Source organism: Lepus europaeus, chromosome 9 (genome assembly GCF_033115175.1).
Source record: "Lepus europaeus isolate LE1 chromosome 9, mLepTim1.pri, whole genome shotgun sequence".
Taxonomy (NCBI): domain Eukaryota; kingdom Metazoa; phylum Chordata; class Mammalia; order Lagomorpha; family Leporidae; genus Lepus; species Lepus europaeus.
In genome coordinates this window covers 4088897-4160985 of record NC_084835.1, presented here as the reverse complement: position 1 = coordinate 4160985, position 72089 = coordinate 4088897, and positions in this window count along the sequence as shown.

Here is a 72089-nt window from a genome sequence, read left to right as displayed (position 1 = left end):
AGAAAAACAAAATAATTCATCCAGGTGCAGGAGCTAAAAACCAGTAGAGCTGGGATGCAGAGCTTGTGAGAACGAAAACCAGAACCCTTGCTCTTCTCACAACACGATCTGGCCCACAACAGCTAACTTAAAGGACCCGCGAGGCCACAGAACACACCAGGAAGCAGACATCGTGGCCAAGGAAGGGGCAGCAGCACGCTGGACGCTGGTACCGGGAAGGTATTCAGGGACAGCCTGGGGACAGCTCAGGGCTGAGCTATGCTAGATGCAGACGTGTGGGCCACGCCCTGCTCTCCTGCCTGCTTCATCTGCCCTTTCCTTCCCCTACCACATCCACACCCTCATATCACAGGAATACAGCATAAACTCAGGAAAGGTAGGTTCAAAATCAGCTCTCCAAGAACGTCTATTAAGCCCTCAGTCCTCTAAACTAAGAGACAGGAGGAAGTGAGAAAACACACTTGATATTTTGTGAAAATCTGAATCAAGCAGCCTTCTCTGTCTTCACAGCGTTCAGAAACCCAGCTGGGCCTTTGCACGTGGTAAGTAGCTAGCTGCTCGCCCTCTGATTCCAGAGGAATCAGCCCACGGAGTTTGAAAAAGCACAGAGCAACTGCGATGGGATCTCTGTTGCCGAGGCACAGTTCACAACTGCAGACGAAGCCACAGAAAACGGAAAATGATTTCCTGAGCCCAGCAGAACGACATCAGACAGTGTTTAATAAGAATCACGTCAGCAGGGAAGACATCCAGATGAGTGCTGACCTTGTACCATAACTCCCCCTTTTTAATAAATGCCTAACACATTTCCAGGGGAGCATGACAATCTATTTCTGTTGATGGCCTTTAAGCCTGTTCATGAAAACATTTCACTTTGATGAATGGCAAAAGGAGAAAACACAGAATGGGGCTGTGCATATTTAAGCGACACCTCTCTCTCTGCAAGACTGGGAGCCGCATCACCAGGCCAGGAGACTGGAAGTGGTCACTCGTCCAGTAGAGATGCTTGCAGAGATAAAGAAACAAAGAGTAACCGGAATGAGACTTTCTCATTTTGGAGTTCTGAAAACAATGGCTGAAATGAAAGTCCCCTTTTTATTTTCTATAGACATTTGTTTATTTATTTGGAAGGCAGAGTTAGAGAGAGAAGGAGAGAGAGAGAGAGAGCTCCTCCATCCGCTGGTTCACTCCCCATATGGCCACAATAGGCAGTGTTGGGCCAGGCCAAAGCAGGAGCCTGGAGCTTCATCCAGGTCTCCCAGGGCCCAAGCGCTGGGGCCATCTTTCACTGCCTTCCTAAACACATTAGCAGGAAGGCGGATCAGAAGTGGAGCAGCTGGGACTCAAACCGGCACCCATATGGATGCCAGTATTGCAGGGAACAGCTTAACCTGCTGCACCAACAACACTGACCCCATGGTTAAGTTCTAATAAAACTTTATTTACAAACACAAGCAGTCGGCTGGTTGTGGCTCACTGGGACCTTAATAGTCTCGTTTGTTTACAGGTCAAGAAGTTGCTAAGAGCTGTGAACTGAGGAGTCTCAACTGCTCTATACCTGCACACTTCACATAGACTCACTCTGTTTAAGACAGCTTGGACCCAGGAATGAGAGTCTGGGGCAAGGGTCAGGGGAGACACTGGACGCAAGCCATGTCACTTCGCAGGGCCTAGTCACACAGGTGATGCAACGTAACTTTCGCCACCTGGGACTCACCAAGTCCAGCCCAGGTTCATGTCACTCTTAACGCAGAGTGATAGATTCAAGAGCAAGAGGAATTGGAGAGAACATGCTGGCCACTTCTGGAAAATACAGTCTTCCACCACTTCATTCCACCTCCCCAGTCTTTATGAAACCCTTGCCAGTTCCTGTGGTCGGCAGCAGGTAAATGAAAGTCAGTGCGTCTCACAGATAAGGTCAGTTCAGGGTGCAGAGACAGCAATGCAAAGAGGTTTGCAACGATCACCCAGTGTTCGATAGCACCAAGATAGGAGCACAACCAGTAGGCAGAGTGGCTCTGCTAACAACTGCCACCAGCACCGCTCTGATAGGGGACAGTCACGCTGGCTCTGGAACTACAGCAACAGGTGAGTCTGGCTTCCTGCTCTTTTTAAAACATTGCTCATTATTTATTAATCGATTAGAAAGAGAGAGCAAGTGAGCGCTATAGAGACAAAACAACCAGACCAAAAACTGAAAGACACAGAAAGCTCCCATATGTTGCTTCATTTCCCAAATGCCCACAATGGCAGAGGCTGGACGGAGCCCTCAGTCCAGGGAGCTGGGTCTTGCAAATGAGTGCCAAGAACCCAGTCACCTGAGCCTCCACTTGCTGCCTCCCAGGATGCACAGTAACAAGAAGCTGCAGATGGGAGTGCACCCCAGACGTGAACCCAGGCCTCCTATATGGGATGCAGGTGTCCCAACCAGAGTCTTAACCACTGGGGCAACTGCTTGCTTCTCCAATCAACAAAGTTTTCTTGCAACACAGCCACACAGACTCATGTGTGTATCATCTATGGGGGCTTTGCACAACAGCAGAGGTGAATGTCTTGCAAGGCCGTAAGTATTTCCTACCTGGCCCATTACAGAAAAAGCTTCGCCACGGTCTTGTTGAAAGAAGGAAATGTTTCCAGGACATAGAAGAGAGGAGAAAGAGAGAAAAGCAATATTGGAGCAGGCATTTGGGCCAAGACTGCGGTCATGGTATCCACAACCCACACCAGAGCTCCAGCTCCAGCTCCAGCCCCGGCTCCTAACTCCAGCTTCCTGTTAATGTGGAAGACAGCAGTGATGGCTCAAGTAATCGAGTCCTTGTATCCATGTGGAAGACCTAGACTGATCCCTACTCCAGGATTTATTCTGGCTCAGCACTGGCTGCTCTGCAAACCTGGAGCCTGAACCAGAAGATAGGAGATCCCTTTCTGTGCCTGTGTGTGTATGTGTGTGTATGTATGTCTGCTTCCCTAATAAAATGCTTACAAAACAAATGTGATCTGATTATGGAGAATGAAAAATAAAGACATGGGCAAACATGGCAAGTCATGCAGAGGCCTGAGCCCAGTTCAAGTGGCATCTCCGAGGTCTGCTAACTCCCGGACTCGTGCCCATTCTCACATCTTCAGGAAAATGTTCCAACATTTTACTGAAGCCATCAGTACTCAACACTCATCATCCCACACACTAACATACATCTCTGTGTGGAGAGAAGGAAGAGACTCAAAGGAACCCACAAAGGCAACAATTCTATTGCCCAAAGAAAACGAGAATGCTAACCCACCTGCTAGGTACCTGCCATCTTGGACGTACACCCTCCAAAAATCTAAACAGTTGTACTGATTTAGGCAAGAACCAAATCACAATTTCCTCTGCCTATTTATTCTCTTTGTTTATCACTTTTTTCTGGATGGATGGATGGATGGAAGGGAAGGAGGGAGGAAGGGAGAAAGGAAGGGGGGGAGGGAAGGAAGGAGGGAGGGAGGGAAGGAGGGAGGGGAGGGAGGGGAGGGAAGGAAGGAGGGAAGGAGGAAGGAAGGAAGGGATATAAACAGTGTGAGTTCCAGAATCAGAATGCAGAAGTCTAGATCCCAGCCCTACTGCACGCCCTGGCATGATCTCTGGATTTACTCAGTCTCTCTAGGACTTGATTCTCCTCTCTAAACAGGGACTAGAAAGCCACAGCCCTCACACAGCAATGACTGAAGGTGTAGTCCCTGGCGTTAAGAAAGCAAGAACAAAACATAGCCTCGGCCTCACTGCCTGCTGCCTTTCCTGCCTGCAGGCCATCAAGCCCAGGAGAAGGGCGGCTCTCCCATCCCATACAGACCAGCCCAGGCCCCTGAGTGATTCTCCCTGAGGTCCCCTCACCTCCCTTTACTACAACAAGAGGGCGCTCTCTTCAACGTGCGATGAAAAGACCACGGGTGGACTTCACCATTCTTCACCCCAACACTAACGTAGCTTTCAATTCCACTTTCCTTGGCAGTGCACAGCCCATGCTGCCCACTTCGAAGAGCACTGCTCTTCTCTGCAAACGCGTCAAGGGTTTGCACAGGAGGGACAGGCTGGGTGTTCTCTGCATCGCCGCCCTGCCTACCCTGAAGGCTCTGTCAGCTGCAGTCTCCCCTGCTCTGCTCCTGCGGCTCCTCTGTGCTCCCCAACTCAACCACCTCTGGGAGATGCAGCGCACATGGGCCTCCCTCTGCATCCCTCCCGTGCTAAACCAGGTAGGCGCCCTTGCCTTCTCTCAGAAAAGCCCTTCATCACGGTGCTCAGCAGAACGTGGGGTCCCAAACCTACTGACACGTGTGTTTCATCAATGCTTGTTTTTCCCACTCAGCCAGGGGATGACAAACGTCAGCATGGGCCAAATCTGCCCCCACTCCTCGTTTCATACAGCACGTGAGCTCAGAGCGGCTTCATAAGGACCTACACCGCACCCAAGGTCTTCCTCTTGGCCAACAACATCCAGCACTCCTACTGTGAAGCCCTCGATCCCCACACAAGATCATACAGTTCCTTTCTTTCTAAAATTCCTGTATGCCTGACATGACTCAGAGTGAAAACCAGCCTGCTAGGACAGAGAGAGGAACAAATAACTAATGCCAAACACAGTTCTACTGGCTCCTTCGTGGAGCCCACTCCCGGAGCAGGACATCGAGAGTGCTGGGGGAAGCCGGCCTTAAAGAAAGAGAACCAGCATCGCAGGCCAGGAGCGTCTCTGAAGGAGCCCACCATGAAGACTCACCACAGAGCCGCACTTTGAGGTGGAAATGTGCCCTGTGCCTCGGCCCCTCTGCCTTTCAGGTCTTTGCTTCCTGCTGAGATTCCACTTCCGGCCTCTGTGCCAGGCCCACTGGTCCTCCAAGACCACCTCATCCCCAGCCCCTGCAGCCATCCCCACCCACTGAGCGCTCTCTGACCTTGACCTGACTATTCCCATGGAGGTCATGTGCACCTTCTCATCAGACTCTGATGAATGAGGTCGTGCCCAGTCAGCTCGGCTCCTCCAAGCCCATGGCAGAAGCATCACCACCAGGACGGGGACAGAAAAGCACATCCTCAGGCCCCCACCCCAACACTACTGGTTTTGAAACCAAGGCAGAGGGCAGGCAGGGGATCAGACAGAAGAGTGGGCTGCCAAATGGCAACCAGGGATATTCTCAGTGACTCTCAATCCTGGCTGCCTATCAATCGCCTGTGATACTTTTTAAAACTATTTGTGGCTTGGCCGGCACCGCGGCTCACTAGGCTAATCCTCTACCTGCAGCACCGGCACACCGGGTTCTAGACCCGGTCAGGGCGCCAGATTCTGTCCCAGTTGCCCCTCTTCCAGGCCAGCTCTCTGCTGTGGCCTGAGAGTGCAGTGGAGGATGGCCCAAGTCCTTGGGCCCTGCACCCGCGTGGGAGACCAGGAGGAAGCACCTGGCTCCTGGCTTCGGATCCACATAGTTCCGGCCATAGCAGCCATTTGAATGGTGACCCAACAGAAGGAAGACCTCTCTCACTGTCTAACTCTAGCTGTCAAATAAAAAAGAAAAGAAAATAACAACAGCAATAATAGAAAGAGACTAATTAAAAAACAAGCCTTCAGGATTGCATGATCATCTGTACATTGCAAACTAAAATCCAATTAACTGAAATTTATCAATTTTTATATATTGAAGGCCGGCAATGTGGCAGAATAAGTTAACTCACCAATTGGAGCGCCTGCATCCTGTATGAGTGCTGGTCCACATCAACTATTCCATTTCTGATCCAGCTTCCTGCCAATGTGCCTGGAAAAGCAGCAGCAGATGGCCCAAATGATTGATCCCTGCCCCCTACATGGGAGATCTGGATGGAGGTCCTAGCTCTTGGCTTCAGCCTGGCCCAACTCCAGCTGTTGCAGTCATTTGGGGAGTGAACCAGAAGATAGGAGAACTTGCTCTCACTCTCTTGCGTGCAGTCTTGCTCTCTCTATAAATCTGCCTTTCAAATAAATAAGTCATAAAAAAAAACCTCCATATCTATTCACAACTTACTAGGAAACAGGAAAGAGATATGGTTGTAATGGCATGCATCTTGGCAGAAAAAACTCTAATTACCCCACCCAGCTTAAGTAAACAGTTCAACAACAGAAACAAAAACAGCATTGTTATTAATACATATCTGCCATTTTTATGAATACATTTTAATGAATACTTGGTACACCAGCTTATTGTTCCCAGTTCCTAAAATACTGGTTGTATGAGAAACCTGTTCATTGAGAAGGAAATTTTTGCTTCTGAAAATATAACACTAACACAGAAAGCCCTCGGGAGAGGAAGCAACACATGTGCTGGGGAAACCACCAGTTCCATAACCTTCCTGACAGACGTCCTGGAAACACGACGCACTCGGCAGGAGCATAAACGTGACAAGCATCCCCTGCTCCCAGACAGGATTGAATCGAGGGGTGCCCTGCAGTTGCTCCAGGTTTGAAGGGAGGGGTCCCAGGGGAACGCAGTGGGAGGGTGCTCTTGTAAATGGGATCCTGGCCACAGCAAATGCACCGGGGCTGCCAGGAGGCACTCAAAGCAGAGCTTTCTCTGCAAAGCTGCAAGCCACATTGCCATGCGAGGAATCCTCCACCTTCAGACAAGTGCTCCTGGTCAGAAGCAGACGCACAAAACTCACAGGGCAGTAAGGACACGGCTGGGACGGGATTTGGCCACGCCTGCTGTGCAACTCCCCCCAGCACTCTGGCATCGAGAGAGACACACAAACAGCGAGGTCCATCCCCACAAACGTCTCGCAAGTGGGTTCCAGGGACTCCAGGGACTCTGTTCCCTCCCGTGGCCGCCCCCTCTGGCCTCGGTGCACACAACCTCAGCACTCCCTGGGCCTCTCTCCACGGCATGTCCTCCTCTGAAAGCCACTCCAGGCTCCCAGCACGGATCAGACCCTCTTCACCAGCAACTATTTCTTTTTTTAAATAAAAAGATTTATTTATTTGAGAGGTAGAATTACAGAGAGAGAGAGGGAGAGAAAGAGAGAAAGGTCTTCCTTCTGCTGGTTCACGCTCCAAAAGGCCAAAACAGCTGGAGCTGTGCCGATCTGAATTCAGGAGCCAGGAGCTTCCTCTGGGTCTCCATGTGGGTGCAGGGCCCCAAGCACTTGACCCATCTTTCCCTGCTTTCCCAGGCCACAGCAGAAAGCTGGATGAGAAGAAGAGCAACCAGGACAGGAACCAGCTTCCACGCGGGATGCTACAGTAGGAAGCTTAACATACTATGCCACAGCATCGGCCCAACCAGCAACTGTTTCTAAGCCAGTGTGGCCCAGCACTTCTCAAATGGTTTGTGGTGATTACCCTGGCTTTTCTCTTACTGTTTTGTGACTTTAATCTCCAGTCCATCACAGTTAACAATTCCATGAAATGCAATTATAACTATTAGAAAAACTGCATTAAGCAGATATATAAAGCACATGCTTAAGTTTTTAAATTACATTGTGTACATCAGTTACTACACTCAGAGGCTGGGGAGGTTTCTCCAGTCTTCCTCTCTATCTCGGGGCAGACAAATGGGACAGCCTTGGAGCTGGCGCCAACTCAGCAACCACGCTGTGAGTGGCTCCACACCTTTCCTTCCTCTTCTCTACAAAGGAGAACCATGCATGGGAGGAGGGGTTAAGCACTAGGCAGGCAGGGTCTCCTCCCTGCAGTGCCTATGGCAGGAGACGTCACACAGAACAGAGGCTCACTGTGGCTCATGGTTCGAGAGCTCAAGGTGGAGGGGCCTCTGGTGACAATGACTTCTTACTGTCACGTCCCAGGATAGTGCAGAGACAGGGAGCACCGCATGTCTATGTGCATGTGTGTGTATCTGTGTGTCTGTGTGTATCTGCACGTGGGTGTATGTGTCTGTGTGTATCTGCATGCATGAGTGTGTATATGTCTGTGTGTCTGTATGTGCGTGTTGGTATATGTGTGCATGTGTGAGTACGATATCTGAATCCATGTGTGTGTAGCTGTGTATCTTTATATCTGCATGTGTGTATCTGAGTGTGTGTGTCTGTGTATCTATATGCATGTGTGCAACTGTGTGAATGTGTGTGTAACTGTGTCTGTGTACCTGCATGTGTGTATATCTGTATGTATGTCTCTGTGTATCTGTATGTCTCTGTATGTCTGTGTGTATATGTGTATCTGTATGTATATGTGTGTATGTGTGTGTGTATCTGTGTATCTATATACATGTCTCTGTGTACCTGCATGTGTGTATATCTGTATGCAGGTGTGTCTGTGTGTGTCTGTGTGTACGTGTCTTTGTGTATGTATTTGTGTGTAATTATGTATCTGTATCCGTGTGTATGTGTCTATGTGTATAATGTGTGCAGTTATATATATATGCATGTGTGTATCTGAGTGTATGTGTCTGTGTGTGTGGTCTCTGGCACTCTTCTTATGGAGCCACCAGGCGTGAATCACAGGGGTTCTGCCCTGATGACCTGACCTAACCTGATCACCTTCCCAGGCCCACCCTAACACTAAAGTTGGAGTAACTCCCCGCCCAGTGTTACCATTACTGCACCACTCTGAGGGTTAAACCCCAGTACATCTGCAGTCTCCAGGGCCTGCACCAACCACACAGGGCCAAGGCTCCCGGGGCTTCCTCCCAGCACGTCCAGGTCTAAACCTCTGTGTGGCTCTAAAGCTGCACCAGCTGGGCCCAGGACCCAGCAGAGTCCAGCCTTGCCCGACTCAGTCCATTCTTCTGATACCTCAGTCTCCCCTCCCAGCACCCGCCCACATCCTCCGTGCTCCCAGCTCTGGTCGCATCCTCCCTGACCATGAGCTGCAGTCCTTAGGCCCTCTCTGGGTCCTTTACTTTCTCATTAAACCATGATCCCCTCTTGCTAGCACGGACACACAGTGAAATCCCACACTCACTGTGGAGACGAGCTGATGACACGCGTCTCCCACGCCATCCCACAAGTCCCATGAGAGTGAAGACTCCCAGGTGCACCCGACCCCTGCAGCCCCAGGGCCTCGCTCCCCACCCTGTGCTCAGAGAAGCAGATACTTGACAGTCACAGGTGGGCTGCCTGCCTAAACCCATAAATGAACTTCAGAAACAAAACAGGATGTGTCATAGATTTGCACAGAGCAGAGGTACAAGGCCAAAATGGGACTTGTGCATCTAAGTCCCAAGAAGAGAAGCTTTGTCACTCACCAATGCCCGAGGTGTACGGCTGAGGAAGGCGCACGGGCATTCTCAGGCCTCACCACATACCTGCACCGCGGGGGAATCCATGCGCCTTCCCCAAGACAGCATGAGGCCATAAAGGCCTTCGAAAATGCCGTGGCTTTGGTTTATTTATATCTTTGATCACCTTGTTGGCATTCTGTTAGCATTTTTAAAAGTGTGCATGCTAGTTAATCTTCGAGATGAAAAATATAAGTCTAAGAGGTAACTGTCTACTAACCCATTAACCAAATAAAGCACAAAATACAACTGAACAATATTAAGAGCCTACTAAAAATAACAGCTCCTTGTACATGGGCATCAGAGATGACAAGGATAATAAAACTCGCAAACATTCCTTGGCAATAACACACCCCGAGAACAGTAAATGAGGCATCTTTACATAAACAACTTGCAGGATGAGGACCTCTGGCTCCGAATTACGATATCAAGAAGGCAATGAAAGGAACTGAACACTCTAAAGGTTTGTAAACTAAAGCAAAAATGACAACGTTAACTACTGTTCATTATCCCAGCCTAACAGCGAAGAAAGTCGGTCACAGCTACCAGGGAAGGCACAGAAGGACTGAGGAGGCTCTGTCCGTGAGCAGTCACCGCCGACGGGAAAAACACGCATCCTTAAGCTCACAAGGCAGGGTTACGGATAGTTTTATCTTCTCTTTGCAGCTCTTACTGTTTTCTCATTTTTCTAAATTTCGAAACATACATGGGAAAACAAAGCAGCAGCAATTTAAGTGTAAATAAGATACAATGTATCTTGAAAGTTGTGGGAAGTTTCTGAGTCAATACATTTCCAGTGGCTTGTGTTGCGGTGCAGTGGGTTACATCTCCATCTGCAAGCCAGCATCTCATACCAGAGCCCTGGTTGGAGTCCCAGCTGCTCCCCTTCCGATACATCTCCCTGGGATGCATTGGGAAAGCAGCAGCGGATGTCCCAAGTCCTAGGGCCTCTTCTACCCATGTGGGAGACCTGGACAGAGCTCCAGGCTCCTGGACTCAGCCTGGACCAGTTGTGGACATTGTGACCATTTGGGGAGTGAACCAATGGATGGAAGAACTCCTTCTCTCTGTCGTTCTGCCTTTCAAATAAATGTTTAAGAATTTTAAATGCGTTCCCATTGAGACGGAGAGCAATTTACATTCACTCTGTTTCTTGCCTTGTTTTCTTAAGCCCCTTTTTCCAGGGCCTCTGAGTCCAGAGATGACAGCCATCTCCTCCTGAACAGACCCTTAAAGACAGAAGACTCAGGAAATCGACAACAAATGAAATGCAGAAATAAGCCCAGTGATGCTGTCCTCAAAGCAAGACCCAAAAATATAACCAGATGCAAGTGCTATGAAACACAGTGCGCATACTTAGCAGTAAAAGCTTCCTTTCTGAGTACCAACTCCACATCAGCACTGTGCTAGACACCACAGATACAGCAATAACCAAAGAGAGAGAGAGAGAGAGGAGAGAGAGAGAGAGATACCCACATCCCCCTTCAGAGTGCCAGGTTCAAGTTCAGGGTCCACTCCAACTTCCCGCTAACGTGCACCCTGGGAGGCAGCAGTAATCGGCTCTGTACCACCAAATGGGAAACCTGAACTCAGCTCCTGGCTCCTGGCAACTGGAGAGTGAACCAGCCTACGCAAGCGTGTTCATGTTTTTGTTTCTCCCTCCCTCCCTTCCTCCCTCCCTCCCTCCCTCCCTCTCTCTCTCTCTCTCTCTCCCCCTCTCCCCCTCCCCGTCTCCGTCTCCCTCTCCCTCCCTCCTTCCTTCCCTCCTTCCCTCCTTTGCTCCTTCCCTCCCTTTCTCTCCCCTCTGTCTCTCTAATAAAAATGAATAAATGAAATTCGGTAAAAATAGTCCTAGGGCCAGGCCTTGTGGTACAGCAGATTAAGCCACCACTTGGGACACCTACATTCCACAGAGGGCCTGGTTCTAGTCCTGGCTCCTCTGCACTTCCAATCCAGTTTGCTACTCAGGCACCTGGGAGCCAGCAGAAGCTGTCCCAAGAACTTGGGTTCCTGCTGAGATGGAGTTCCAGACTTTAGCCTGCCCCAGCATGACGAATCACAGGCATTTGGGGATTAAACTTGAGGACAGAAGATATCTCTCCATTATTATGCCTTTAAAATAAACATTTTTAACTACTTTAAATAGTTGGGCATTCACTGGACATGGGCTACAGATTAACTGCAGAGAAAGGCCACACTTCAAAAGCTGCATCATTGATTTCCAAAGCCATACTTTCGTAGTTCTGCTGACCATTTCCTAATAGCCTAGAGCAAGTGCAGTTCAGCCCCTGGATAAAGAGGCTGTCACCCAGGATTCCATTTGCCTGTAAGCAGCGGAAGCCTGACAACTGTCACTTACCTATCTGGGGTTCATTTTCCGATACAGAAAGAAATCAACAGGCAGTTAGTGGAGAACTGACACAACAGCTTTTCAATGAGGTCAAAGACCCAGGCTCCTTCCTCCTCCCCCTTCTCAGGTACCTGCTACTGCAGTGCAGTATTTCCACACCAGGAAATAACACCCAACAATACTGTGAACAACAGAGACAGAAATGGGAGTCACACACTCACAAACACTGCCCTGTAAGCAACACAAAGCTAACTCCTGAAAGCGTAACACTGGTAACACAGGTGCCAAGGGTTGGACAGTAGTTTTAGCTGAGACTGAAAAATGAGGAATACGGTCTAGAAGTCTTCACTGCACCTGTGGAAGACAAAGGCACTAATGAGCTGCTCACACGTGGTAGGGCTCACAGGGACACAGAAGCAAAAAGGGAACGTTGGGCCAAACAGCACAGGGCAGGAGTCCTGTTTACAGCTCCGGGCACTTGCCAGCTGAGGGCACTGTGTCAGGCAGAGTTCGCATGCTTCCATTTATCCTCACCGCAACCTGAGCAGTCAGGGTTTCAAACAGTGTTCACAACGGCACTGTCCACCAAAGCTGCAGCAGGCAACAGGCCACTAACAACCGCCACCCCCAAGCACAAGGGACCAGGGCTCAAGGGAGTTCCAAAAAGCCAGGGAGAGAGGGCCTGACTGTAGGACAGCAGGAACCAGAGGACATGTGGTCTTCCTGGGAGCGCACAGCCGCCTGCATGGACTGCAGGAGCGAGCAGGGAGGAGGAGCATGCGTTTCGCTCCACTCTTAGCTCAAAAGCACACCACGGCTGAAGCAGCTAGAGAGCAGGAGAGAAGAGGACATCTCAGCCACAGTGCCAAACCCTGGAGGGAGATGCGCTGGGAAAAAAGACAGCAGATCGGGCCAGTGCCACAGCTCACTAGGCTAATCCTCTGCCTGCGGCACCAGCACCCCAGGTTCTAGTCCCGGTTGGGGCGCCAGTTCTGTCCCAGTTGCTCCTCTTCCAGTCCAGCTTTCTGCTGTGGCCCGGGAGTGCAGTGGAGGATGGTCCAAGTGCTTGGGCCCTGCACCCGCATGGGAGACCAGGAGAAGCACCTGGCTCCTGGCTTCGGACCGGCGCAGCGTGCCGGCCACAACACACCAGCCTTAGCAGCCACTTAGGGGGTGAACCAATGGCAAACGAAGACCTTTCTCTCTGTCTCTCTCTCTCTCTCTCTCTCTCACTAATTCTGCCTGTCAAAAAAAAGAAAAAAAAAAAAACAGCAGATCTCCAGCAGGAACCCTGAGGGGCAGGCATCCTTGTTCCTGAGCTCAGAGAGCCTCAAGACCCCATCCAGCTCATCTAAAGAGCACATTCAGGACTGTTTTGATTCCAGAGGCCCACTACCAAAACATCAGCTGCAACCATGACTCAAGGCCACGTGAGCAGCTGAACAGAGAACAAGAGTGGATTTCTATCCCTGTCTCCGCCATCTGAGACACGGGATGCATGGGTTAGCAGTTTTGTGTCCTTAAGCATGTTTACATTCTAGCTCCACACCACGCTGTCACCTAAGCCACAGCCCAGTGGTGCAGCATCATCACACAGGAACTCAGTGATACATAGGCACATGCTCACCCCACTCCACACCTCGGGCGTAGGGCTCAGCACACTCAGCGACAAAGCCCTCCAAAGGATTCTGATGCACGTTCAAGTCTGAGAACCACACACTGGATGCCGTTCCTCCCACACAGGAGAGAGCCTGGCCATCATCAGAATCACCCACCCAGCCCCGGCAGCATCCACAGCTGGGTCCAGCAGGACCCCTCATGTTCTTGCAGCAGATGGAGAAGGCACCAAGACAGGAAGCCAGGAGGCAGGTGGCAGACACCACGGAGGCCTCTGCTGCCCTGCTTTTCAGTGACCCTGATGCAGCATGTACGTGGGAGACCCGGCCACAGATGCCAAAGAGGGAATAGAGAGAGCAAGCCCTAAGCAGCTCCACTGCCCCTCCCAGCAGGCACCAGGCTTTCTCCCAGTCCCACTGTGATGGTTCCTGCCCCCAGGAGAACACTGGCGCAGGCCGCTGGGCACACAGATGTGGCTGTGCACAGTGGGGCTGTCCCTTGGCTGTGGCCACACTGACCGACGCCACAGTCGCTTCGAAACTCTGCCTTTTCTGTGGTTCTGCGGGATGCACAGTGCTTCTAACTGCAGGAACGAGAGGACCATCTCAGAGCCAGGAAAGCTGCAGGGAACAGGGCTTGGGTGCGTGGCCCCCTGGTTGAGACCATGCTCAGATCACCCGCAACCCACATCAGAGAGCCAGGGTTCAATATGTGGCTGCAGCTCCTGATCCCAGCGCAGACAGACCCTGGAAGGCAGCAATTGTGACTACAGTAGCTGGGGCCCTACCACCTACGTGGGAGGCCTGGATGCAGTTCCTGGTTGCTGGCTCCAGACCCAGCACAGCCCTGGCCGCTGTGCAATCCAGGGAGTGAACCAGCAGGTAGAACAATTCCAACTCTCTAGCTTCCCCTTTCTGTATCTCTGGCTCTCAAATGAAATGAGGAAAACTGAAATGGAAGCTACAGAGAAGACAAGAATGACCTCAGCGGACGCCAGGCCTCGCTCCGAGAAGGACTCCGCACGGCAGAGGTGGGCTCGGGAGTCTGCAGATCCTCCCAGGCGGTTCCTGAGCTTCCCCACCAGACCACCCGCATAACATCTGGTGGCCGAGATGCACGTTCCAGAGCCCCACAGACCTGCACCCGACTTCCAGCTCTGTATCCTAACTGCGTCCTAACTGAGCAAGGTCCTCCCCTCTCTGTGCCAACACTGGGATGGATTCTGCTTTCAAAGACCTGTAGGTAAAACTCAGGGAAAATTATGCACACCAAGAACACAGCACAGGGTCCAGTGCCGGGCAATGACTCCCTAAACACCCAGCACCAGCCATGATTACTCTGCGATGGTGATGGTGACCCTCAACACCGTCCAAATCACACCGGGTGGAAAAGAAGGAAGAAGAGACACGTGGCCTCCTCCTTCTGATTGGCCAAGGCTGCCTCACGGTGTAGATCTTCCACAAGTGAACACGGAACTTAATACAATGGCACCCTCCCGTCAGTGGTGGCAGAGTGGCAGGGAGGGAGAACAGACAGTTGGAGCCCACAGGGAGCTAACGCAGCTGTGTAGTGACGATGGTGTCAATGAAATTCACCTCAGTCAAGTTACGGGTTACTCCCAACCTCCAAAAGGAATTCTTGGGAACAAAACACCTCCTAACAGTTTTATGTCAAAATTCTCCTTTTGGAGGGGTTTGCCCGGGAGGGGTATGAGGCAGGGAGACAGGGACAGACAGAAAGAGAACTTCCTTCTGCTAGTTCACTCCCTCAATGCCTAGAACAGACAACGCTGGGCCAGGCCAAAGTCGGAGGCCAGGAACGCAATCCAAATCTCCCGTGTGAGTGGGAGGAACCCTTTATATGCGCCATCAGTCACTGCCTACAAGGGGGTACATTCACAGGAAGCTGGAACTGGAACCAAGACTTGAACCCAGGCACCGTGATACAGGATGTGGGTTTCCCAAGTGGCTTCTCCATGGCTGCACCAAACACCCAGCACAGGTTCTCACAGTGTGAAGGGCACAACACATCCCTTGATTATGTAGCCCTGCCAAGACTAAACTTAAGGAAAGAAAAGCTGTGGGCTTTGTTTAATAAGGGATCTCTTTGAGAATAAAAATATGGGTCCATGGGATAAAATCTGTGACCTTTCATTCCTTTACCTCATTTTATTGTAATGTCTTTCAGACAAAAAGCTACCTGGCTTTCTCCTGTGGACCAAAGCGTACATGCATCGCCTCCACTGTCTCTACATAGAAAGCCCAGAGAGCTCCTTCTCTCCCTGATCCTTGGGAGATACCATCAGCTGAAGCACAGTGACTGGCAGGTCAGGATGCCTAAAGAGACAAGCACGACCCACATCCCGCACCTCGGAAGGAAAGCAGGCTGACTCTGACCCTTCAGGTCTTCTTTGACAAGGAAGAGAAACCCCACCCCTCCCACCATGTCCTGGCTAGAATCCTCTCCATCTCAGATCCCAAAAAAACGCTGAGAAAGTTTTCCAAACCATCAATCCCCACAGTTTCAGTTAGGAAAAGACAACTGCACTGGGGGTTTCTCCTACTGATGAAAACACACACCCATACTGAGTGCCTGGGTAGGAACCCTGGCTTGGCCCCGATCCCAGCAATGGCTCCAGCCTTGGGTCCCTGCCACCCCTGTGAGAGGCCAGGATGGAGTTCCTGGTTCCTGGCCTCCACCTGACCCAGCCATGGCTGTTGCAGCCATTTGGGGAGTGAATCAGTGGATGGGAGCTCTTGCCTCTCAAAGAAATAAATATCTCAACCTAAAAAAAAATAAAATAATCAATGACTCAAATCCTGGAGCCATCATGTCCTTTGGGGGCCTGCACAGATCTGTCAAAGGCCCCTGTGCAGTCACAAGCTGAGAAGCAAGAATCTCACAACAGCACTGAGGCTTCTCACGCCAAGGAAGCCGGAGGGGTCACACTGGCTACGACAGCCTCAGACACACACTCACCCTCTGTCCCCACAGGGGCAGCCACCAGAAGCTCCAGAGTACACAGAGCACCCTCTCCCAAAGCCCGGCACTCCCTCATGACCCACCCCCTGCACTGTTCCACCCTCCCCTCACTTGCTCCCCTTCCTGGCCCTCCCACCTGGACTGCAAGGTGCACAAGACCAGAAATCAGGTTAAACAGCTTACTAGAGCCACACTGCTTTGGCAGTGCCACGTGCCCAACAGACCCATAGCTGAGTTTAACCATGGAATGTAGTTGAAGCTCAATGAATTCCTCTGTCTGAAGTCGTTTCTCCATGCTTCTTGCCAGTTAACTCCCACTACTGCCGCAAAGTCGGTTGAATCCATCATGCCCCAGAGCAGCCTTCCCTGGCGAGCTCAGTTCCCTCCATCACAGGTTCCCACAGAAGCCACCAAGCTCTCTCACAGCTCGATGGCAGTGGCAATTTCCATTTTTGTGCGTACTTATTGGTCTTTTATTTTTATTTTATTTTTTTATTTTTTGACAGGCAGAGTGGACAGTGAGAGAGAGAGACAGAGAGAAAGGTCTTCCTTTTGCCGTTGGTTCACCCTCCAATGGCCGCCGCGGTTGGCGCGCTGCAGCCTGCGCACCGCGCTGATCCGAAGCCAGGAGCCAGGTGCTTCTCCTGGTCTCCCATGGGGTGCAGGGCCCAAGCACTTGGGCCATCCTCCACTGCACTCCCTGGCCACAGCAGAGAGCTGGCCTGGAAGAGGGGCAACTGGGACAGCCCCGACCTGGACTAGAACCCGGTGTGCCGGCACCGCAGGCGGAGGATTAGCCTATTGAGCCACAGTGCCGACCACGTACTTATTGTAATATCCTCTCCCCCCACCGACCACGTGAAGAGCTCCAGGAAGCTAGAGACTGTACACTGGTGCCCCCCATTCTCCATCACAATGCCCAGCACTTGGTCGGTGTCAGCAAATGGCTGTTGGATGAGTAAGGGAGTTCCACCCACCCGTCTGCGCGTGGTGAGACCACGGTAGTCCTCCGCCGTGGTAGGGACAGAGCTCTCAAGGCTCCGGCTTTCTCCCTGCCCAGCAGCTGACTGCAGGTGAGAAGCTCTTAGAGCTGGATACACATGTGACCCTGTAATAATCCCTGGGATGGTCTGATCCCATCTTTGCAGTTATTTAGCTTCCGTTAATGGGTTTTGTGCCTCCCTTGGGCAATGGGATTAGCTCCCCTCTGAGTCAGGGCAGACTGAAGCAGCTCTTACCGCACACGGCGCTGAGCACCGAGGAGCCTGCTGGCTGAGCCTCTGAGTCCCCAGGGGCCTGTTCAGCCGCCACAACCCTTTTAATCAAATCCTGCCCGACGCTTGGTCCTGAAGTCTAGAATTCTGGGATTCAAGCCTGGACCACTGACCTCTGCTCCTCCCTCCTCTGCACGCAGTGAATGCTTGGGTGCCCTTCCTGCTCACGAATCCCAGTTCTGCCACCAGAACATCCCAGCACAACTGCCCGTCCCACGGGAACACAAGACGTTTACAGGCTCATCACCGGACGGCATTTCAAAGGGAACGAGAGCAGCTCAGGAAGACAGAGCGGTAGCTCTGGGCAGCGTTCGGAGGGCACAGACAGTGAGCTTCTGCTGAGAAGGCGGCACGAGAAGACGTCACTGCAACTGGACGAGGCCTGGCAAGGCAGCAAACACAGAGCCAAAGGTTAACTCTGGCGAATAACAGAAACAGACCGCGGCTGTGTAAACTTCTCCCCCAACGCCAGAATAAAAAGGAAACGGCTCTCTCTCCAAGGCTGTTACCGGACTGTTTCTTTCACAGCACTCGGTTTAGAGTAAGTGACTGGATTTGTTCAAGCAAGAAGCAAGAGGACATTAAACACACTGGTAGCTCAAAGTCCTACAATCCAGTCACCAGAAGTAATCTTTGCTGTAAAAACTGGTCCATTTCATAGGCAAACCTCTGACCAACCTCTTAGCACTGGCACCACAGTCCCTCCGCAAGTGTCTACACAGTCAGGAACCCCACTGACCAGGAACCCTTCCTGCAAACGGCTGGCTGACTTCTGGTATAACACGCACGATATTTCATTTTGTGTAAGATTCATTTATGAGAGCCTTCCTATGTTTAAAGCAACTTGGTTTCATTTCTCTGCAATTTTTTATGCCTTGTTCTTCCTTTTTCTATATGAACAAAGCTTTTCTAATTTTCTGTTTGGTTTTTAAAGGAGGTCACCCCTTTAACAAGCCTGAAATACCAAAATGTAGGGACAGGCAGATATCCCGGTGGTTAAGACCTGCGCCCCACACCAGAGCTCCAGGATTCGATTCCAGGCTCTGGCCTCTGACTCCAGGTTCCAGTTAACGCAGACCCTGATAGACAGCAGTGATGGCTCAAGTGACTGGGTCACCCACATGGGAGACCCAGAGAGCTTTCCCAAATCCTGGCTTCAGCTCAGCAGAGCCCTACCCACTGCAGGCATTTGGAGACTGAACCAATATACAGAAGCTTTTCAAATTTATACAAACACACACACACACACACACACGAGTCAAAGCATACAAACAGATATGCAGTGAAGTCTCCCTCCCCCAAATCCTCCAGTCCAGCTCCCTGCTAATGCAGCGGGAGGACAGCAGAGGATGGCCCAAGTGCTGGGTCCCTGCACCCACAAAAGAGATCCAGAAGAAGCTTCTGGCGCCTGGCTTGGGACTAGCCCAGATCAAATCATGTGGCCATTTGGGGAGTGAACCAGCAGGTGGAATATTTCTGTGTCTATAACTCTTTCAAATAAAGAAAGTAAACTTAAAAAAAATCCTCTGAACTTGTTCATTTTTTGTTATAGTAAGATATTTCTTCATGTGAAATACACACCATAATTTATTTAGGTGATGCCTGATTGAGGTGCTAATATATTCTGGATACTGATCCTTTGTCTGATAGGTAGCTTGCAGATATTTTTCCCCCATTCTATTGGCTGTCTCTTCACTCTATCGATCATTCCCTCTGCTGTGCAGAAGCATCTGAGTTTTATACAGTTTCACTCGTCTAGTTTTGCTTTCACTGTCTGCACTCTGTGGGGTCTTAACCAAGAGCTTGTACCCTACACCAATGCCTCGAGGTGTCCCCTACATTTTCTTCCAGCAAATTCAGAGCCTCAGGTCTTAAATTTATATCTTTGATTCATTTTGAGTTGATTTTTATATAAGGTAAGAGGTATGGATCTAATTTTATTCTTCTGCATATATTCTTCTACAGTTTTTCCAGCACCTTTTATTGAAGAGCTCATCCTTACTACAATGTCTGGTCTAGTCAAAACTCACTTGGCTGTGTGCACATGGATTAACTTCTCGGCTCCTATTCTGTTTCATTGATCTATGTGTTGGTTTTCATTACACGACTATGCTGTGTTAATTACTACAGCTTTGTAGTATGTTCTGAAATCAGGCCCTATGATGCCTCCAGATTGACTTTTTTTTTTTCTGAAGGTGGCTTTGGCTAATCTAGGTCTTTTGTGATTCCATATGAATTTTAGGATTTTTTCCTAATTCTGTTAAGAATCCCATTGGCATTTTGATAAGGATTGCATTGAATCTATAGGTTGCTTTAGGTAGTGTAGACACTTTAATGAGAATGATTCTTCTAATCCATGAGCATGGAAGATCTTTCCATTTTTTTGTGTGTTTCCTTGCTTATATCATTCATCAATGTTTTACAATTTTTATCACAGAGATCTTTGACTTTCTAAACATCCCTAAATATCTGCTTTCTGTGGTTATTGTGAATGGGATTTCTCTTTTGATTTCTCTTTCCATGAGTTCATCACGTCATATAAAAAGGCTGCATATTTTGCAAGCCTATTTTGTAACCTGCAACTCCATTGTATTGGTTTATCAGTTCTTACAGCTTTTTGGTGGAGTGTTTAGGTTTTCCATGTATAACACCATGTCATCTACAAACATGGATAAATTGATTTCCTCTTTTCCAATTCTGATGCATGTCATTTTTTCTCCTCCCTAATTGATCTTGCTGAAACTTCCAGCACTACTGAGTAAGAGTGGCTAAAGTGGACAGCCTTGTCTTGTTCCAGACCTGAGGGGAATGCATTCAGGATGATATTGGCTACTGGTTTGACATTGGTTCAGCCAGATAATTTTCAATTTTTAAAGACAATGATGCAACGGTTTCACATGGGTTACTCTGTGTATACTTGACGATAATCATAGGTAAATGTTTGGAGAAGTGGACTTGCTGGGTCAAAGGGTACACATATACATTCAAAAGTTTTACATAAACTACAAGCCCGCCATAGGGCTGTACCAGTTTATACTCCAAATGGCAATTGGGGCAGGCAGTTATCTGCTCAGTGATTCACCAGGGAGAGTCCTGAATCTTCTGAATATTTGTCAGTTTGGTAGGTAAAGAGTTAGATCTCACTGCGATTTCATTTCCATTTTTCTTATTGGGAGTGAGGTTTAGCATCTTGTCAAACATTTTTATTTCCTTTTCTGTGACTTGTATAAATTGTAGACATTTCTACAAGCTGAATTTTAAGTATTCACCGTAAGTTTCTAAGCCCTCTGTATATATTGGTAATAATATGTGTTTAATGTTTTTAACTTTGCTTACCATAAGCAGAAGCTTATTTTTATATTCTTTTATGACTTCTGAATCCTACATTCCTATTATAGAGGCAGTCTTCATCTGAAGATTTAAGAACATTCTCCAGCGTTTTTACTAGTTTTTATGGTAGTTTTATGGTTTCCGTTTGTTACTGCTTAAAACTGTATCCAGGGGCCAGTGTTGTGCAGCAGGTTAGTCCTCCACTTGTGGTGCTGGCTCGTATACTGGAGCACCAGTTTGAGTCTTAGCTTCCACTGACAATCCAGCTACCTGCTCATGTGCCTGGGAAGGCAGCAGGTGACAGCCCAAGAGCTTGGGCTCCTGCCACCCACCTGGGAGACTGAGATGGAGCTCTGACTCCTGGCTTTAGCCTGACCCAGGACTGGCTGTTGCAGCCATGTGGAGAATAAACCAGCAAATCAAAGATATGTCCCTCTCTCTCCATCTCTCCCTGTCTGTCTCTCTGCTTTTCAAATAAATAAATTAATAAATCTTAAACAAAAATTCTATCTATCGGAATCTTTCACTAGGGACTCGTGTTAAGTTTCCTAGATGTCTGCTCCTTGTCCTGAAATCACTTACATGACCCAAGCCTCCCCAGAAGAGAAGTCACTTTTCTCAGATAATGATCCTGTAAATAAAGGTTCCCGTTTCTAGGCCTTAGATCCTGTTCTGCTGCTTCTTGAGCTTCTGTGCCACTTCCACATCTGAAATGACAAAGCTTCTCTGTCTTTTCTAAAGTCTGGAGGTGCTTTTTACTGTTTAAGACAAACTTGACAACGCCTCGTACAGTTCAGAAAAGCAAGGCCCACCTGCAGCGGTCTGAACTGGACCTGCAGGTCCCCGACGAGGCCACTGAGGGAAGCTGAGCTCATCGCCACGGAGGCCTCACTCAGAGGCAGGGGTGCCCTGCAACTCGTGCACGTTTGCTCCACAAAGACTTGTGCATTTCTGGCTGATTCCGTGCTGCTCTACCTCCTGTGAAGCAACGGGAGGGACATTTGTTTTTTGCAATATAGTTTGGGACTGTCTATTTGAGCAGGTGAAAATCGCAGATTGTCATAAATGCCTTTTATCCCAGTTACTTGCTGAATGGTTTCCAGAGCTGATTCTTCCATAATTTCCAGGCACACAGCCTTTTCATCTACCAACAAGGGTGCTTCCCCTCCTCTAAACACGTTCTCTCTCCTTTAGCCCTGGGCCTCACTGCACTGAGCAGCACCTCGAATGCAAGTGGAGACGCAGCACAGCAAGGAAGCTTCCTCCCATGATGCTCCTGGCTGCAGGTGCAAAGTCTCAGTTCCCAGAGGACAACCTGGAGAGAATTCAGCAAGCTTGGTGATTCTGTTTCTCTTCTTTTCTTTTTTTTTTAAGATTTTATTTATTTATTTGAGAGGAAGAATTACAGAGAGGGAGAGACAGAAAGAAAGATCTTCCATCTGCTGGCTCACGCCCCAGATCAGCTAGAGCTGGGTCTATCTGACAGGAGCCAGGAGCTTCTTGTAGGACTCCCATGCAGGTGCAGGCCAAGCACTTGGGCCATCGTCCACTGCTTTCTCAGGCCATCGCAGAGAGCTGGATCAGAAGACGAGCAGCTGGGACACGAACTGGTGCTCATTTGAGGTGTTGGTGCCACAGGCCTACTACATCACAGTTTCAGCCTGGATTGTATTTATTCTGAATAAAGTTGAATTTTAGCAAATGCCTTTCGGTCAACAGGAAGAATGTTACCATTTTTCTCTTTAGATCATGATCACTGTTAGTTAAACACTAGGAAACTTTTTGGTGGTTCAGTTTGTGAAAAGTGATTATTTAGAGTATGTGCTGGTGGGGCCGGCGCTGTGGTGTAGTGGGTAAAGCAGCCGCCTGCAGTGCCAGCATCCTGTATGTGTGCCGGTTCGAGTCCTGGCTGCTCTACTTCTGATCTGGCTCTCTGTCATGGCCTGGGAGGGCAGTAGAAGATGGCCCAAGTCCTTGGGCCCCTGCACCTGCCTGGGAGACCCAGAAGAAGCTCCTGGCTCCTGGCTTTGGATTGGCACAGCTCCAGTCATTGCAGCCAACTGGGGAGTGAACCAGTGGATGGAAGATACCCACCCCCTCTCTGTCTCTCTCTGCCTGTCCTCCGTGTAACTTTGACTTTCAAATAAATAAATAAATCTTTAGAGTATGTACCGGCATTGGGATTAGTGATCTATAGCACTGTTTTTCTCAACAATTTAGCCAGGTTTTGCACTCTTTCAAATAAAAAGAACTTTGCTGTCAATCTTCTCTGAGTTCTGGGCAGACAATAGCATCACAATTCTCTTCCCCAGAAGAGTTTGGAAACCCATCTCAAGCCTCTCTTCTGAGTGGCTCCCTGACATGTTTCTAAGTGTTTTCCATGGAAATACTCTGCTCTTATTAAAGATTTTTCCCCTAGACATGCTCAGTAAATTATTTTTCCTATCAAAACGTCCATTTTAATCATATTCAGTTGTCATCAAAACAAATTTTTAAGAAACAGACTTTTCAGGCAGAGACACTCTGTGGGGCTGCTCATGGCACCCACTCTGTCATTTTCCTGAACCCCCAGGGTCAGAGAGCTTGGCCAACACCTGTCCCCCGATTACTGCCCTGCCTGATGCCAGGTGAGTCCTACCCTTCACCTCCTGAGTTCTGCCTTCAGCTTCAAGAAATGAGCTCTGTGACAGTTCCAGTGCACTGCCAGACAGTGCTGTCTCTTCCCTGCTTCTCCCCAGCTCTCCCCACAAAGCTGCTTGAACCCCACAGTCTTTCAAAGGCCTTGCCACTACACAGGATCTCTTTCCAGGCTGGATCATGGCAGAGAGCTTATATCTGGGTTTTGCATTTTTTTCTTGATGGTTTGGACAACGGCCAGAGGGAGAAGGCAGCTGTTGGACTGGGCAGCCACTTTCATGTCATAAGTCCACTCTCTTATTCCTTGTAAGCATTTCCAAAGTGTTCAAATCATTTCAGGCCACTCTTCACCTTGGAGATAATTAGAATTTTGTTTTGCAGTTTAAATTAACTGGATAAGAAACTAAAATCCAGATTCTTGAGTGTAAACTCTACTGTGAAACACAACAAGCCTGATAAAACACCTCCCTCCTGAAGTCTGGGATCTCTGTGGTTACAGAAAACGGATGTCCCAGATTTTAAGTGAATATCCCCATTATAAAGAAAGGGAGAGCAACAGCTCTCACAGTGTAATTGGAAGAAAGTTAGATAGGATGTCTGATAGAACATAAACCTCAAGTCTCAATCATATTAACCCTCCTTCCACTCTGCCCACACCCTCCCTGCTCTCTGAGCCAGTGATGTGAATTCCAGACACAGCAAGGCAGTGGTCCCCACCCACTCCTTGGGAAGGGACAGAAAGCCCGAGGTTCAGTCTCACATCTGGAAGGGCTGGGAAGGGACAGAAAACCCGAGGTTCAGTCTCACATCTGGAAGGGCTGGGAAGGGACAGATAACCCGAGGTTCAGTCTCACATCTGGAAGGGCTGGGAAGGAACAGAAAACCCGAGGTTCAGTCTCACATCTGGAAGGGCTGGGAAGGAACAGAAAACCCGAGGTTCAGTCTCACATCTGGAAGGGCTGGGAAGGAACAGAAAACCCGAGGTTCAGTCTCACATCTGGGCTGAGCTGTGCTCACAGAGGACAAACAGGGGCTGCTGGGAGGGAGTCAGCAAGTGGGCGGAGGGACTGGCGCAGCCGATACGGTGGCAGAGAGGGGCACAGAGACAGAGCAGCTGCTCGGACACAAACACACTGACGAGGTTTTCACAAGGGCCTGTCAGTCTCTGTCCCCCGCCCCACCCTGCGTGGCATGAACTTCCTGATTGATGGGCCAGCTTTCCACCCTAACCCTCTCTCCTGGGGACAGAGGGAGCCCCAATGCACCCCAAGAAATCACGAGGTTCATAATAATATCTTGGACCCTGGCAGATTTTTTTTTGTTACTATTATTGTAAAAATGAATGACTAGTTCTCACGTAAGTCTCTACACCAACCCATTTGGAAGGTACGCTGCACCCATCATTACTCAATACTGATGACATCAAATAAGGTAAAAACTGGCAGGCAAAAACAGGCATACATGTGAGAAACAGCTGCACCCGTCCACTCAGAGCATGGACTCTGACTCCAGGAGGGCACTGAAGCCAAGACTTACCAATGGCTTTGCAAAACAGGGTGCCTGGTGGGCCAGCACCCCCGGGGTGGCTTGGAGCAAGCTGTTAATTCCCTAGCACAGAGGTCCCTCTCCCAGCCCCTCACTGGCTGGGTAAATACGGGCTTATAACCTCCCGGCATCTGCTTCAGCTGTTTTGGCGACTAATGTCCTATTTGCCTAAGAACTTTCGGGTGCATGTAACCGAGCTGTTAAGCAAGTTGTCTACTCACAGCTGAACACCTTGCTCTGAAAATGAACCAAATGTTTACTTCTCACACATAGGCGTGGGCATTCACAGCTGTGGTTTCTATTACTTTATTAACACCCTCCCAAAAAAATTTCAAAATGTCAGCTCACAATACAGGAAGTTGGAGAGATTAAGTATACTAAGACCACGATGTTTCTCTTTACAAAACGACAATATAGGAATGCTTTTAGAGATCTTATTTTTCCAACATACTGAATTTTTAATAGTCCATATTTTTTCAGAGCCCCTAAGATGCATGTGGAATTCTGTCTTATCAATCACCAGCAATTGGAGGAAATGACTCCTTTGTAAGTTGGGACCCAATCTCTTAGGAATTGCTGTAATCGACTCTGAATGCTGGATGTTTTTCGTCTTCCACAAACACCCTTTCCTCTAATCTCTGTATCTCTTAATGGTAAACGCACAGTCCCAGTGTCTGAGGCTGCAACCTGCACACAGTCGTCTTCCCTACGCCCACACTTTCCCATCACGACCCTGACGACCCTCCTTCCCTCTCCCCAGTCGACTCCAGTGCCCTAAGCCGCAGAATGCGCCATCTGCATGCACTACCCCAGGTGCCCTTTAGGTGGCTATCAGGCTTCTGGTCTCATCCAGGCACCGCCTGTCCCACCTCCCAGTCCAGAACTCCTCTGCCAGCCAAAGCCCCAGTGCCTGGGCTCGCCCCTCGGCCCCACCACAATTCACCCTCCTGCTTCTCTTTCCAGCATCGCTTTTTCTTTTAGAAAACTTTCATTTAATAAATATAAATCTCAAAAGTACATTTGGATTAGAGCAGTTTCCCCCCCATGATCACTCTCCCACCCACAAACCATCCTACTCCCTCTCCCACCCCATTCTTCATTTTTTTATTAGCTAAAGCAATCTTTTTTTTTCTTTTTTTAACTTTTATCTAATGAATGTAATTTCAGAAGTACAGCTTATGGATTACAACGGCTTCCCCCCCCCCCATAACTTCCCTCCCACCTGCAACCCTCCCTTCTCCCGCTCCCTCTCCCCTTCTATTAGCATCAAGATTCATTTTCAATTCTCTTTATATGCAGAAGATCAATTTAGTATATATTAAGTAAAGATTTCAACAGTTTGCACTCACACAGAAACACAAAGTGAAAAATACTGTTTGAGTACTAGTTATAGCATTGAATCACAATGTACAGCACATTAACGACAGAGATCCTACATGAGGAGTAAGTGCACAGTGACTCCTGTTGTTGACTTAACAAATTAACACTCTTGTTTATGGTGTCAGTAATCACCCTAGACTCTTGTCATGAGTTGCCAAGGCTATAGAAGCCTTTTGAGTTCACCGACTCTGATCACTTTTAGACAAGACCATAGTCAAAGTGAAAGTTCTCTCCTCCCTTCAGAGAAAGGTACCTCCTTCTTTGATGACCTATTCTTTCCACTGGGATCTCACTCACGGAGATCTTTCATTTAGGTTTTTTTGGTTTTTTGTTTGTTTGGTTTTTGTTTTGTTTGCCACAGTGTCTTGGTTTCCATGCCTGAAATACTCTCATGGGCTCTTCAGCCGGATCTAAATGTCTTTTTCGGTGCTCAGTTAGTTGTCACCGATCAGGGAGAACATACAATATTTGTCCCTTGGGACTGGCTTAATTCACTCAGCATGATGTTTTCCAGATTCCTCCATTATGATGTAAATGACCAGATTTCATTGTTTTTGACTGCTGTATAGTATTCTATGGAGTACATGTCCCATAATTTCTTTATCCAGCCTACTGTTGATGGGCATTTGGGTTGGTTCCAGGTCTTAGCTGTGGTGAATTGAGCTGCAATAAACGTTAAGGTGCAGACCACTTTTTTGTTTGCCAATTTAATTTCCTTTGGGTAAATTCCAAGGAGTGGGATGGCTGGGTTGTAATGGTAGGGTTATATTCAGGTTTCTGAGGAATCTCCAGGCTGACTTCTGTAGTGGCTTAACCAGTTTGCATTCCCACCAACAGTGGGTTAGGGTCCCTTTTACCCCACATCCTCACCAGCATCTATTGTTGGTAGATTTCTGAATGTGACCCATTCTAAAAGGGTGAGGTGAAACCTCATTGTGGTTTTGATTTGCATTTCCCTGATTGCTAGTGATCTTGAGCATTTTTTCATGTGCCTGTTGGCCATTTGGATTTCCTCTTTTGAAAAATGTCTATTGAGGTCCTTGGCCCATTTCTTAAGTGGGTTGTTTGTTTTGTTGTTGTGGAGTTTCTTGATCTCTTTGTAGATTCTGGTTATTAATCCTTTATCTGTAGCATAGTTTGCAAATCTTTTTTCCCATTCTGTCAGTTGCCTCTTCACTTTCCTGTTTCTTTCGCAGTACAGAAACTTCTCAATTTGATGCAATCCCAATAGTTAATTTTGGCTTTGACTGCCTGTGCTCCTGGGACTTTTCCAAGAAGGCTTTGCTGGTGCAAATATATTGCAGGGTTTCTCCAATGTTCTCTAATAATTTGATGGTGTCAGGTCGTAGATTTAGGTCTTTAATCCATGTTGAGTGGATTTTTTCTGTAAGGTGTAAGGTAGGGGTCTTGCTTCATGCTTCTGCATGTGGAAATCCAGTTTTCCCAGCACCATTTATTGAATAGACTGTCCTTACTCCAGGGATTGGTTTTGGATCCTTGATCAAATATAAGTTGGCTGTAGATGTTTGGGTTGATTTCTGGTGTTTCTATTCTGTTCCATTGGTCTATCCATCTGTTTCTGTACCAGTACCAGGCTGTTTTGATAACAACTGCCCTGTAGTATGCCCTGAAATCTGGTATTGTGATGCCTCTGGCTTTGTTTTTGTTGTACAAGATTGCTTTAGCTATTCACAGTCTCCTGCATCTCCATATGAATTTCAGCATCATTTTATCTAGATCTGAGAAGAATGTCTTTGGTATCTTGATTGGTATTGCATTGAATCTATAAATTGCTTTTGGGAGAATGGACATTTTGATGATGTTGATTTTCCCATCCATGAGCATGGAAGATTTCTCCATTTTTTGGTATCCTCTTCTATTTCTTTCTTTAAGGTTTTGTAGTTTTCATCGTAGAGATCTTTAACGTCCTTGGTTAAGTTTATTCCAAGGTATTTGATTGTTTTTGTAGCTATTGTGAATGGGATTGATCTTAGAAGTTCTTTCTCAGCCATGGCACTGCCTGTGTATACAAAGGCTGTTGATTTTCTGCATTGATTTTATATCCTGCTACTTTGCCAAATTCTTCTATGAGTTCCAATAGTCTCTTAGTAGAGTTCTTTGGATCCCCTAAATAAAGAATCGTATCGTCTGCAAAGAGGGACCGTTTGACTTCTTCCTTCCCAATTTGTATCCCTTCAATTTCTTTTTCTTGCCTGATGGCTCTGGCTAAAACTTTCGGAACTATGTTGAATAGCAGTGGTGAGAGTGGGCATCCCTGTCTGGTACCAGATCTCAGTGGAAATGCTTCCAACTTTTCCCCATTCAATAGGATGCTGGCTGTGGGTTTTTCATAAATTGCTGTGACTATATTAAGGAATGTTTCTTCTATCCCCAATTTGCTTAGAGTTTTCATCATGAAAGGGTGTTGTATTTTATCAAATGCTTTCTCTGCATCTATTGAGATAATCATATGGTTTTTCTTCTGCAGTTTGTTAATGTGGTATAGCACATTGATTGATTTGCACACATTGAACCATCCATGCATACCAGTGATAAATCCCACTTGGTCTGGGTGGATGATTTTTCTGATGTGTTGTTGTATTCAATTGGCGCGAATTTTATTGAGTATTTTCGCATCTATGTTCATCAGAGATATTGGTCTGTAGTTTTCTTTCAATGCTGCATCTTTCTCTAGCTAAGGGATTAAGGTGATGCTGGCTTCATAGAAAGAATTTGGGAGGACTCCCTCTTTTTCAATTGTTCTGAATAGTTTAAGAAATGGAGTTAGTTCTTCTTTAAATGTCTGGTAGAATTCAGCAGTGAATCCATCTGGTCCTGGGCTTTTCTTTGTTGGGAGAGCCTTTATTACTGTTTCAATTTCTGTCTCTGTTATGGGTCTGTTTAGGTTTTTGATGTCTTCCTGGTTCAATTTAGGTAGATTGCATGTGTCCAGGGATCTATCCATTTCTGATAGATTTCCCTGTTTGCTGGCATACAACTCTTTGTAGTAATTTCTGATGATTCTTTTTATTTCTGTGGTGTCTTGTTACATTTCCTTTTTCATCTCTGATTTTATTGATTTGGGTCTTTTCTTTTTTTAGTTAGTTGAGCCAATGGTGTGTCAATTTTATTCATTTTTTCAAAAAAACCAGCTCTTTGCTTAGCTGATTTTTTATAATTTTTTTTATTCAATCCTGTTGATTTCTTCTCTGATTTTAATTATTTCTCTTCTCCTACTAGATTTGGGTCTGGTTTGCTGCAGTTTTTCTAGATCCTTGAGACACGTTGAAAGATCATTTATTTGGTGCCTTTCCAATTTCTTGATGTGGGCACCTATTGATATAAACTTTCCTCTCTACACTGCTTTTGCCTATCCCATAAGTTTTGATATGTTATGTTGTTCTCCTCGTTTACTTCCAGAAAGTTTTTTATTTCTCATTTGATTTCTTCTATGACCCATTGTTCATTCAGGAGCATGTTGTTTAGTCTCCATGCGTTTGCATACTCTCTATGGATTCCTGAGTTGCTAATTTCCACCTTTATTCCACTGTGGTCTGAGAAGCTGCATGGTATGATTCTAATTCTTTTAAATTTGCTGAGACTTGCTTTATGGCCTAGTATGTGGTCAATCCTAGAGAAGGTTCATGCACTGCTGAAAATATAAAATCTTTAGATGTAGGATTGAAAGTTCTGTAGATATCTGTTCAATCCATTTGGGCTATAGTGTCGATGAAATCTGCTGTTTCCTTGTTGATCTTCTGTCCAGTTGATCTGTCTATTTCTGTGAGTGGAGTACTGAAGTCCCCCAGTATTATTGTATTGGAATCTAAGTCTCCCTTTAAGTCCCTTAACATATCTTTTAAATAAACTAGTGCCCTGTAATTAGGTGCATATGCATTTATAATTGTTACATCTTCCTGTTGAATTGAACCCTTAATCATTATATAGTGCCTCTCTTTGTCTCTCTTAACAGTTTTTGTGTTAAAGTTTATTTTCTCTGATATTAAGATGGCTACACCTGCTTTTTTTTTTCTGTTGGCATGGAATATCTTTTTACAATTTTCACTTTCAGTCTGCATGCATCTTTGTTGGAAAGATGTGTTCCTTGTAGGTAGCAAATAGATGGGTTTTGTTCCTTAATCCATTCAGCTAGTCTGTGCCTTTTAACTGGAGAGTTCAGTCCATTAACGTTCAATTGAATATTGATAAGTAGTAACTTTGCCCTGCCATTTTCCCAAAGATATTTTCTAGTATATGCTTTGAGCTTCCTATGATCTTTTACTGATAGGTTTTCTTCCTTAACCTTCTTTCATATTGATGACCGTGTTTATGTGTTTCTGTGTTTCTGTGTGTAACACATCTTTAAGCATTTTTTGCAGGGCTGGACGAGTGGTGACAAATTCTTTCAATTTCTGTTTGCTATGAAAGGTCTTTATTTCACCTTCATTCACAAATGAGAGCTTTGCAGGATATAATATTCTGGGCTGGCAGTTTTTCTCTCTTAGTACCTGGGCTATGTATCGCCATTCCCTCCTAGCCTGTAGGGTTTCTGATGAGAAGTCTGTTGTGAGTCTAATTGGAGATCCTCTGAGAGTAATCTGGCATTTCTCTCTTGCACATTTTAGAATCTATTATGTTTCACTGTGGTGAGTTTAATTACAACGTGTCGTGGTGAGGATCTCTTTTGGTCATGTTTATTAGGGGTTCTATGAGCTTCCTGTACTAGGATGTCTCTGTCCTTCTCCAAACCTGGGGAATTTTCTGCTAGTATCTCACTAAAAAGGCCTTCTAATCCTTTCTCCCTCTCCATGCCTTCAGGAACTCCTAGAACCCGAATGTTGGGTTTTTTAATAGTATCCTGTAGATTCCCGACAATATTTTTTAGATTTCTTATTTCCTCTTCTTTTCTTTGGTTTGACTGTATACTTTCCTGTGCTGTGTCTTCTAAGTCTGATATTCTCTCTTCTGTTTCACTCATTCTGTTTTTAAGGCTCTCTAATGTGTTTGTCATTTGATTTATTGAATTCTTCATTTCATTATGATTTCTCGTCACTATCACAGTTTCATGTTCTACTAGTTGCTTCATTTCATTTTGATTCCTCCTTAATACTTCATTTTTGTGAGAGAGATTTTCTATCCTGTCCAGTAAAGATTTCTGTAGTTCAATAATTTGTTTTTGAGAACTTCTTAAAGTTATTATCAATTTTTTGAAATCCGTTTCTTGCATTTCTTCTATCTCATCATCTTCATAATCTTGAATTGGGGTGTCTTGTTCATTTGGGGGTGTCATAATGCCTTCCTTGTTCTTGTTTCCTCGGTTTCTGCATTTGTTGCTTGGCATTGTGGAGATTATCTTTGGTTTCTTTACTGTAGTGGTTTTTCTTGTTATACTATGACTCTAGATTAAGTGGGCTGTCTGCTTTTGATGGATCCTTAGAGGTTGTGATGGGTGTGGCCAGAGAGCTCTGTTTGGTTCTTCTGGGTTAAGGGTGTGCCAAAGGTGACTCACCCAGGTTGTTCTCTCTCTCTCTTGCTCCCTCTCTCTCTCTTTTTTTTTTTTTTTGACTCAGAAGGGAAGTAATTCTGCACAACTGAGCAGAATTGAGGGTAGTCGATGTATGAAATCTGGCCTCTGTGGGTATATTTGTCTGCTCTACCCCAAGGACCACACAAAGGGTCTATGTAGCCCTCAGTGTGGTCTCAAATTTCTCTGCAGTCTCCCACTGGGTTGCCAAGGTTACCGACTTTGTGTACTCCGTGAGTTCTCTCACCCACCCTCAGATTTTCACCGTCTCAGTTCATTAGCTCCACACCTTCACTAGGTCCTAACCTCCTGTTATTTCTCCCCACCAGAGTCAGGTTTTTCTGTTTGGCTGATGGTGGGAGCTGCTTTACCTAAGTCCAAAATGGCACCTGCTCTTTGTCTTTCTCAGCTTTGTAAAGTGAGTGGAGAGAGAGGCTCGTGTCTGTGCCTGTTCCCCTTATTTATTCATTTTTTTCTCTCCTCCAGTCAGCCTGGTGAACTTTCCCCAGTGGGGCTTCACGCCTCTTTCCCTCTAGGTTCTTTCTGCTGTTTCCCCGCCAATGTCTCGGGCTACCAAGGTATTTGTCTCACCTCCCCTTCCAACACTGATGCACAGACTCCTGGCGGCTGGGCTTCCGAGCCGTGGGCATCCGTTCTCTCCCTGTAGGTCCTCTGTGTCACATCCACCAGATCCAGAAGAATTTCCACTGTAATATTTTTCCCGAGCCTTTCCCTGAGACTACAGTAGCTCCACTTTTATTGAACTATCTTTTCCCGGACTATCAGTGTGCACCCTCACTATTCCGCCATCTTGGCCTCCAGCATCTCTTTTTTTTTTTTTTTTTTTTTTAATGACAGGCAGAGTGGATAGTGAGAGAGAGAGACAGAGAGAAAGGCAGCATCTCTTAATACTTGTGTCACTTCTGCCACCGTATCCAGCTTCAGGTACGATGGCTCTCACTAGGCTCCCCACATGGGGAATTTCATAAACATTACAGTAAGAGTGGACTGCACGAGCTTCTTACATACCTGTGCCTGGGATGACGGTGCAAATAGCACAGGAGAGGGAGGCCAACACATTTGCATTAATGAGTTTCCTGGATGGCAGGTCCCAAGATAGGAAAACTAATTATTTATATTTAACATGTAAATTTGGATTTCTGCACACATGTACACAACTGGATACTATCATTTTAAAATAAAACTGACATCAATATCTCCACTTACAAATGAGAAAACAAAGGCGCACGGAGGTTAAGTCATGGGCCAATTGCCACACACAGATGGACTTGAGTGGACAGTGATTGACCTCCCACTAAACTTGTTCCACTGTTGCCACCATGTAATTCCCCTGCAGAGGGCAGGTGCCTCTCCCCTGCTCACTTGAGATGACTGATCTGTGTTCATGGTGTCTACTCAAAAGTAAAACGGTCACAGCAGATCTTAAACCTGCACAAGAGGAGTTGAGTGACTTGCCGGCTAGTAGCTAATAAGAGTCAAGTTCTCTCAAATCCAACTGGGGCTACAATCTCCACAGTTGGATGCTACCTTGAAGTTGTATGAATCCAGGGAAAATCAATCACAACACCTGTAATGTTTTGCTAAGCTGGAGAAGAATAAAGAATGTCAACCCGGAATCTATGAGCCTCCTGGCTCCATTACAAGTTTAGGCTGCACCGTGGAGAGAAATATGCTGCAGTCTGGAGAATCCACATGAAGACAGCCTCATCTCAGCACAGCTTACACTCACCATGACTCTGTTGTGTGCTTTGGCTTAAATTATGAATACAATTCTATTTGCTCTCCTTCTGCCTTTTCCCCTCGCAGACATCCAAGAAGAGAGTGAGGATGAACGTCCTGTAAATGCACTGTCATGGATAACTCATAGCACGCAGCACGAGTTACCACTTCCCAAGTGTGAGCTCTGAACTTCATTAAATGTCATTGTTCAATTGGCAGGGGAAGGCAAGGTTTCGAGGAGTAAAAAGATCGAGTGAACAGGAGTGTGGCCCTGATTCAATTATTATCGCACTGCTGTATAAACTGTTCTCGACAAGTAAAGACACAGTCACTTAAAGAAATATCGAATACTTCCTGAGAATACAAGCAAGCTAATGATCAAGAATCTCCCATTATATGAAAAACGAGGAATTCACTAAGATGAAAAATTATGCAAGCAACCAGCATACAGTCATTATACTTCTTAATCCTAGTAAGTGATTCAGGAAAGAGAAGGGGATCAAGTCATGAATTAGGACTCTAGATCTCTTAACTCCCCATATTAGATACACTGGAAAGTGATTTGCCCTGTGTCAATAAATGCAATGAACTGTGACTGCAACCCCGCTGTGGGAAATCAGCCTTTTATTGTTTGTCTGCAGTGCCCAGACTCCCTCTGAAGACTTCACAACACGTCACTCAGATGAAAAACACTTGGTACAACTGCTACCTGCAACACGAACCATCGTTTGTAAAGAAGAGCTTGCAGCCAAAGAAAATTAGACAAATATTCGTCAGCTTTTGGCCCTAAGAAACACTGCGTATGTAAACAAATTATCAGCTAACAGTGGTTTACCACAGTGCAAACGGAAATATAGGCAGAATCACCTGTAAGAAGTGCCACTGCCTACCACACAACTTCTGAGACTCTGTGTGTCTGTACCCAAGCAGCTCAAGTGATTCTAGAATTCAGGTGAGATGTGCTGATTCAGGACATCTTGGGAGAAGCATCTTCTGCCTCATGCCCTGGAAAGCAAAGGACATGGAGAGCAGCATGATGAAGGACGTGTCCTGCAAGCTTGGCCCGAGCAGGGTGGATCTGTCCACACACAAGCAGTCCCAGGACGCCTGATTGGGCAGCAGGGAAAAGGTTTTCTCTCTATGTGCAAGGCACTCCTCCCGTGACATGAATACAATTTTTAGAACATAATGCATGAGTACAGAAACGCAGAATCCAGGTGAGCTCTCCGATGCTTCCAGCTAGGACTTGCGCATGGGAAAGATTGGAGGCTGGGAAGGTTGGGGGTTTGAGAACGAGAACTCACCTGACCACAGGAACTGCTGAACTCCACTTCCAAAGGGGGGGCATCTCAGAGACGACACAGCCTGGGGAAAAACAGAGACATCACAAAGATCAGCTGAGATGTTATGACACACACCATGTCAAGTAAGAAATACCCACATTCAATTCAAAAATGAGTTACTATATATTTCATCTTACTGCTTAAAACTGATCTTGGACAAGTATGTGGACACTCAAGTATCAAGTGCACTCAATCAATCAAAATACAAGAACCAACATTTATTTATTTACTCAACCAATATTTACTGAGTGCCTTCAATATATTTAGCACTTGGACTGTAATGAGTAAGATAAAAACCCCTGCCTTCATGGAACTTAAGTCCTACCATTTTACTAACCCAAGATAAGCCAGAGTCACTGCAGAGTTACTACTGAACTTGAAGATAGTTGTTCTTATTTCAAGAACTTAAGTTGGCAACAACAGATGATGTGTGACTGCTACAGATTTCCCCATTCATAAATTTCTCTCAAGGAATTCCCACTAGAAACAGCAATTTATCACCAGTCCATCAAATACATTCTGAGGTTATTAATATTTTACAAGACCAGCTACCAAAATCGTTTACTCCTCAGTTCCAGTTCTAGTTCACTTATCAATATGAGGAATAGAAAGGTGAATGTGAAACAGAGAAAATTCAACAATGAGAGCTCTCAACTCAACACAGAATACTTTGTATTTTAGGCTAATAGATGACACCTTTATTCCTATCCCATCACAATGGAGAGTCTCCATATGAGCTTGTAAAAGCTTCCTAAAGGAAGCGAGAGGGGTGGGGTGGGGGTGAGGGGAATGGAACAAGAAATAGAGAAACAGAAGTAGGCCAAGAGAAATACAGAGACACCAGGAAGGACAGAGGCATAACAAACCTACACCATGTCATTTATAACTATGACAGAAATGGGTCTCATTTCAGATCCCTGGGCATGGAAGTAGGTGCATCAAGACTCTTCAGATGCAAATTACAAAGAAGTCTACTCATGCAGGCTCATGCAAAAATGGAATTTATCTGTCCATGCAATAAAATCCGCAGGAACACTGCTGGCTGCAGACCTGTTTGCCGGTCCCTTGTGGTACAACCCACACTCAGTTTTCTCACTCTTTCAGGTAAGCCTCTAGGCTGTTGGCTTCACTCTGAGGTGGGTTCCACCATCAAGGCTACAAGGACTCTCAGTGGCTCATACCTTCTTTGGTTTAAAACCAGCAAACAGGTGCCAGCACTGTGGAGTAATGGGTAAAGCCGCCGCCTGCAGTGCCAGCATCTCATATGGTTGCCGGTTCAAGTCCTGGCTGCTCTACTTCAGATCCAGCTCTGTGCTATAGCCTGGGAAAGCAGTAGAAGATGTCCCAAGTCTTTGGGCTCCTGCACCCCCATGGGAGATCTGGAATAAGTTCCTGGCTCCTGGCTTCAGATCAGCACAGTTACAGCCATTGCAGCTATCTGGTAAGTGAACCAGCGGATGAAAGACACCCCCCCCCCCCCGGTCTCTGCCTCTGCCTCTGCCTCTCTGTATCTCTGCCTTTCAAATAAATAAACAAATCTTAAAAAAAAAAAAAAAAAAAAAAAACAGCAAACAGGCCAGCACTGTGGCATTGCGGGTTAAGTTGCTGCATACATCGCCAGCATCCCATATGGAAGCCAATTTGAGACCCCACTGCTCCACTTCCAATCCAACTCCCTGTTAACATGCCTGGTAAAGCAACAGAAGATGGTCCAAGTGCTTGGGTCCCTGCACCTAGGTGGGAGACCCATCTGGTCCTGGGTCCTGGCTCTTGGCTTCGGCCTGGTCCAGCCCCAGCAGTTCTAAGACATTTAGTGAGTGACTCAGTGGATGGAAGAGCTCTCTACTGTCTCTCCCTCTCTCTCTGGTACTCTACCTTTCAAATAGATAAACAAATCTAAAAACAAAAGAAGCAAACAATGGGCATCTCCCAGCCAGGACCACAGGTGTAAGTCCCACTGTATTTTCTCACCGATGATCAACTCAGGGTCCCCTGTGGCCAGGGACATGTGCTGACATAGACCTGGGCCATATCCCTCTTTTCCCACCTGAGTGCCCCCTAAAACTCCTGGGCTGAGCAGGTGGGTGGGCATGACTGCTCACAGGGGAATCAAAGCTCTACAGGTGCCCAAAGGCCAATGGTGTTTATCTAACACAGAAGGGAGAACTAAATCGGGTTCCTTTCCACTGAGACTCACCGAATGATAAGACAAAACCTGGCAACAATGAAGACAGAGGGGTGATTGGATGGGCATAGAAATGAGAACAAGATTGTGATCCAGGGACCAGGTCTGCAGCTCACACAGACGATGCCCTGAGTGAATTATAAAATGGCAATTGTTCCAGGAGAATGAATTGCAAACAGCACCCAGCCTGAGCACATGGATGGTGGGAAGGGTCTCTTGTCTGCAGGCCATGTACAGAGAAGCCAGGGAGAGGGAGCAAAGGTTAGATCTCTACTTCCCAAGAGACACTCTGTGTCAGTGAGATGGCGCAGGCTACAGACAGCAGTCTGGTGGGTTCTGTGAATTCTGGTGACAAATGTCTCCCAGCACAATGCTTGCTGAACAGCATACTCCCCAAGTCCCCGTTTCCTGCTAGCCTGGACTTGGAAACCCACAGATAGCCTCCTTCCCTTGGAGTCCTTCCGAGGATGCTTTAGAGACAGTTAGCAAGGGCTGTTCTGTGAGACCTGCGGGAGGTTAGGAGTCAGAAAACGTTTCCTTCCAAAGGCGGCACGAACCTTCTAAGCTTCTAGGCCAGATGTTCTCTGTCACAACTGTCCAAGGCTGCCACTGTAGCATGAATACAACCACAGGTCACACATAAACAAATCAACAGCCCTGGGTTCCAATGATGCTTTATTTATGTATTCTGCCACTTGGGTACAAACCTTACTTGATGAACAACTGCCCCGTTAAACATTCATTTCATTCTAATTAATTTCCAACTCATCTTGGATAAATTTTTATCCTGTTTCATTCTGATGAAACAGATTGGGCAGACACAGATAACCAAATCACATTTGCTTGAAAAATACTAACCATTTCTATGGCTTGCTCTTCCTCTGCTGAACAGAACAATGGATGAACTGTTTTCTGAAAAAAACACAGAATTTTCTCTGTTGCTTTAAATGAAATATGGAACGCTGACTGTTGGGTTCCCTGCCTTGCTAAGGACACTGATGAACAAAGACATGAAGAGAATGGGTATCAATTCTGGTAAGTCAAACTCTGAATGTACAAAAGACAAATTAAGAGCCCGAGTCTTTTGATTTACTGTTCATTAGAAATTCCATTCTATGCTTAATTAATGAAGCCAAGAGGTCATTTTAATTATGTATCATTTCCATAAGACTTTATTCCTTTCAAGCAATGGATGAGGTTGCAGGGAATAGGGTGTAACTCTGCGCATCCACAGAAAGGGTGACCCTGCGGTCTTTTCCCAATTACTGGAGGGTGAGCCGCTTCCAGGAGGAGGTTTGAGATCGACACTGCAATGACCTATCTTATTCTGAAATATATTTTTGGCATTTCAAAAGGATTACCATTCTGTCCTTTTGAAAGCATTCCCCCAACAGGATTTTTTTTTTAAAATCTATGTAAGACATCTTCCAAGAGCTTTCTAGAATCCACTCAACAGATCTTAGAGGAAATGTCAACTGCAAGGGCCAGGGTCCCTGCAGCCCAGGGGCACAGCCACCCCAGGAATCCCAGCGGTAAGAGCAGGACTGCTGGAAATGAAATGACAGCTAGTGAACCAGACACCTGCTGAACCTCACTCCAGCAAGCACTGTGCCTGGAGTGGGCACTGTTGTGGCAAGGAAGAAGGAAATGACCATTTCAGGTCACCTCAGATAAAGAACTGACCTGGGAAATAAATACTGTCATATTTTTCAGCATGTGATTTTACAAATGTATATCCTTTTATGTCCAATAAAGGTGGTAACCAGCAGGATTAAACAGATAACTTGTATCTGGCCAATGTTTCTCTCTCTCTCTTTTTTAACATTTTATTTATTTATTTGAGAGGCAGAGTTACAGACACAGAGATGTAAAGACAGAGAGAAAGGTCTTCTAGTTACTGGTTCATTCTTCAAATGGCTGCGATGGCCAGAGCTGGACCGATCTGAAGTCAGGAGTCAGGAGCGTCCTCTGTGTCTCCCATGAGGGTGCAGGGGCCCAAGCACTTGGGCCATTTTCTACTGCCCTCCCAGGCCATGGCAAAGAGCTGGATCAGAAGAGGACCAGCCGGGACTCAAACCAGCACCCATATGGGATGCCAGCATTACAGGCAAACGCATAGCCCGCTACGCCACAGCACCGGCCCCTAGCCAGTGTTCTAGCACTCATTCATAGATCTATATGTGGGCCTGTGGATACTCCTCCCAATGAAAAGCCATAGCTCAGCAGGGCTGGAGTCCCACGCTCCTCACAGGGCCAAGTCAGGACACAGGACTCCAGAGACACACATTTCAGTTTCCTCTTTGGTGCGACAGAGCTTTGCTCATCTATGATTCTGAATCCCTGCTGAGCACAAGTGTCCTGCCTGCTTGGAGACCCGCGTCCTCTCATCACCACATTTATGTTACTGCAGAGAGGGTCAGCAGACCTGTTCTGACCCTAGCTGGGACCTGGAACCACCCCCAAAATCCAGATGAACAAGGGTATGGAAAGCTGAAAATATGACAAATTAGGGCTCGACTTGGAGATGGAGATCAGAGAGGCTAAATTGAGATCCAAGTCTAAAGAGATAAAAAGGCCAAGACCACATAAGAGATGAGGCTGAAGTGGGTCACAAAGAGTCCCACCCACTGCAGTCTCACTGAAGCCACCAGAACCACAAGGCACTCTGTGTTTCTTTCCATAGCAAACGTGATTGTTGAAACAAGCAAGGTAGGCTTTTGGAGAAGAGATAAACATTTAAAAAGAAAGAAATTTTCCTGGGAATCCAAATTTTCGTTTCTGAAATTATCTTACAGTCAATGTGCATCAGTGCTGTGTATGCCTGTGTGCTTCTCTGAGCCTAAACTCCATCACCAAGGTCTCGCCATCTGCCAGGCTGGGTCTCGGTGCTCACCAGGGCACACCAGGGCCAGCTCCAGCCTGCTGCAAGTAGCACACACACTGCGTCGCCGTCATAGCCTCGGAGGCCTTCCTGGAACCACACCACACCCACACTCCCCACCCAGAGGCCTCCCTTCTGCCCGACCTGCATCAGACTCCCCCTGCATTGAGAAGCCAACTGGGCAAGGAGGTGGCTTCTCCATGACAGAGGATTAACAGGCTCAGGAAAGCGTAGAGCCCAAGTCACTCCCTCACTAGCAGGGTTAGCCTGGACCAAGCTCCGGGGCCAGAGAAGAACCGAACAGAACGAAAACAACCACGAATCATCAGCTGGAGGGTTGGGGTGTGCTGCAAGGACAAAGACGGGGACTCCGTTTACTTAGATGTGAGGTCGAATCAACCCCTCACAGGATTACGTCTGCTGCACATCAGACACGGGGCCCAGCGGCTGGCAGGTGCTTCAGAGAAGCCGCAGGTATACTCTGAACTACGTTTGAAATTCAGATCCCGGAGCCGTGTACCAAGTCAACAGTTCTGTTCCCTTCTGAAGTGCAGATTTCCCAAGCAAAACGTCAACTCCAAATCACAAAAGGGAGGGTTGCTATGACTTCCCCATGGAGAGGCGGTACTGGTGTTAATCCTAGTGCAAATGCCACACACGCAGGCTAGAGAACTGTCGTGACTCTGGACAAGCCTCCCTTCGATCTGGGGCCCAGGGAAAGAACAGTCCGGGGGACAGCAGTAGAAGAACTCCTTAGGTGCCCACCACCCTCTTGCTGCCAGTACCTCCACGTAGAGGAATCTCGTTTCTCCTGTGCAGAACTCCCCCAGCCATGAAGGACATGGCAAACTTGTAACTGCTGCGGGTGGAAGGCAAACTTCACATTAAGCATTTCCGTGCCACTTTTATGATGCAAAGACGAGGGTTCTGCCCTGAGCCTGCTTCCCCTCTGATGGCCAAGACAAGCAGCACCAGTGCCCAGTAAGCCCAGGTGGGAGGGACGTACCAACACACCCAGGGACACACCAACACACGCAGGGACACACCAACACACCCAGGGACATGTGCTACTGACAAGCAGATATCCACAGTTCAGGTGGACTTGAGAGTGCTTTGTGTTCCTATTAACAGAGACAAAATATCTTGGAAACCGTGGAGGACGAGTTGCAGGAAGAAAAGAACTAGAATTAGAGAAAAAGAGCAAAGGTAAATGATAAAGACAGCAAAAAGGTAGAAATCAGAAAACAATTCTCTAAAGAAGCATAAAGCACAAAGAGTTTCTTGGGTTTTTTCCTACATATTGTATTCCAAATTATATTTGCCACAGTCCACGTGTTTCTGCAGGTATTTTTTAATTTCAAAAATATTTTATTACTTCCACAAAGGAAAAAACTATCAACCACAGTACTTGAACAGCAACCTTAATGAAGCACATGATAAACCCATTCAGTGGCCTGCAGACATCTTACACCCTCTGAAGGCTGACTGACAGCAGGCAGACCAATAAGAGAAAAAGGCTTGTGAACTTATGTAGATGCAGGGAAGAAAATCCCAGCCCGGGGATCACACACCAAGCAGGAGCCTCCAAGGGCCAGATGGAGGAGGCCTAAACACCACCCAGAGTTACAGAAAGGGAGCGGAGCTGAGATGCGGGCTTGGGTTCCCTGGAGAATGGTGACCAGGGCTACAGGAGGGGATCAGGGAGGCACGCGCTGTGAACTCGGTTTTTGGACCCTGTAGCTAGCAGTCGTGAGAGCAGCAGCAGGTCAGACTGGATGGAGTGACCTGAGTGTGCAGACAGCTCCTGAGGAGTCCTCTGTGTTGGGGAATGAGACTTCCTAACAGCCGCCTGCCTTCTGGGAAGGGCACCACCCTCTGTGTGTTGAGGGAACTCTGGACCAGCAAGAGCCATTCCTATGTCCTTGGAGAAACACACAACTACACTGCAGGCCAGCTACGGGGTCAGGGGAGGCACTGACAGTGAGAGAAGCCTTGAGGCTGCGCCCCCAGCCGAAATCGCCTTCCCTGGGGCTTGGGGTGCCCTTCTGCGAGCCTCAACACCTCTTTCCCATTTGGTGACCACATCCAGGTTGTCGTTTCCTCATGACTCAGTGTGTGCCAGGTCCTCTTTCCAAAGACATCTTCCTTGGCTGCTCCCAAGTCAGCAGGAAAAACACAGCCTGTCAAACCCTCTTCCTTCAACTCAGCAATCCTTAAAAACAGCACTGCTGGCTAGAAATGCAGGGCCCCCTTACATTTAAACTTCAGGTAACTCATTTGTTAATCAATGTCCAGATATTCTACAACACAAAGCACCCTGGGGTTTGCACAATTTTTTTTTAAAACTCTCATTTCATTCCACTTAGAATGGTTTTTGCTCAGTCTGGAACCTCAGAAGGCCAAGGTCACTTTGCACACAAAGTCACACTGAGTAGAGAGGGGCTCAGGCAAGGCTGGAACAGAAGTTCCATGGGTCAGCGACCTGGAGAGAGGACTCCATCCGTTTTCCCAGCTTTGCTCACACCCCCAAGTCTTCCTCCCTCACGTAATGCAGGCGGCATCTCAGGCAAGCCTCCAGTTCTCTGTGGACAAAAGGCATCCTGATCCCAGCTCACTTCCGGCAGTCACCGAAGTTAGCAGGGACCCCGCTAGTGAGGGCTGAGTCCTTGGAGGCTGGAGCCCACTCGAAAGCCAAACGCCCTTGACGCTGCCTGGCTGGGCCAAATTACAGAGTCTTGCGGTCCCCTTCTGGGGTGGTATCATTTACCCCAGGGGCTCACAGGACCCAAGAAAGCACCTGTTTTATGACAACTCACTTATTACAAAAGGACAAAGCCCAGGAACTGCCATGCCAGGGAGACACACGAAGCCGGGTGTGTGGGGAGGGGCACAGAGCTCCACACCTTTCCCATTCGCTTTCCTACTGTGTCAGAGCAACTCCGTGTGTGTGACGTGAGCTGGGGACCAACGTTCAGGAACCTGTGAACGTGAGTCTCTGCTGTCTTCATCACCACCCACCTTCACACAAGAATTTTCCACTTTCCATGTTGTTTCCTGGCTGTCACGACATGCAGAAATGTGGATTGAGACACAGATCCTGGACAAGCAGCATGAGGCTACACACCAGCTCACAAGGGCTGGAGTTTCCACAACAAAAAGAGAAAAGACCAGGGGCTGCTGCTGTGGCAGAGCCCATAAAGTCACTGCCCACGATGCCTGCATCCCATATGGGTGCCGGTTCAAGTCCTGGCTGCTCCACTTCTGATCCAGCTTACTGCTCGTGGCCTGAAAAGGCAGCACAACATGGCCCAAGTGCTTGGGGCCTCACATCCAGGTGGGAGACCCAGAGGAGGCCCCAGGCTCCTGGCTTTGGCCTGGTCCAGCCTGGGCCTCATGGCCATTTAGGGGACATGAACCAGAAGACAGAAGATCTCTCTCTCTCCCTCTCCCTCCCCCTCTCCCTCTCTCTCTCTCCCTCTCCTTTCAAATAAACAAATGAATCTTTTAAAATATGTTTTTTTAAAAAAGATTAAGCTGGGGCCAGTATTACGGCATAGTAAAGCCATCATCTGCAGTGCCGACATCCCAAATGGGCACCAGTTCAAGTCCTGGCTGCTCCACTTCCAGTCAAGTTCTATGCTATGTCCTGGGAAATCAGCAGAGGATGACCCAAGTCCTTGGGCCCCTGCACCCAAGTGGGAGACCTGGAAGAAGCTCCAGGCTCCTAGCTTCTGGTCAGCCCAGCTCTGGCCATTTTGGCCATTTTGGGAGTAAACCAGCAGATGGAAGATCTCTCTGTGTCCCTGCCTCTGTAATTCTGCCTCTCAAACAAATAAGTAAATCTTACCAAAAAAAAAAAAAAAAAAAAAAAGATTAAGCTACACTGCAGATAGAGGGGTTTAGGTAAGGTTGGAAGTCGGGGAGCCAGTGTGAGGGTTTTTGTTTTTTTTTTTTGTCCTCAAGGAAAGTTAAAATTTAATGTGGGAAACTGCTATATGAAGAAATTATTTCAATATAGATTCAATATGTAATATCTCTCCGAATTGTCTTTCCCTAAAATCTCTATTCAGAACGTTGTCCAATTTGGGGTATAATAATTTCTTTTTAATTTTATCTAAGTCATACAGGTTTCATATATTTCATATATTCAGATTTTTATTTTTATTTTTTAAAGATTTATTTATTTGAGAGATAGAGTTACAGACAGTGAGAGGGAAAGACATGGAGAAAGGTGTTCCCTCTGCTGGTTCACTCCCCAAATGGCCGCAACGGCGGGAGCTGCACTGATCCGAAGCCAGGAGCCAGGAGCTTCTTCTGGGTCTCCCACATGGACATACAGGCCCAAGGACTTGGGCCATCTTCCACTGCTTTCCCAGGCCATAGCAGAGAGCTGGGTGGGAAGAGGAGCAGCTGGGACTAGAACTGGCACCTATATGGGATGTCGGCGCTGCAGGCAGAGGATTAACCTACTGTGCCACAGTGCTGGCCCCCTCATATATACGGATTTAGGAACATAGTGGTACTTCCCTCCCCCCACCCTTCCTCCCACACACTTTCCAACCCTTTCTCCTCCTCCCTCTAATAATTAATCATTTTGGAAAGTAAGTCAGAAACTGCTAGTGATCAAGAAAGGAATTTGTTATTTGAAAAACACACCGCCTACCTCCCCTCCCCCTCTCCCTTTCAGGACAGGTTTCACTGAACACCTCCACGGGCTTCAGGTTTGTCTGGTGACACCTACAGACACACTATTGATACGTGCCCCTTGTCGTTTCTTCCACCTCACGACTGTTGCATATGAACTCTAGCATAACCACGCAGATCTAAGTCATGGATATGAATAAACAACTCAGAAAAGGGCCTGGGTATTTGTGAGAGCCCACTATGAACCCCTATAAGCTGCACCTCAATAGCACACAGCTGTACGCCATCGGTGTGACAGGTAAGGAGGGTAGAGGAACCGCCTGGGGTATCAGAGCCACCGTTCTGCACCTGCCTTCACACTGGGCCACTTCCCCAGTTCTTATGCACCTGTATTAGGGAGCAGCATGAGAGACCATGGAGCCAGGTGGGACACAGGGTGCGATGGTTTGGATACAGTTTGGATCACCCAAGGGACCATGTGTTGGAGGCTTGATTGCCAGGGTGGCTCTGTTGGAAACTGGTGGGAACTTGAAGAGACAGAGCCTCACGGTTGGGGGTGGGCAGCTAAGGTCATTGGGGTCATGAGGTCATGAAGTTTGACACCTCCTGCCATCTCCATCTGCCACGGCGACACAGAGCCAGAGGGGCCACACCAGAACTGAGCCAGTGCAGGCGCCAGGCCCCTGAACCTCCAGAACTCTGAGTGTTGTAAGTGTCCCCAGGGCCCTCTCCATGGAGCCTGCACCACACTGCTTGGAAATTGAGCCCACAGAATTATGAGCTAAATGCCCCTCTGTGTGCCATGAGTAGCCTAGGCCAGATCATTCCCTCTGGTGAGAACACCTGCCTAATGCAAACGGCAGGACGAGCAAAGTCATTCCTATAACCAAGCTCCTCAAATGACGTGGAATGGAAATCATTGAGAAAAAGGGAAATTTTTTAAAAATTTAAGGTCAACTTTCCATCTAAAACTCAGAACAGACCACATAGATTTTATAAAATAAACTAACGTTTTCGTGGGTCACATTAAGTTCAGCCACGGTACTGACCTATTTTTAGCGAGTCACCTCTGGTAGAAGAGCAAGAAAAAGCCAGCACGAGAGATGGAGAGGGTGACAAAAAGCAGTTATTAAACGAACTGACACAATCATTTCTGATATAATTAGAACTCTGTAAAAATTAACTGTGATACAAGCAATGTTGCCAGTATTTCACAAAGGCAGAAACTGCGCTTAATGTCCATTATTTTCTCAAATTTAAAGCTACTGCTAATTCGCAGTGACCTCTTGGAGGCAGGGTTCAATCTTTCTGCCACACACACTTTACATGCTGTGTTCTGTGAAGCACAGGAAATGAGGGGCTGGAGAGATGAAAGAGAGAGAAATGAGGCCAGAGAGGAAAAAAAGCACCCAGGCTGCAAATGAGATGGAGAACACGAGGGAGCAGGCGCTGCGTCCCTGGGCACAAATGATCTTTATCGTCCCACAGAAATAGGGACAGGAGGAGGAGGCTTCCAGATACAAACTTGAAAGTGAATTTTCACCAAGATGACGGAACAGGAAGGCAGCTTATGGCTATTGTCTAGGGGAAGATAACTTAAAAAAGCGTGGACAGAGTGCAGTCTCAGGGGAGAGTTAGGGAGAAAACGGCAAACTCCATGCAAATTAGAGGGACACTGTGGACCCACGTGGAGGGTGTGGATGTGCACAACTCAGAACCCCAGCAGCTGAGAACCTCAGTGCCAGCCTTGGAGAGTGAGGCAAGACCAGACTGCTGCAGCCCAAACCACTAGTGATGCAACTGCAGGAAGAGCCTGGGTGAGTCCGGCTTGGAGCCCTATGGGGGACAGTGTACCTGCCAAATTAGAAGAGAAAATAGCGGGACACATCTCTCTCTCCATGACCACCCGGCACCTACATCCTGTAACTAGTTGATAGGGGACAGGTGCCATCTGGACATACGTAATGCACTCGCTCTGTCCACGGACTCAGCAACCAGCTGAGAGGAGATGCCTGAGTCTGACCGGCAGAACTGACATGGGGCTGGGTGCTTGTGACTGTGTGAGCCTTGTGTGCTGGGACTGTGAAAACACTGCGGCTGTGTGGACGAGCGTAGGGTGTGGCTGGGTCTCTGGGCAGTCACTGTGGGCAGCTCCACAAGCTCGGGGCTCCCTGATTCCCTGGTGAGGATCGTTGCTGTGGGATTGATGCTCACACTGAGGACCGCATGGATCCTTTGTGTGGTTCTTGTGGCAGCGTGGATGAGTAATACACCCACTGGGGCCAGCAACCAGACATTGGTCTCCTTGGAGGACACAGGGTGAATGTGAGACTTCTCCAACAGAGCAGATTAAACCACCCTGATAAAAAAAAAAAAAATAAGAGATTTAACATGCCCAATTTGGGTGTCACCTTAGACACTCCCCTCATGGTGGAGCACTGAACAGAGCTCATTGGCCACACCAAACACATACCTCTGGGTATTCACTGAAAGAGCCAACACTCCACTAAGCCACAGAGGCATACTCCAAAGATAAAAGCCATCATGGGGGTGGGGGGACAAGTATCTCCACAATGCCAAAAAAGAAATGCAACAATTCAAGAAACAAGAATAAGAAAGACAACATGATGCCTTCAAGGGAACACCACAAAACTTCAGTACTAGAAGGTGAAAATGAAGAGATTTAAGAAATGCCAGAAACGAATTAAAAAACTTGATTGTGGGATTACTTAGAAGTAATTAGAAGCAAATCCATGAATTAAAGAAATCCATACAGGACATGAATGAACATTTTTCCCATGAAACTGCGATTTTAAAGAGAAATCAAAATGAAATATTGGAAATGAAGAATTCAATAGATCAAATAAAGCCTCAACAACAGATTCGGTGAGGCGAAAGAAAGAATGTCTAATTTGGAAGACAAATCTGCAAATTTTACAGTCAGAACAGAAAAAAAGAGAGAGAGAGAAGAAATTAGAAAACTAAAAAACAGTGTCAGTGATCTACGGGATACTGTCAAATTACCCAAACCACAGGTCTTAGGAATTTCTGAGGTGTGGAAAGAGAGAATGGATTAGAAGGTCTTTTTAGTGAAATAATTACAGAAAACTTCCCTAATTTGGAGCAAGTAAGGGACATCCAAGTACAGGAAGCACATAGATCTCCTAATAGACATGGCCAGAAAAGATCCTCACAATACATTGTAGTCAAACTCTCCACCGTAAAACATAAAAAAAGATTCTAAAATGTACACAAGAGAAATGACAGATTACTTTGGAGGCCCTCCAGTTAGACTCACAGCAGAGTTCTCATCAGAAACCTTATAGGCTAGAGAGAATGGGGAGATATAGTCCAAGTCTTAAGAGAAAAAAATTGTCAACCCAGAACACTGTACCCTGCAAAGCTCTCATTTATGAATGAAGGTGAAATTAAAAACTTCCATAATAAGCAGAAATTGAAAGAATTTGTCACCACTTGCTGAGTCTTACAAAAGATACTTAAGGATGTGCTACACACAGAAACATGGTCATCATTGCAAAAGAAAACCTCCCAGTGAAAGTATAAAGGAAATCCAAAGTAAACCATAGGAATATTTATGGGAAAACGGCAGGGCCAAGTCATTACTTATCAACAGTCACCTTGAATGTAAATGTCCTCAACTCTCCAGTTAAAAGATACAGATTGAATGGATGGATTAAAAATCAAAACCCCTCTATTTGTTGCCTACAAAAACATATCTCACCAACAGACTGAAAGTGAAAAGTTGGAAAAAAGATTTCCCATGCTAACAGAAACCAGAAAAGAGCTGGTGTAGCCATCCTAATATCAGACAAAATAGACTTCAACACAAAAACTGTTAAGAGACATATAAATGTTCAATATATAGCCATGTAACTAGAGACAGAAAAGATATAAAGAGAACAGATGCCCATGAAGAGAAAACAGAGAGAAAATATGCATATAGAACAGAAAATATCGCCATAGCTATACAGAGAATACATAAATATAGGAGAGGAAGAAACACATATAGAGAGAATGCATTCATATAGAGAGACACTATAGAGAGAAGCTGAGTTCTCTAGCTGTACATATCCAAGCAGAATGTGCCTCATTGCGTGTTTCTGTAATTCATCTAGCTATGTGAGAAAATATAAGACATCTAGCTATATAGAAATAGAGAATATATACTTTAATATGTGCATAGAGAACAGATAAGTACTATCAAAAGGGACCAATGATACAGTGCAGATGGTTAAACCTCCACCTGCAGCACCAGCATATGGGCGCCAGTTCACGTCCTGGCTGCTCCATTTCCCATCCAACTCCCTGCTAATGTGCCTGGGAAAGCAGCAGAGGATGGCCCAAGTCCATGGCCTCCTGCACCCAAGTGGGAGACCCAGAAGAAGCTCCTGGTTCCTGGTTCCTGGCTCCTGGCTCCTGGCTTTGGCCTGGCCCACTTTCAGCTATTGTAGCCATTTGGGGAGTGAGCCAGAAGATAGAAGATCAATATTTATTCATTCTCTCTGTCTCTCTGCTTTTCAAATAAATGATCTTCAAAGAAAAGTATAAATACTATCAGAAGTTCAACGCATCAGTACTTCACTTATCTATAAAACCCTAATGCAAATTCAAAGACAATTAAAGCTCTTTGTATTTCTGGGGACACTTTGAAATTGGCCATCAGAACATGGTCAAGCCGAGAGCTGCAGGACACAAGTGGATGCTGTGCAGGGACCCGCCTGTACCATGTGGGTCTAATTTGCTGACCTCCTCCTATTCACATTTGCACAGTGATTTGCAGCTTCGGCATAGCCGATCCTCCTGAGAAGCCCCCACGCAGACACTCCACTCCAGGCAACACAGGTGGTGTCCTAGGGTTGCAGGCAAGAAATGCCACCCCAACACTCTTCCTGGTGCTATGAGAACAGTATTTTCCCAGGCATCTCCATGAAAATACTGTGCATTCGGAGCCAATCTGTAGAAAATGTGTGAAAGACTTAATCAGGGTCACACCATATAATGTAAAATTAGCCTGAACAGCATGAAAAATTACAAGTGCTACCAGGGCTGACACAAGAGGGAAGTGGGTGGGAGGGGGAGAGAGTGGCAGGGAGTGGGGGAGCTAGTGTGGAGACTGTCTCTCTCTGGGGCCCTCTTCATACTATTCGATGTTTCAGCTTCGTACATAGGATTCTGATGTGTTTTTAAAAAAAAAGAGTCCTTGACAAAGTAAACAGAATAAAGTCCTTGTCATTTTCTCTTACCAACCCAACCCAACCCGGGCTCTGCTCACTGAGCAGAATGTATTTGTGTATCTTTGTCACGAGAGCAAGGACCTCAGTGGAGCCCTGCTATTGAGTGCAAGTATAGCAGCTTCTGCCATCGCCAGCAGAGGACCTCTGGTGGGTGGTCCACGGCCCAACTGCCACAGAATCACCTGGAGCTGTGCGTACTGAATACTAATAACAACACCTTCTTAGCCGCTGAGACTAACAAGTTCCCAGTGATGGAATCCAGACTCCAAACCTTCAGTAAACACTGCCAACTGATGTCCATGCACACAACAGAGCTAAACGTTGCTGTTCGAATGTTACGTGGCCACGAGAGCATTTTCTTGTTGGCACCCTAAACACTCAATTCTTTGGCTAAGAACCTAAGTTAAAAGCAATGTCCCCAAATCTATTCCAAAGCTCCTAAAATGGTAGGATTTGTCTTACTGAGCTTGGATGGGTTACATTTGTCTCTTAAGACACACGCCAAGACAGCGTTGTGGTACAGCAGGGTAAGCCGTCACTTGCTACATCAGCATCCCAAATCAGAGCACTGGTTTGAGTCCCAGCTGCTCCTCTTCTAATCTAGCCCCCTGCTAATGTACCTAGAAATGCAGCAGAAGACTGTCCACATATCCCGGCCCCTGCCATCCACATGGGAGAGCAGGACAGAGCTCCTGCATTCTGGCTTTGGTCTGGCCTGGACTTGACTGCTGCTGCCATTTGGGGAGTAAATCAGCAGATGAAAGGATCTCTCTCTCTCTCCCTCCCTCTCTTTCTCTCCCTCCCTCTCTCTCTCTCCCTCCCTCTCTCCCTCCCTCTCTCTCTCCCTCTCTCTCTCCCTCTCTCTCTCCCTCTCTCTCTCTCTCCCTCCCTCTCTTTCTCTGCCTCCCTCTCTCCCTCCCTCTCTCTCTCTCCCTCCCTCTCTCTCTCTCTCTCTCTCTCCCTCCCTCTCTTTCTCTCTCTCTCTCTCCCTCCTTCCCTCCCTCCCTTTCTAGAATTCTATCTTTCAAATAAATAAACTAATCTTTTCTTTAAAAAATAATAGGAGGAAACATGCATATTTTATGAAGTCTGACAACCACTGGGCTTTGAATGTATCCTTAGAAGTTACACTCCATGCATTTTGGCATCACTGAGAGAAGGGGCTAGCAACCCAGAAAGGACTAAGGCCAACAAGAAGCTCCCAGAGGTGCTCTGGATGGTCACACTGCGCCGGGCTTTCTTTGTGCTTTGAGCTTGGGACAATTCTAGGAGGAGGACAAGTTGGAATACCCAGGGCAGTGTGGGGCACCCTGGGCTGCTTGGGAGGCTGGGTAATCTCTTAGGTGTCTGAAGTAGTCAATCAAAGAGGTGATCCAACCACAAGCTGTGGCAGGGAGAACACCCATATGGCCTTCCTTTCTACAACTTCTCCAGCAAGTGAGAGGGAGTCCATTTGTGAGGGGAGCAGAGTGGGGCATACAGCGGAGAAGGCTGGGCTCACACTGCTTCCAGAGCAGTTCTCCAAGGGCGACTCTGCTCAGGTCTCATCTGCTTAAAACACATTCAGTGATGCTTCCTCACTCCCACATATTGCAAGGAAAGACACTTGCTCTGCATTATTGTGCAATTATCTATCAGGGCAAAGCAACGGCAATAACACACTCTGCACTCCTGCACTCCTGGCACATGACGCCAACCAACAGGACTGTCCTTGTATTTGAGCACAGAGCAACCCTAGATCCCTGCTTGTCGCAGGTTTCAAAGACCACTCTTGCCACTGACAAGGGGAGGCACAAAGACTCAGTGCCTTCTCTCCTGTGTCCCTCTCTTTACATGTGTATCTACACACACACACACACACACAGGCATCTCTTTGGTTCTGTCCCTTGGGAAAACCTGAAGTAACACACTGTATATTTCATATGTGGTGAGCCAGGTTTCAATCTTGAATTTTCTTTTACCCGTCACCAATTTTTATAAGATTTTGGGAAAGCTATTTGGCTACACATTAAGTCTTCTAAAAGTTCATACATTATAGAGGTTTCCTCTAAGTAAATACTCAAATTTTGATGAAGGTTTATATACACTGCACTTTTCTTAGAGTAAGAATACTTATATCTGCTTAAATGTCCAATAGTGAGAGATTAAATAAGTTATGGTGTACACACAAGAGTAAATATTAAACAGTTAGTAAATTACACTTCTGAAGAACAATGTCATGGCGAATTACAGAGATAATGTCCAATTTTAAAAGCAGGCAAAATCATTATGTGTCCTATGACCTGCATGACATTAAAAATGCATTCATACTCACAAATGTATAGAGAAAAAAGTGAGGACCAATGTAACATGATGCTCAGAATGTCGGATTTCTGGGCAGGTTATTTAGACTCATTTTAGCTTTAATTTTTATGCATTCCAAGAGTGCTATAAAATTTTTTTTTTTCTCAAGGCAACAAAAGGTAGCAAAGAGACTCTCAAGCCTTCATGGGGAAATTTGTGACATACTATGAAAAAAAATTCCTGGAGTCCAAAGTCAGTCAATATGGTTAAGCCTCAGGTTCCTCACAAACAACAAGGAGTCACCCAGAAACCTCGCCAGTCACATCAGAGCAAGCAGGAAGACAGGGTCTTTGGGCACTAACTGGTGTAATCTATACTCACTGCCTTACAAAAAGTGCACAGCATTATTTCTGACGATTCGTCAACAGCTCTACTAAGATGTAATTCACAAACCATACAATAGAGCCATTTTTCAAAGTGTGCGATCAGTGGTTTTCCCCATGTTCACAGAGTTGTGAAATCATCAACACAATAGAATTTCACACTTTTGATCCCCCAGAAGGAAACTCATGCCCATTAGCAATGACCCCAAAACCCTACTCCCCTCCACCTCTGGAAACCATTAATCCCCTTTCGTTCTCTATAGAGTCAGCTATGTGGACATTTCATGTGGATGGAATCCAGTGAGCCCCTTTGTGTCTGGTTTCCTGCACTTAGCACAGTTTCAAGGCTCATCCCAGGCACAGCATATCTAAGTCCTCCACTCCTTTGGTTGCCAAAGAAAACTCCACCAAATCAAAAATCACATCTTATTCATTGATCACTTGATGGACATTTGAGTTGCTTAAATTTTTAAGCTATTATAAATAACGCTTCTATGAATATTAGTGTACAAGTTTTTAGGTATACAAATGTTCCATTTCTTTGGGGTATACACCAAGGATTGGAATCTTGGGCCACGTGGTCACACTGTATTTAACACATGGATGAACTAATAAGCTATTTTCCAAAGCGGCTGCATCATTTTACAATATCACAATAATATATCAGCCACAGAGGAGTGTTCCATCTCTCTTCATTGATCTTAACTATACATGTGTACACACACACACACATATGCACACATGCACATATTATTCATTTATAATCTTAATTGGCAGGTGGTAACGCATGTCTTTATCAAGAACAACATAGTGTCTCCAAGTATATATGGGCATATAATGTGGGATGATCAACTGTAGCTAAACAACACATGCATCCACTGACACTCATTTTTTGTGGTGAGCACCTAATATCACTCCTTACCCATTATCAGAATACAACCAAACATCATTAACTATAGTCACCCTGCTGTGCAAGAGATCTCTGGAAACACATTCCTCTTACCTAATTGGGAATTCTTTGACCAGCATCTCTCTTTCCCCCTCGCTACTCTCTCTTCTCAGTTTCCATGAGATCAATCTTGTCCGATTCCAGATGTGAGTGAGACAACATAGTGCTTGTTTCTTTGTGTCTGGCTTGTTTCAGACAACCTAATGCTCCCCACATTCATTCCTGCTACCCCCTCAGGCAGTAGCTCATTCTTTGGATGGCTAAGTAGTAGCCATTGCACAGACACCACATTTTATTTACCCATTCATCCACTGATGACTAAATAACAATCTACAACTAGTCAAAAATCCTAAACACATTTCCCAAAAGAAGATAGGCAAATGGCCATGAGATACATGAAACAAAGCTCAACATCATCACTAATCCTCAGGGAAATGCAGACAATAGGTACAAAGAGATAGCATCCTACCCTGGGGTAAGCATGGCTACTCCGCAAAAGACAAAAGCTAACAAGTGCTAGTGTCAAGGATGACAACTATTAGGGAAGACAGCAGGGAAGCCCCTGAGAAAAGTAGAAGAGGGACGACCACACAATCTGGCAATCCCAGGACTGAGTGCAGAGCCAAAGGACGTAAGTCAAAAAGTGTCTGCGCTCTGCATTTACAACCACACTGCTCACAACAGCAAAGATGGGCAATCAACCCCAGCAACTCCCAATAGACGACTGTGTAACAGGAATGTGATATACCCCATATATAGCCTTCAGTCATACACTTTTATGGTTATTACAAGGCTTTTAAAATCCATCATAACTTTCACACTGGCTTGTTTTCACTGCAGTATGGAAACTCTACGCTTCTGTGGCTCCACCCCACCTCCCCTTTCTTGTACTATTATTACTGTACACATTACAGGTGGATATCTGTCAAGCTCAACAATACACTGTGATGATAACTGTGTGTAATTCTATGTCTTTGAATGAGATTGAGAGAAGAAAAGGGAATAATTATATTTTTATCTAACTTGTACTTTTAACTTTATTATTTGCCATATCTGGATCTTCTCATTTCTTCCTGTGTACTTGAGTTTCCATCTGATATAATTTCCTCCCTCAAAAAGAGTTTAGTTTCCATTTAGCAGCTCTATGCTGCCATTTTCAAAAGTATTCTGTGCCAGTCTATTAGGAGCCTAAGAATCTAATTTTGTACATTCAAAAGTACTTCCAAAACCCATGCACCTGAGGGGAATTCAAGAATTTCATGGAAATGTTCATTATGAAAACACTGTGGATCGATTTCAAAAACTGTTTATATCAAAATAACTTCTCAGTTAATTTTTTTGAAGAACTCTGTGAAGAATCCTCCTATTATTTAAGTAGCTACTTACCAAACCAGTGAAAAGAAAAAAGAGGATGAGATACCCAACTGTACAATCTTTCAGAATAACCTATCAATTTCCTCCACCATTTCTCTCTGCTTCTTCGGGCAGGTTTGCTCTCAGCCTGAAGAGATTCCTTTAGCCTTTTTAGATGGGTCTGGCAGCAACAATTTCTCTAGAAATGTCTTCATTTCCCTTTGGTTTTAGAATAGCTTCACTAGGGATAGAATTGTTGGCCGGCAGCTATTTTCAGCACCTTTTGTCAATGCAACGCCTCTGGCCTTCTGAGTAGAAGTCACCTGTTAATATTATTGAAGTTCCCTCACACAAGCGGTAAGTCTATTTTTTCCCTGTTTTCAGCGTTCTCTTTCTGACTTTGGCTTTCAATGTTTCACCATGATACAAGGGAACTTCACAAAATGTATGTATATTGGAACTGAAGGAAAAAGGATTTATGTTTGTTTGTTTCAAGAAGCAGAGACAGACAGCAAGAGAGAGCTCCCACTCATTGGTTCACTCCCCAATTGCCCATGTCCAGAAGGAAGCCAAGGTCAAAAATACAGATAAAATCTCTGGCCTGGAAGAAAGCAATCACTCAAGCCATCGCCAATGCCCCCCAGGATCTGCACAATCAAGAAACTGGAAACAGGAGCCAGGAATTGATCCCACGTGCTCCAGTGAGGGGCATGGATATCCTAGCCAAGGTCATAACTGTTGGGCCAAATGCTTGTCCCAAGAGAAATACATTTCAGTGAAAAACTTTGAAATCCACAAATCCAAAACGTGTTCAAAAAGTTCGTGGAAGATGTGTGCTGTGAAAAACCTAAGTACGAATTCCAAATTTTCTGTGCCAAAATGGACTTATCTTCAAATTCCATTTTTCAGCTGTATTTTAAAGACATTTCTTACGTCCACTTATCAATCCTGCTTGGAGTTCTCTCAGCTTCTCAGAGCACATACATCAGCCATTTCTTTGCAGTTTTTTCTGCTCCCTCTAGAACTCCCACTGTGTGATGTTACTGGTTTAATAGAATCCCCACGTTCTCTGAGGTGCTGCTCATTCTTCCTTCTGCTCTTCAGATCACAAAATCTCTACTAATCTACTGCCTACCAGCTCAAGTCTGCAGAGGAGGCCACCTAACAAATCTCTTCTTTGTTACTGCATTTTTCCATTCTTCAGCTTCTAGTTGGCTCTTTCGGGCAGTTCTTATCTCTTTGGTATTTTTTATTTCATAAGACCACAGTGTAATCTGGTGATCTTTAGGCATATTATCCATAATTCCCTTGGACATATTGCTCATCTCTGCTTTGAAGTCTCTGGTCAGTCTAGGTGCCTGCCCTGGCCGGCTTTGACTGCCTGCTTTTATTGCCCTCTGCATGGGCGGCACTTCCCTATTTCTGTGCTCTTCTGACTTAATTGCTGTAGAAAACCAGTCGTTTTAAACAGCGTCTCACTGTAAGCCTCCTACGGGACCAACACCTCCTGCATGGGGTCTGCTGTGCTCACCTGCTTGCTCTTCACGTTAGCAACTTAGTGGAAGACTGAGGTCTGTTTCCCCATCACGGGATACAGTGTGGGCACAAAGAGTGACCCTGGCAAACTGAGCTGTCTGCCCCTGCTGGTGCCCCTCCCAGTCACCAGTCTCCTCTTCCTGTTCTGATCCTCCCACAGCCTCCATCCAGACACTCAGGCAGCAAGGGCTCCACAGGAGCAGGCGATCCCATCAGACTCGTTCTCAAGGGCAGAGTTCTGCCGCCGCTGCGGCTGCTCACACTGCCCAGCTTTCCTGAGCTGTCTCTTTCCCTGGTTTTCTCCACCAGCCAGCCTGCCAGCTGCTTGCTGAGAGGAGCGGTATGGACCCACAGCAAACAGTAACTGTTCACCACCAAGATCTTCTCCGTGCTGAACAAGACCCCTAAGAATGAGCTGCTGGTGCCGGTGCTGTGGCAGAGCATGCAAACCCACCATCTACAGTGCCAGTATCGCATGTGTGTGTCCGTTCGAGTCTTGGCTGCTCCACTTCAGGTCCAGCTCCCTGCTAATGACCTGAGAAATCAGTGGAAGATGGCCCAAGCGCATGGGCCCCTGTACCCACGTGGGAGACCAGGAAGAAGCTCCTGGCTCCTGGCTCTGGCCTGACTCATCCCTGGCCATTGCAGCTGTTTGAGATCTTTCTCTGTCTCTCCATTTCTGTAACTCTGCCTTTCAAATATATAAATCAAAGGAAGGAAGGAAGGAATGGAGAGGGAGAGGGAGAGGGAGAGGGAGAGGGAGAGGGAGAGGGAGAGGGAGAGGGAGAGGGAGAGGGAGAGGGAGAGGGAGAGGGAGAGGGAGAGGGAGAGGGAGAGGGAGAGGGAGAGGGAGAGGGAGAGGGAGAAAGAAAGAAAGAAAGAAAGAAAGAAAGAAAGAAAGAAAGAAAGAAAGAAAGAAAGAAAGAAAGAAAGGGACTCTACACCTCTTAGTTCCAAATCAAGTCTGTCCCCTTGTGAAGGTGTGCGCAGCTCTCTGTTTATAGCGCCTGCCCAATGCCCTGGGCAAAACCTCCACTTCAGTACAACAGAGCTGAAGAAGGGGACAGTGGCCTGTTTCTCCCAAGTGACATCACTGCTCTGTGCCAAGCTTCTGTGCCAAGATAGCAGCCCCAGACCTCAGTTTGCTGTCCCTGGAAGAGCCCCCACAAGCCAATGGGGCTTCTAGGGCTACCTGGGGCTGGTCTTTGGGGGCTGCTACACCCGAGAACCCACAGGGTCAGTACAGGACAGAGGAAGAAGACCAGCGTTCTGGCAGTGCCTGCCCAGAAGAGAGGTTCCACAGCAGAATGGAGGGGTGAAGGGGTGAGAGATGCCAAGGCCCTGCCCTCCTGCAGAGAGACCCCTGCTCTTAACCAGGAGCCTGGAGACAAAGAGCCGTGTTCATGGCTGCACACACTGAGCTGGGGAAGGGGACAGGTTCCAGTTCAAAGCCACAGATTCTCTCTGTTCTTACCAAGGTTTAGTAGGTTTGCACATGTTTCTCAATTTTCTGTGTCATCTTAGGACAATTTTCCAAATATTTTTTAAAACTTTTTTAAAGATTTAATTATTTGTTTACTCGAAAATCAGTGTTACTGAGGGAGAGGAAAAGACAGAAGCAGAGACAGAGATATAGAGAAATCTTCTATCTGCTGGTTCATTTCCCAAGTGATTGGAACAGCAGGGGCTGGGTCAGTCTGAAGCCAAGAACCAAAAGCTTCTCTGGGTCTCCCACATGTGCACAGGGGCCCAAACATGTGGCTCATCTTCTGCTGCTTTTCCAGGGCCATTAGCAGGGAGCTGGATAAAAAACAGAGCTACCATGACACAAGCTGGTGTCCATGTGGGACACGGATGTTGCAGACAATGCTGTAACACTGGCTTCCCCTAAATAATTTTTATCAGTGAAATGGTTGCTTCCTACCCAACAGGACCCCCTGTGCTGCTCACACCACCGTGGGAGAAGTCAACCTGCCCGAGTTTTACCAGGAGAGAAAAGTTGTGCATGCTGTGAAATCAACAACACCTCCCCAAGAATCCTAGCCCACGCACTCATGGGAAAGCCGTGTTGTTCATAGTTTTACGTACTGGTCCATAAGCCACCGCTCTTGCTGCACTGACAAAACAAAGCAACGCCACCGAAAAGCCAAGGGCGAGCCAGAATGTTCCACTGCGCTGGAAAAGAACCCCTTGGTACCTCTCCATTGGACTGAGCCACTCTGATCACAAGCACCCGCAGGAGGCTAGAGAGCCAAGCCAACGATTCCACCTCTTAGGGCTCAGAATCCACGTCCCACACCCTGCAGCCCAAAAGCCTAACAAATCCACTTTGAAATCTCATGACTGAGAGAATCCATGGAAAAACACACCTTTCCATGAAAGCCCTTCAAGGCAACCATAAAAGGCTCATGGAAGAAAAGGTAAAAACCTTCTAGAAAAAACAAAGTTGGTGAGTAACTGAAATGTCAGCCAGAAAATTCAAGTCCAGACCATTTGGAAGCTTGTAATTTACTTGACATCGAGATTTCAACATCAATTTTATGCTTTACCTCGAGTTAAAGCAGTTGTCAGAGGATAGGGGCAAAATATTGGAAAAGTTCATTGTCCAAGCACTGTAATTTGTTAATGGCGGACAAACAGCAAGGAGTGGTACAAAGAATTAGAATAATAAAGGCATGATTAAAAAAAAAAAAAAACAGAAAAAATGCTGGTGGTGCTACAGCTGAGAAAGAAGAAAGAAATGACAAGAAAAGTGTGTGGTTCCCTAACACTGGGACAGGAGACCCAAAGCCAGCATCTCCCCCAGGGAATTTGTATCCCCAAGAGAAGTCCGAGGACCAGGCCACCTCTCCCTTGGATCTCAGGAATCCTCCAGGAAGTGCCTGCTTCTACAGGAGCCGTCACCATGACGGCAGGACTGGGACATCAGGACAGAGCCTCCACCTGGACTAATTCTCATAGTCCCCCACTTGTCACCAGCAAGAAGCCAGCCCTCGCGGTGAAAGTGGAAAGCTATCACAGCGACTGGGAGGTTGCACCCACACGTCTTCACATCCAGCTGCCTCGCCATCTTCATCCAGAGAATCCCCCAGTCTCCCACCAGGAGGGACTTTGTGCAGCATGAGCTGTGTCCTGCATGGCTGGATGCCTCCGGTGCTCGTAGGGCCCTCTGCTACCTCCTTCATGGAGTTCATCCCTGCTGTTCTTCTAGCCTCATCTCCACAGGCCACCTTCTGGAGGTCGTTCACGTTGAAATCAGACCGGGGCCCACCCAGCCCTAGGGCTTCTGCTGGCATGCCACAGTGGGGCATCTCTGGTGTGCTCCACTCGAGACGACAGTCCCAGTGTTCAACATTTCTCAGCATGACTGAAGGGCTTGTTAAAACACCAACTGCTGGGCTCCACTCCCAGAATGTCTAAGTAAGCAGGTCTGGGTGAGGCCTAAGAGTTCACATTTCTGTAGCATCCAGATGCTGACGTAGCTCTTCCTGGACCACACCACAGAATGCCAGCTCCAGACCGCGTGCTGTCTGCAAGCACGGAGCAAGCCTGGTTGTGCTCTGCTGGAAGCAGTACGTATCTACAATGCCTGGGGCTCAGCACGGGCCTTCCATGCTCGCTGAATCAAACCGGTATCAACACAGCTGGGAAATCCTGGCATGTGTCCCTTCACACACTAAGGAAACTCAAGTAACACCAACACCACTCCTCAAACATGGCAGCCACCCCCGGGAACCATCCGAGCGTCGGAAAGACGCACAGGCCCTTTCTAAGTGATGGGTTATGGTTCCAGCCAATAGGTGAGACCAGACACACTGCACTACAGTAAATCACACCAAGCACCAAAAGGGAGTAACCCAGCGGTACCCGGGGTTCCCACACAGGCCTGTTCCTTGTCACCTGATGAGGAGTCGGCACTGTCTGATCTGTGTGTCAACCAAGATGCCTCATCTTGGGCTGCACGGGTCAGATCCTCAGTTCTGCTCATTCTTGTGCTGTGACTCTCATCCCCTGGATCTCCCTGTGTGAGGGAGGCTCAACACCCTCCCCAGGGGGTTCCAGGTAACCTCCGCAGGATGCCTCAAGGTGGGTGACTCAGCACTTTCTTTTTCCATTTCTATTCTTCCTAACAACAGGACATTTAGCATCACTGGTAGGTTTTTTAAAAAATGTAAATCATATAACATTCTGCTACTCAGAACCACCCAACATTTGCCTCCCCCATCTGTACATACCAGCTTCTACCCACTTCCTAAGTACTGATCTCTCATAAACATTTAGAAAGTGTACTACAACTCCGTTTTGGTGTCTCCTGTAAGAGCCTCTACAAATACTTGTGAAATGAAGGCAGGAAGGCAGGAAGGCAGGGGTAGCCCCTGTGTCGCTCCAGCACTCCTAGCACGACCATCAAGAACAGAAGCAGCAGAAATTCAGGAGCAGGGGTGTGAAAAGCGGGACCAGCAAGGCCTCAGGCCCAGGGCCATGGCTGTGCCACAGGGAAGAAGGCCTGGGTGTCTGAAGAAGGCATGGAGGAGGGGCAGCATGACCGAGGAGGATGAGGGGGGCTTTGCTCTTCCTCTATGCCTCTGTGGTCTGTCATGGCCCAATGGGCAGAGCCTTGATGCCCACTAAAGCCAGAGGCTACGATGCCCAGTGCTCTTGGAAACAAAGACGCTGCAGCAGGTAGAAGGAAGCTCCCAGATGCCCACGTCTGGTCCCTGGAATTTGCTCCCTCACAGGGCAAAGGGGATTTGTAGGTGTAAGTTTATGATTCTGAGATGGGACCATCCTAGAGTACCTCATAGGCCCAGTGTAATCACGGCCTTCTTATAAATGGGAGGTGGGAGGGCCTGAGGGACACTTGAAGGTGCTGGAGGGAGGGGCTACCAGGAAAGAGGTGCAGGTGGCCTCAGAAGCTGCCAAGAGCAAGAAAATGGATCATCTTTGGAGTCTGCAGAGGAGCGCAGCCTGGCGGATGTCTGCATTTCACCTAGGAAACCAGTCTGGACTCGTTGTCTCTGCATAAGCCACTAGGTTTGTGGCAAGTTGTTAAAGCAGCAAAAGGAGACTAACACAGACTCCTCTCCAGACCAGGAATCCCTTAGTGCCTCTCCGTTCAGGGAGAGAGAAATCCCCGTCTCCACCACCCCTCGGAGCCTGAGCCGAAAACCCTTCCTGCACAAATCACACATGTGCATGCCTTCTAGCAACAGTGGTTTTCTTGTGAAAAAGTAACAGATCACACACAGTGTCCTTTCAGGAAGTAACGTGTGTGTGTGTGTGTGTCCTTCTCCACACATATCCCAACACCTTCAGAACACCAGCGTGGTGCTAGGGTCACAGCTGACACACCGCCACAGGTTTCACGTATCTCAGTTGCACTCATCAGGCTCCCAGTAGTAAAGCTGACTCTTTTCCCCTCTGCAGAGGAGGAGCGTGGGGTCTGGAACACTAACCGTGTCCAACTCCCAGACTCAGACAAAGGCTGTTCTGCCATCCTTCAAGGCCATCGCTCTGCTCTGAGATATTGAAAGACTCCTCACCAGAAGCCCCGCCCACCTGTTTCATGTCCTTCTGTCTTCCCACACAACTCACTTCTTTCTCCCCAACCCCCATGGGCTGCAACCTGCTGCCTCTTCCCCATGGAACCCACCTGGCTCATCTTTGCCTGGTAAACACCTACATACCCGCGAAAGCTTGGCAAAAACATACATTCCTACAGGAAGCCTCTCCCGGCCCACTCTGAAAACCACGAGGTGCTGGTGTTAAGTGCTTCCACAGTACTCTGTTTCTTCCCAGCTACCGCATTTGTCCTATTCTGGAGCTACTGCTTACTGGCGGGTGCCTAACCCTGTGTCTCTTTCCCCAAGATGTCACTTCCTGGGGATCAAGGGTGACTCTGATCTCATCCACTACTGTACACTCAAGGCACGCTACAAAGCCATCAAAGAAACATAATAAGTATTGATTATGTAATCAGGCATCGGTGAAAATACTGCCGCATTTGGTGGCTGGAAAGGGAAACCTATTAAGTTATATAACAAATGGGTCTTTGAGCTTTCAACTCTTAACGAAAAGAAAAATGATCCTTCAGAGTTTCCTCCTTCAGCTAGGTTTTAACAATAATCCCAGAGTGACCTGGGTTCAACCCGGCTAGATCACCTGATTGACTGTGAGCGTGAAGTCGGGTAATGATGGGGACCTGCATGAAGTGTTATTTCCTGCAAGAAATAAGAAGAAGAAAGAGCCCCAGTAGCTTTGATTCTGCGACACCAAAGTTAAGACCTAAGGAGACAGTGTTTGCCACTCCGTGTGCTTGTCACCCCATGATGGGCAGACCAGGAATAGGAATCAAACAAACTACTGTGCTACTGGAAACAGAGGCCCTGCAGTTAACCCAGCACAAGTACACCTGCCAATGTACGCTATTCGGCCTTAAGGCCCTGATGGGAGGTGCTGAAGCCTGGCCTTAGAAAAGGTTGGCCGAGGGGCTGGTGCTGTGCTGGAGTAGTTGGTTAAGCTGCCGCTTGCAATGCCAGCATCCTCTATCAGAGTGCCGCGTAAGTCCCAATTGCCCTGCTTCCAATCTAGCTCCATGCTAATGGCCAGACTCAAGGAACATGGTTCAAATTCTGCCTCTCCCATGCATTCTTGCAAAGCTAAGAAGACAGAAAGACATCTACCGCAGGGTACCAGCACACACTGAAACTATCATTGTAGGAAAGCTTACTACTCAATAGAAGTTGAATCAAATCTGACTTTGCACTCAGTCTAAGAAATGACAAACTCCCGAGGGGAATAATCTCACCAGCTCTTTGTTGTACAAGATCACTGCTATCAGCAGAAGCATTGTTATAGAAACACCAGCAGGTAATTAACAGGCCGTGGGAAAGAGCTATCTTGAGGTTAGAGCCAGCGCTGCACTGAGTCAAAGCCAAGAGCCAGGAGCTTTTCCCGGATCTCCCAAATGGGTACAGTGTCCCAAGCTCTTGGCCATCTTCTGCTGCCATTAACACGGAGCTGGATCAGAAGTGGACACAAACCAGCCAGGACACAAACCAGCACTCACATGGGACACGACCATTGCAGGTAGTGGCTCAACCCACTACACCACAATGCCAGCCCCTTGAGCTGATTTTAAGAATCAAGTTTAACATGGCAGCCAAATAACCTTTTCCACCCCATCATAAACTTCTTCATCCATGGGGCTGGCGCTGTGGTGCAGCAGGTTAAAGCCCCAGCCTGCAGCGCCAGCATCCCATATGGGTGCTGGTTCGAGTCCTGGCTGCTCCACTTCTGATCCAGCTCTCTGCCATGGCCTGGGAAAACAGTAGAAGGTGGCCCTAGTCCTTGGGCCCCTGCACCCACAGAGGAGACCTGGAAGAAACTCCTGGCTCCTGGCTTCAGATCAGCTCAGCTCTGGCCATTGTGGTCATTTGGGGAGTGAACCACTGGAATGTGCTCTCTCTCTCTCTCTCACTCCCGCTCTCTCCGCTCTCTCTCTCTCAGCCTCCACCTCTCTCTGTAACTCTGTCTTTAAAATAAATTAATTAATTCACAAAAAAACACTCCTTCATCCAGTAAGCGTTTGATGTCTGAGTGGACCACATAGGAAGCCACATTCACTAAGAACTTCCTTTCAAGTCACTTAACCCCTTCATTAAACATGGATCATGTACCCAACACGTGCAAGATTCCCAGGCTTGGCTGGTGAAGGTGGCACGGCACCACTTACAAGTAGTTTGCTGGAGTAGAGCTCCGTGTGCAGGTAACGGACCTGAAGCAGACCCCGCGAGCAACTTCATGTGACAGCATATGTAGGACGAGGCAACTACATGTAACAAGTTTTGACAGGGCCTGGAGACGTGTTCACTCTGACTGGGCAGAGAACAGGGGAGATCTTCAAAACACTCATGGAAAACACATGTTACCTTTTCATTCCATTCTTCATGAACTTTGGGGTACCCTCATATCTGCCTACAAAAAGAAGCTGAAAAGTAATTGCTCATGCACCACACTGTGCCACAGGCCACACAATGCTCCTACCAAAAAAATAAAATAACTACCAGACAGCCAGACATCACAGGCAGAAGACAGCAGACACCAAAACTCAGTGAAATCTGTGAATTCCACATGTCACTTATGGTTTCCCAAGACCCGGAAGAGCCAGGTGAAATGACGACGCACTGCTAAGCTACTGAAAAGGGCCTGGTGATCAGAGCCTTGTTTTGGTCCAGTGGGTTAAGCCACTGCTTGCACCTCCACCATCAATTATCACAGCACCAGCCCACGTCCTGGCTGCTCTGCTTCAGTGCTCGCTCCCTGCTAATGTGTCTGGGAGGGCAGCAGACGATGGCCCAGGTGCTTGGGCCCCTGCCACCCACATGAGAGGCCAAGATGAGAGTTCTAGGATCCTGGTTTTAGCCTGGCCCAGACCTGGCTGCTCTGGGCATTTGGGGAATAAACCTTTGTTAGCCTTGGAAGGTAAACAAATCATGCATTGGAAAACAAACAGCCTTTGTCCACCATGGGCCCCAAAGCATGGTCACCCCCAAAACACGAGGACAGGACAGGGTACAAAGTACTCAGTGAGGCAAGAGATGCCAGCAGACACAGCCCGGAGCTTCACAGCTGTACGACCTCTGACCAGCCACGCCCCAGCCATCGGGATTGTGCTCCAAGGCTTTCTCTGCCCTTCTCTCCAAGAGTGGGAGCTGCTGTGCATACGAAAAGAACCACAACTCTGAACAGAACTACCTGGAACTGCAGACTTCACATCGGAAGGGCGAACAAAGAGTATCAAGAGCAGCAAGAGACAGGAAGGCCGTGTAATGACAGCTGAGCGCTGGATTCCCTGGGAAATCATCCAGTGAAGCCAAGATTTGTGCTTCTGCTATCGTCTGCAACCACCATCCCTTGGAGACCCCAGAGATTTGCAGAGGTACAGGCTGAGTGCTCTGCCTGCCCCGAAATAAATGCCTGCTCGCCTCCCTGGCAGATACACAACAGTCTTGTTGTGAAAATGCTTCTCAAAGAAGCAAGCGCTCGCCACAGAGAGCATCCCCTGGGCAGCAAGGATGTGTTCATGTTAAATGGTTATCTGTTAAAAAAATATGTGGTTTATATAAGGACTGCAAATTTGGGATAGGGCCTGGCTCACATGAAAAGCTGTTCCTATTCACAAAGACACTGCTCGAAAAGACAGAGGAGTGCCCCTGAGACACAGCTGTATGGAACAGATGTGCCTCCATGAGTAATTTGCATGACATGCGGGCGACCTGGAGACAGGCAAGGTCAAGGAATTTCATTACAGGGAGCGAGAGGCACCGGGAAACAAAAGTCTTTGCTCTTGGGTTCCTCTGGCACTCCACTCCCAGGCGACACCACTGAGGCAGATCGCTTTCAAGGTGCCTCCATTCAGATGATCAGAGAACTGTTTGTTGATCAGAGCCACCAAGAGCAGACAGAAGCAAGGAGTGACCAAGTCCTTCCACAGGCCTGCAGTCAGACCCTCTCCCCTAAGTCCTACCCACTGACCCAGCGACCTTGCAGTGCCAATGCCTACGAGTGCCTGAACGTTTGCACATCAGAAACTGAGACAGGAAGGATCTGCAGTCTGCTGTCATCACAACACCCTGTGCCAGGGACGCTCCCTCCCAGGGACACTCTTAACCCTCGGGGAGCCCTGGGCACTCCTGGAAGCAGCCACAGTGTTAATGAGCGCACCCAGCTGCCTATAAAGCCATAGGAAAACTCAGCCGAGCTCAGCAAACACTCAGAGGAAGATGAAGTCAGTGAGAAAGGAAAACATAGTCTGGATTAAGAGAGGGAGCATTCGGAGCCCTCGGGAGAGCGGGGCAGATGAAGGGCATTCTCCACCCTCAGCGGGCGCACAGCCCTGGACACTGCTGGCTCCCCCTTCTGGCGAGGCAAGAGACTCCGGCATCTCATGGGTGTGGTGCTGCTCCTCCCATCTGAAGCTCAGACCAAGAAACAGGTGAGGTACACGGGCCTCATGGAAAAATGAGTATTATGAGAACTATGCATGGATTTCAAAAAATGCACCAAAATAAACCTTGTAATTCCATTTTCCACAAATTTAAAAGTGACCTTGTAGGTTTTTTTTTTTTACAGATTTATTTATTTATTTATTTGAAAAGCAAAGCTATAGAAAGAGAAGGACAAAGACAGAGAGAGAGAGAGAGAGAGAGAGAGAGAGAGATAATCTTTTACCCACTGATTCACTCCCCAAATGGCTGCAAAGACCAGGGCTGGGTCAGGCAGAAGTCAGGAGCCTGGAAACCCAACTAGGTCTCCCACATGGGTGGCAGGGCCCACACACTTGATCCATCATCTACTGCTTTCCCAGGCACATTAGCAGGTACTCAAACTGACCATCAAATGGGATATCATGATCCCAAGCTGTGGCTTAACCCACTACACAACTCGGATCCCTTGTACTTTTGTCTCAAGGTCTTCCCTTTGATTGGAAGCTCTGTGAGAAAACACCTTCAGCTGTAATACTTTTCCTTGCCCTCTCTAGCAACTATAAAAGTGAATAACACTTGATTCATTGGTTTATTTACACATCGAATTTAAACAGGGGCAAGAGGAGGTATTCCGGAGCTGTTTTCTCACTGGAATGACACCCTCTGCCCATCCCACGAAGCCTCCTGATGTCACTTCCCTATGACATGACCCCAAGTCGCAATGAGTCAGAACTGAGCACGTCTCTCTGGAGCCTCTGCTTGGAGTGAATCCACCTGCCTTCTCTGTTCTGAGGCCTGACCCCATCTTTCTGCCACCTCATCAGCCCCACAAACAGCCCAGCCAAGCTCCTCTCCTTCACCAAAGATTGCCCAGGGTCTGAAGCCCTAGGAGCCTCAAGCATGTCCCTTAGGAGCTCAATTTTAACAGGAGCCCTGTTTGGCAAGAAACCGCCTTCCTCAATATCTGATCACCCCTCCTACCCTTACCCTGGCAGTGACTGGTCCACGGTAACTCCTCAAGTCAACTCAGCAGGAACTCACACATCTCTTAGAGTCGTCCAACCAGACTCCCATACCTTGCTTCCTTGCCATCAACTCCACCTTTCTTTGTGTATGCGGAATGGAACCCAATCTCTTTCCCCACTATACGATTTTTTTTTATTTATTTTGAAGTCTGAACTAGAGAGAGTAAAGAGAGAGAAGAGAGAAGAAAGAGAGAGAGAGAGAGGTATCTTCCATCTGCTGGTTCACTCCTCCAGATGGTTGCAATAGCCAGGGCTGGGCTAGGCTGATGCCAGAAGCCACCAGTTTCATCCAGGCCTGCTATGTGGGTGGCAGGGACCCAAGCACCTAGGCCATCTTCTGCTGTTTTTCCCAGGCCATTAGTAAGGAATTGGATCAGAAGTGGAGCATCCAGGATATGAACCAGCACCACAGGAGACACCAGCGTCACAGGCAGTGGCTTAACCCGCTACGCCACAATGTCAGCCCCACATAAACATCTTTGTAGCAGCCTCCCCACCATGAATAACACCTTCCTTCAACAACACACAAAAGGAGTTGTAGCATCTTCAAGAGGCCAAGTCAACTATGTCTTCAAAGAAAAAACTGCTTACGTTTTCTAATGAGAAAATGCAGTTCTGGAGGGAGGACTGTTGGATACATTTTAATATGAAAATATGGACAAAATAAATTCTAACTAGAATCTCCAAGTGAGCTACCCTGGGCTCAGCGCACACTCAGCCCTGTGTCACCTGTCATGTGGGGCAGAGCTCTCCCCGCTGAATGAGAATCTCACAGGGTGAGCGGTTGGTAAATATTTGTTGACAGTAAGAAATCTAGGCGCTACACAGCCTTTCAAGCATCACTGATAATCTAAATGTGTATTTTATTTCCATGACCAGGGAGAAGAGCAGACAGTTCTGAGACAGATTCCCACCAAGGTTTAAAGAGCAAACCAAAGGGTGCCAGTTTCAGTATGAAGTCACGGGAAATCTTAGCTGTCATCAACAGCCCATGACGTACGACAGCCCTGGCTTCTCTCCATCTTTATCCCCCAGTGAACAAGTTTATTTTCCTCTCAGACACAAGTGCTTTAGGAGTACATTTTCAAAGACAAGCCATAGATACAAACGTAAGGGAGAGCGAGAATGATACGTGATGTCATAAGGAGTCACACACACACACACTTGGGCTGCAGGCGCATCATGACTCAGAGACCCACAAAACCAAGGGCGCGTTACTCAGAGGCACCCCGAGGCTGCGAGGTCCCTGACGGACTCCCAGCAACATGGGATTTCCCTCAGCGGAGGCCTCTGGAAGCTGTGCAAGGGCTTTCCTGCGTCAGACCGAGGCTCGCCCCTGGTCACCACAGTGCTCCAGGAGAAGGCCGCTGCAGCTTCCGGACCACAGGCTGCACCTGCCGCTGGAGCTGTCACAGTGTCAGTCTTGACCACCATCACTGTCCTCTGTGGCTTTCCAAACACACGGCATTGAGGCTGCCAACCATTCCTCTCACAGAGCCGCCCACCTCACGCTGTCAGCATGCAAGTCCTTAATAAAGTAAACTCAGAAAATACGTAGTGCCAGAAACACAGGCCACAGGCGCAGTCAAAAGCTAGGTTTTTGAAACAGCTTCCCTGACGTTCCATTTCTACACCAGGAAATTCATCCTCTAAGCAGAGCAGGGAACGTTTTCTGCCCAGGTCCGTCTGCAGATTTATAACATCATTCCCCAGCCAGACACGATGGTCAGCTTAACAACCAGCCTGCTACAGGTGCAGTGAACTCGAGTCCTGCCCACGGAGGCCTCGGCGGGGCCAGACCACAGGATTTCTGAGCCTCTTATGGCCCACGGACAAAAACATTCCCCACGCTCGATTTAAAGTGCACAAAATCAGCAATTCTGGCACATTCTCAGGAGTATGCAATCGCCGGCGCTGCGGCTCACTGGGCTAATCCTCTGCCTGCGGTGCCGGCACCCCGGGTTCTTGTCCCTGTCGGGGCGCCGGATTCTGTCCTGGTTACCCCTCTTCCAGGCCAGCTCTCTGCTGTGGCCTGGGAGAGCAGTGGAGGATGGCCCAAGTGCTTGGGCCCTGTACCCCATGGGAGACCAGGAGAAGCACCTGGCTCCTGGCTTCGGATCAGCACAGTGTGCTGGCCGCGGCAGCCATTGGAGGGTGAACCAACGGCACAAGGAAGACCTTTCTGTCTGTCTGTCTCTCTCTCACTGTTCACTCTGCCTGTCAAAAATAAATAAATAAATAAAGATTAAAAAGAAGTATGCAATCGCCACTGTCAACTCCAGAGAATTACCCCAAAGGAAGGCTCCCCCCACCCCCACCCCAGCCTGCGGAAACCGTAAACCCCCGTGTCTCCACAGACGAGCCTATTCCTGGTATCTCACATAACCTTCTCAGGGTTTATCCAAGCCTTCGCACGTGTCAGCACCTCGCTGCTTCTGGCGCTCTGTTCCAGGTGTGCCACACTGCACTGGCCCACTCATCAGCTGGCAGACATCCGTGGTGCTCCCACTTCTGGGCTTTTATGAGTAACGCACCTAGGAAGATTTAGTTTAGGTTTCTGCGCAAACACTGTCATTTCTCATGGGTAGTTACTATGGTTGCAAGCTTCATCTCCCTGCCCTTATGAATGGATTAATGAGAGTTCTGAACTCTGGGATGCATTCATGCAGCTGGCACGGGAGTGTCTTTGACATAAAAAGCAAGCTCTCACAGGGCCACCAGTGTGGTGCAGTGCAGTTAAGCAGCCACCTGCAATGCCAGCATCTCCTAAGGGTGTCATTTGGATTCCCAGCTGCTCCACTGCTGATCCAGTTCCCCACTAATACACCTGGGAAAGCAGCAGCTAGCCCAAGTGCATGGGCCCCGGCCACCACATGGGAGAGCCAGATGGAGTTCCAGGCTCTGGCTTTGGCCTGGTCCAACTGTAGCCATTGTAGCCACCGGAGGAGTGAACCAGCAGATGGAAGATTCATCTCTCTCTCTCTTTCCCTCCCTGCCCCTTGGATCTCAGCTTTTCAAATAAATAAATAAACACCTAAAAATAAGCAAACAGGGGCTGGCTCTGTGTTAAGCCTCCACCTGCAGTGCCAGCATCCCACATGGGTGCCGCCAGTTCAAGTCCTGGCTGCTCCACTTCCAATCCACCTAATGTACCTGGGAAAGCACCACAGGATGGCCAAAAAGTACCCACGTGGGAGACCCAGAAGCAGCTCCTGGCTCCTGGCTTTGGCCTGGCCCATCCCTGGCTGTTGTGGCCATTTGGGGAGTGAACCGATGGATGGAGGACATTTCTCTTTCTCCCTCTTTTATTTCTATCTCTGCCTTTCAAATAAATTAATAAAATCTTAAAAAATAGATAAATAAAAATAAGTAAACAAAGATAAGCTCTCCCTGAAGAGATCGCTACATCTCACTGCGTGTGCCCTCCCTCTGTGTTACAAAGTAGTAAGACCCCCACCTTATGCCAGGGCCATGCTTGTGGGCTTTCCAGCTAAGTATGCCTGTATTTTTTTAAGTGACTCTGTCTGTAGTGTTGGCAGAATACCTAGGAAGGCAATGGCAGGTCACAAGGTAGCTGTAAATCCCTTTGAGAAACTGTTTCCCAAAGACCTGTCCCATTTTACATCCCATCAGCAGTACACGTGGGTTCCAGTCTCCATACAAGAGGTTTTTCAAGTGGGAATTTCTATCCTCTCCAATTCATGTGAATGTTGAGACTCCTTGTGTGGCTGCTCAATTATACCTGTTGCATCATTTATAACCCACTTAGATGTGAACCTGCACACTCAAAATGCCAAGTTGGTTTTTTCAATTCTTTCTTCTCTTTCCTCTTTCTTAAGGTTTCTCTACTGGGGTGCATTTGTCTGCTCGCAGTTCTTTTCTGAGCATATTACATATTCAGTTACCTGATGTAGTACCTAAATCTTTACCTAAAAATGTCTTTCAGTTGACTTGAAAGACATGCGTGATCAGACACAGGAACCTTCTCCTTCAGTAAATTATATGTGTTTTTTTTCCTTCTTCCCATGTTTACTGTAGCAATATACACTGTACATGCCACTTTACATGTTTTCCTTTGTAAAATAATTTACTCAGGGCCAGTGCCATGGCTCACTTGGTTAATCCTCCGCCTGCAGCACCAGCACCCCATATGGGCACCGGGTTCTAGTCCCAGTTGCCCCTTTTCAGTCCAGCTCTCTGCTGTAGCCCAGGAAGGCAGTGGAGGATGGCCCAAGTGCTTGGGCCCCTGCACCCACATGGGAGACCAGGAGGAAGCACCTGGCTCCTGGCTTCAGATCACCGTAGCTTCAGCCATAGCGACCATTTGGGGGGTGAACCAACGGAAGGAAGACCATTCTCTCTGTATGTCTCTCTCACTGTCTAACTCTATTTGTCAAATAAATTTTTAAAAAAGGAAAATAATTTATTCTTCATGCCAGGAAGATTCTAAGAGTGCTTCTTTATGCTCAAAATTGAAGAATTTTACCAAGTACGTATTTTTTTGATTAATCCTGCCTACAAATGGGAGGCTCAGGAATAGCCACTTTGAGCCTTTAAGCCAAGGAGATAGTCCTCTATTGTTGATTTCATATGCCTTCCCCACCATTTCCTTCTCCCCGACAGGGCTGTCACTCCCCTGCCCCCATGCATCTT